The following is a 71,934-nucleotide window of genomic DNA, read 5'->3' as shown; positions in this document are numbered from 1 at the left end:
CCTTCACTTGCAATCCACAAGTTTATAACCATGAGGTCAATTTATGACTTTCCACTATAAACTGCCTCCTTCCAGTAGTCTATATCTGAAGATGCATATACTTTTGAAATAGACTTGAGAGTGTCATTCACAAGGTACACAGTGAAGTTATATTAAATGATTTTACTGTCCTTTGTCTCTTACTCATCCTTGAACCTCACTGTCATCCTTCTTATGAACTAGCTCACATGTTTGTTCAGAATACTCAAGTAGTGTGATAGGTTTAGGAATAATCTCAGATATTTGACTAAAAGTATTATGTATATCCTTACGGAGTGGAGGGATACGAGCAATCCGGTGTGTCACGGTGGTGAACCTGACAGGGTGATCATCATGCGGCATTCAGGATTGTCTTGCAGAGCATGTGGAAGACGAGGGGAGCTAGCCATTGCAAAGCGTGGCAGCGAATGAGTTAAGTGTCATAGTTGTAGGGAGTTGAGGGAGACGAGCGATCAGGCGCATCGCGGTGGCGAACCTAACGGGTGTTAGGATATCCAATCATGTCTTTTATCTATTGAAATAAAACCTTAGCATGATGCCTGGTCCACATGTTAGACTTGGGATTGTGTAGGTTAGTTGGTTAGGAGTCGGTCGGTCGGTCTATTAGGAGTCAGAGTCAATTAGCAAGTTAGTTGGTGAATCAGCCATTTTTAGGCTTTGTGGCTGAAGAATCGGACAACTAGCCCCTTAATCGTACTCTAGTTTTACTCTTTAAATAGATGAGAAAACCCCACTATAAGAGATTGAGGCTGCAACAACTATTCACAGTTTAGCTCTTTTGGCTTTGTTAGTTAGTGAGCACTCCCAGAAATACCCTATTTTTCGTTAGGCTTGAATTTCATCACGAGCTAAGTTCATAACTTTGATCTATTGTTCCAGCATGTGCGTTGTGTGAGTTTAGGTAAAAGTTGTGAGTTGAGATCCGGTGAGCGGCAACGACAATGGGGTGATCAGTAGGTGGCGTTCGTGGGGCGTCTCGCGAAGGTGGAGAAGGGGAGGAGGACATATAGAGAGAGAGATAGGGGAATATGTGACGAGGGGTGATTTAGTCTAATGGAGCAGCGTGTCATGGTGAGCAACGCATGGCGATGAGAGACGACCGATCGACCATGTCGCGGGGGCGAATTGATGTCGTGAAGACGTAGCGTTCAGCCACGTCGCTTCTACATCTGCTCTCCACCAGTATACGCACCGATCACTAGTTGCTAGCTTAGTTTCTGTCGGATATCAATCTTAATATCCTTGTAGTCATGCCCCCACGATGTCAGGTTCATATCCAACCATTGTCCTGATGATAGAAATCTTACAAAAGATCTGAATAGGTATGTGTCCATTCATCTGTGCTTTTAGTTTTTGTTCATTAATTATTGAGTCTTGTGTTTTGCGAAGTTGTTGAGTAACAATCTTGGAACATTTTGGATGAATTAAACTAGTGTGGATGTTTGTTTACCTCTTTCCTCTGTAAATTCTTCATTAGCACATCATTCAATAGGCACTATTTGGTGTTCATATCTCAATTTTCTCAATCTAGATTTATTATGTTACCAAGTCAAACGGAAACAAAGTGTCCAAAAATTAGTGCCTAGTCTTGTGTGATGTCTATTTGATTTGCTTAGTTCATAGGAAAGAGCCTTTGTACATGGGGAAATGTCGTCATAGGCGAGGTAACTTGCGTTGAGACACCCTCAATTGTTTGTTAGAAGCCATGCTATTTAGAATGCCTCAAATGATAATTTTCATCAATCTGTGTAAGGATAAAAGCCCGCCCAAGGTGCTTATGGGCTGTTGAAAGTGGCAATGCACACTTGCATTCTAAAATATTCTTGAGGCTACAAGAGACTAGATATTTGCCATGCAAGATTCTAGAGCTATTCTTCATGGCAAATAAAAAAGTATGTAGAACATAGATTTTTAGACATGGTAGTAAATATCTAGATTTTAGATAAAGATGAAAAAGTTCTAGAGCTAGATATTTTCTAGAAAAGTGCGGAATGTGCCACTTGGCACAACCACAATGATCATGAGCGAGTACAAATAAGGGTGTCATCCATCGCTTGCCATACCAAGCCACCATGAGGGCAATAGCATAGAGTGGCATATGAGGTGCATGGCAAAGTTGCCAGGGTGTGCGACTCCAGCAGTGTCATGGTGGGTCCTAAGTAGTGTGCAAGTAGTTGGAGCAGGCACTACAAATAAAGAGTGTAAGAGTGATTTAAATCAGCCTTTTAGAAGAAGAGAAAAATGTAATTTCTATACAATAGTTAGGTAAATTAATTTGAGATTTCAGTCAAATCTTGCACCATCCGATCCATATCATTATTTGTGCTCGCACCACATCCTACCCACTTGTGCGCACTGCTCTCTATTGTGTGAGCCGATTTTTTATTATTAGTTGGTTTTGCTTTTTGAATTCGGCCCATTTATTCTTTGGATCTTTCATTCACTAGAATTGCTACTCATCGAACATTTCTAGTTGCTTATCGCGCGGACTAGCCTGTGCGTCCTCGTGCTACCACGTGCTGATCAGATGGCACTCAAAGGAAGTGGTTTGCCTTATCATTTTCCCCTTTGTTTGTGCACGCTCCCAAATGCCTCATCCAGTCATCATCTCCTCTGACGAAACCATCTCGATTCCTCACATAGGAGATGTAGTGACAGGTGATAGTTTATTTGAAGGCAAGAGGGGAGTGGAGAGATCCTTGGACGGATGCTTCAGAGTAGGGAGGCGTAGATCTTCGGTTTAATTTCATGGGGAAATCACATCATGTGCCATTGGTGAGTTTTATAGCTCTTTTGTTGCTTGGTTGTTCGATTGTTCCATCAATTAGGGATCCTTATCATGGGGTATGTGGCTTTTGCTTGAGTAGCATGGATGCATGACTCGGATGACACGGTATGGGGCTTTTTTCTTAAAAAGCATGGATGCAGCTGCCCATGGAGATGCATGGTGTGGCAGGGTTGACGGGATGGGGATTTTTGCTACTTACGCAAAATAGTTTTTATTTAACTTTTGGTGTTCGTATTGGTAGTTTTATCGGGACGAATTAGGTAATCTGTTTTCATAGGTAATGAATAGTGAGGGAAATTTTTAGTTTTGGATTTCATTGGTTTTCATTTTGACGAGAATCTGGTGCTGCCATTGTTGGTTTTCATTTTCAATCAATGATCTTTTTTCTTTGATGCACGATGGTTTATCAAATCAGATATTGAAATCAGTATCATAAGTTGATTCAAGTTGAGTTGTAAGTTTGAATTTTTTAGTAAATATTTTATGCGCTGAGTTAAGAGTATAAATTTTAGAATTGAAATTTGCAAGTTGAGTAATTTGACTAGGAGATCAAATAAATTCATTATTGTAATGTTTCATGTTCATCCATGTATTTCTCATGTAGAATATCGTGCTAAAAGCAGAGTTTTTCAGATATTTGAACGGACTTTGAAATTGGATGTTATGGATATTGTTGCAAGTTTCCATTCACAGGACATTGTTTCGTGTAATGTGTTTTGAATAGTGTTTTTTTTTTTAATTTGAAAGTTTCGGTTGTAGAAATCTGCTATCTATATGAGTTCAAAGCTCAAAGCAATCCTCTTGAAAGTTTCTGTTTCTTTCAATTGAAAGCACATACCACCTGAGTCATAAGTTGCAATGTTTATCAGTTCAAAGTTCTGACATACTAAGTTGTGAGTTGGGAATATTGATTTGTTCATTCTTTTATTCATTTCTTGAGTGCTAAATTTTAGAGACTTGAGTGCAAAGATATAGAGTATACAGTTTTAAGGTTTAGAGTTTCACTTGAGTTCTAAACAGTTGTGTCCATGTACTGAGTTGAGCCTCTGATTTTCAAGTTATTTTTTTACACTAAGAAAGTTAGGGAATTATAAGTTAAAACCCCTGAACAACTTATGTAAATTACATAGTTTAAATTTTTTACATACATATTTGAGAGTTGTAAATTATAAGTCCATATCTGTTTTATTTTTGGTCAGTACAGTGAAATATAAGCTGAAAGTTTCAATTTCACAAGTTGAAAGTTGTCGATTCATAAGATGAAAGTTCGAATTTCATGGTTTGAAAACTGGGAGCTATGAGTTAGTTAAAATTTCGCAGTGAAGCTGTGGCAATGCTACCATGGCAATTGCGCACCAACATTCAAAACTGTTAGTATATTTATAAAACTTTTTTCCTACATGCACTGTTGACACATGCATGATATTTTTCTCTTTTTTTCCATCAAGAAGAAAAATCATTTCGTGAACTACTGACTTTTTTCCGTTGTAGCTCATGAAAAAACTCACTGCAATAGCAAACAAATTCAGTGGGTTTTTTTTTGTCCTGGTTTGGTTACAAGGGGACATTTGCAATTTCCCCTTTTTCTTTTATCCATCAAATGATACAAATTACGTGTTAGGTTTTGATTGGGCAAAAAACTGACTATGATGCAAAAGATTATTAGCTAGATACTACTATCAGGTAGCCAATCCCAGGAAAAAAAAAATCTACCTCCTCGATCTTCGTTCCCCTTTCTGTTCTTCCCCAACCAATCCCTCTCGGCTGCACCAAGATGTCCTGAAAACCGACGGGTCGTAGACGCATGAGAGTCGAGATGTCGTCCAAAGGAAACGAAACCCCGATTCCAGCCCTAGCGATTCAGTTCCTTCCATAGATGCGGTTTCCATTCGATTTTGCTTGCGATTCCCCCAAATTACTGTAGGTTTGATTCCCTTTTGCTAAATGTGGATTGAGCTGTTGTTATGTGCTTAGGAAGGTATGACCTTTGGTAGATTTGAGTTTTGTTTCCTGTGTGCAATGGGTGGTGTTAGGCATTGTAGGATCAATGCCACAGTAGCAACCCATAGATCTCTTCCTTTGGGATTCAGCTATTCAGGCCTACTATTTATAACGCAAAAGTGTTTAGGTTTCTCCTTGCTCCCAGCGAGCAGATTAAGCTCAACTCCTATTCTTATGTCAATGAGAAAGTATGTTGTGCTCATACACTTGCTCGATTATGTGGTGGTGATTTATCCTGCAATTGTCCCAGTACCACCTCATCAAGGGACTTTATAGGCTACAACTTATCCAATTGTGTATATGCCATTGTTTGTTCCTAGGATATGTTAATGGCTATCTCACATATTAACAGTATTTTTTTTGTTTTACTGTTTATTTTTTCTATTTGCTGCTTTCAGTTGTGAAAATATATATGCCCAGAAGAGATGGAATCATTCAGCTGCATTGTTACCAGATTGAAAAAATAAACAAAAATCAGTGGCTGCATAGAATATGTATCACTTTCATATGCCCAGCAAATTGTTGCCACAAACCATCAGTTATGTCTAAGATTAATGTGAAACTAGCTTGTGTTGCATACTTGCATATACAGTATATTGTTTCCTTTTCTTAACATTACTGTTATGCCTGATAGCTTGGAAGAGTTTGTTTAGTTCCAAGTCCTTGAAAGAGCATACAACATCTATTATTTGATTGTCATCTCGCTAAATCGGTATGGCGGATTGTCAAAATTGCTCTTTATATAAACATTTTGAACTGGGTACCTCCCTGAAAACTGGTTTCAACAGTTTCCTGGCTGGCCCAGGTTCAGGTACTCCCCTCCTTCAAGGAGAAGCCGGGGGATGTCTTCTCCCCATGGTCTAGTTTTTTTATATGATTATGCCGCAATAATACCACCTTTGATAAGAAATAATCACTTCTTTCAAGAAGGCTCTTTCAGGAGACTTACAGGCTCAGGCATTGGACACTAATGCAGAAAGAGGAAGAGAGGGAGGATGTTTGCAAGGCGTGTCGTACATTGGAGGTTATTACAATGGAAGTTTTCGCTAAGAATGAGTGACGATTTAATAACATATTATGTGGTGCATGACATTTGAGCAATCATGTAGTTTGTTTATTTATTACCCTATTCAACATACCCACTTACCGTGGCAATGATGTAATAATCAACCAGAGGCTGAAACTTTTTCCATTATCTAAAAAAAGCCTTTGAAAAAGCTTTGTTTTAAGGTGGATGTGGGCTACTTAAATATTTAGCTTTGCTCTATTGGGAGAATGGACCCCTACTGTTGAGCTATTCCAATGTTTTACATATGGCTTCATGATGCAAGTATTGATGATTTCTTGCTTATTTGGTTCAAAAGATTGTAGTGGAACCCTTTTGGAATTTACTAGCAGAAGGATCATGCCATTGACGCAACATTGACTCAAAGTGGCAAGTTATTGGTATGAAATACTGGGCTATGAAGGACCATTAGGAATAGGATGGGCTCACTAGGACGGTCTGGTGGTAGGTAACAGCAAATATACAGATGCAAATAGAAGGCTGTAGATAGTAGCATGTGGAAAGAGGGCATGGACAACGGTGGGAAGTGTCACTTAGTCTAGGGTTTCTTGCAACAGAGTTAGCAGCACAAATTGATCTCAAGGTTTGAAGCCTGTACTTTGTAGATCGGTTGTCATCATTCCTTTTGTTATTGCTACAATAGATTTGACTTTGTTTGTCCTAGGTAAGATGTGGTTCATAGAGCGAGAGAACCTTGTACACAAAAGAAATATTTCCTTCGGGTGAAATTGTCTGGGAAGACAATAACAACTTACCCTATATAACCTTCGAGTGGAACTGCCTATTGTTATCTTATCAGTGTAAGGGTAGGTGTTGAGGGGGGGTGAAGTACATTGCTCATACTGGCGGTTATTTTGGACATGGTTCTTGGGTCTTAGCCTTTTCAGTGCTTTTGAGCTCAGGCCCACTTCCGTGTTGTTGTCTCGCTTGCGCATCGAAACAGGACGCACGGTCTCTCCACCTTCTTGCACTGTGTAGAGCTTGCAATCCTTCCTTGAATGCCCTTCGCCGCACAACAGACACTCCTTCTTTTGACCTCTTGCCTCAGATTTGTCTATGGCGTTCTAGATTCGCCTAGTCTTACATCGTCCCATGGTGTCAACTTTGCTTCCCGGGTTTGGCATCTAGAGTGGTGCAAGCTCTAGAGGCTTAGTGAATTCAGCGACTCCCTGCCAACCACGCAGTTCACCTTACCATGTTACTGCAACATTCTCCTTCATGTAGTATGGAGAAACAAAGTGGATGGGCTCAATCCCTCCTTTTGCGCAAGCTGCCAACACATGTGAGCACGACAAATGTAGGAGGAAAGGTTTGTTGAAAGTGCACTCGCACCATGTATCTGCCAGCTTGAGCGCACATTCCATTGTGATCTCAGACCAGCCAGCTCCAAGCCTGCCCTTGTCACACAAAGCACCTCAAATACACACTCTATTGCCCCAAGTACCATACCCAGTGCATCGCTCCCTTTGTGCTCTTCTCAGCCATGTATTTGGTGATCTTGTCTGTGTAAAGTTTCTCGGGGTTCGCCACGTGTAGCAATGCACCAGTGTACCTTTGCCAGACATTAGGTCTGTTCTGGACAACAACACTCTTAATCTCCCTCAAGAATCGAAGCCAACTTTGAGTGTTCTCAGATTCAACAAAGGCAAATACCACGGGGACCACCTGATTATCGCCATCCACCCCAATCGGAGTGAGGATCTACCCTCTATACTTGCCTATTATAAAAGTTCTATCCACACAGAACACTGGCTTGCAGTTCCTAAAAGCCTCTATCATACAAAGAAAAGACCAGAAAGCTCGCCGAAGTACCCATATTCCAAATGGATGCAAGAAGTCATCAATTGCAATCCAAGTATTTGGATTCCTTGCTTGCAAGACCTCCAGAAATGGAGGGAGGTTATGATAAGAGTCCCCATACATCCCAGATCTCTTCTCCAATGCTTTTTGTTTCATTTTTCATGCCTTGTCATACGAGATTTCATAGCCAAATGTGTTCTCGATTGCATGCATAATAGCGAATGGAGACATAGAACTCTTCTTAACGATCTCAAGATACATCACCTTTGCCACATATCATGTTGTCATGTTCTTGTGCATTGCAAGGGTCTCCTGTAAATTACATGTGTGCCTCTCCACCTTCGAAGCAACCCAACTGTTGTCAACAGTAGGCTTGTAACTATGCACATGCCACGCGCACCCTGCATTTCTACACTTAACATCATATATGCTCCTATTAGATATCACAACTTTGAACTCTCGTTTCTCAAAGGAAGCCCACCTCTTAACTGCATCCTGCAATTGGCCTTTATCATGGAACATTTGTCCAATCCAAACCTCAAGCGCATCATACTACCAGGATGAATCATAGACATCGTTCACTGTTAAACTCTCCATGGAAAAGTTACCCTATTAATCGGGAAAATCCTTCTCCTTATCACACTCAGCACCATCAACAAATGTGAGGAACTCTTCATTGTCTAACTCCACCAACTCCACAACATCCTCTTCATTCTTTCCCTGATCAGTGGCCAACGGGGAGGGAAATTGTTCATCGTCTGAGTCTTGTGCCCAGGGAGAGGGGTGTCCATCAACGGCTCAGGAGCCACATTTTCATGTTTTGTTGTTGCAACAATTTCTTCCACCTCCACGAGGGCACTCGACTCGCCTTCTCCAGAAAATATCATAGTACCTTGCACGGGCATGACATGCCAAAAACCCCTTTCCAACCCAAGCTCACAAACTACCTCCACCGCTTTGCATTCTTGAGCTCCCATAATTCTCACTTCCACTCAGTAGCATACCACTTAGGCATCATAACCCTAACCGACAACCGTTGCTCCGCCGAACTAATGTGCAACACATCATCTAACATTTCTATCACCTGACTACACCGTAGTTCAGCAAGATTATTCAGATCGACCTCCATACCCAAGAAATTACTTAAATCTACCCCACGATCACATTGCATAACATATCCATCTCTATAATGCACACTAAAAATGATGTCTCCTAACATACCTGATCGAAAATCATTCAAAACTTTACTAAATTTGCAGAAATGCCTAAAACTTTCCCTACATCATGTTAAATTGCACCAACTGAACCAAATTATCTAATCTATATTTTGTAAATCTATTTTTGCATCGCATAAATTTATACAACTAAACTAAAATTTCTAAATCTAATTTTACATCGCGCTAAATTTGTACAACAAAACTAAATTTTCTAAACTAATTTGTTCTACACTATTTAGCGATTCAGTTCCTTTCACAGAAGGTACCCTGCTGCCGCCGCCATAGATCGATCTGTGGCCGATAAGCACGGAGAGGCTCATGTATGGTAAGATCGATCGCTTCATCGACTTCGTGGGCGATGGCTTTTTGCTTGGCGCAGCGGGCGGTTCCACCTTCCACTTCATCAGGGGCCTCCGCAGCTCGCCGAACGGCGGCCGCCTCGCCGGCGGTGCCCAGGCCGTCCGCGCGAACGGGCCTCGCGTCGCCGGTTTGTTGGGCGCCTATTCCGCCGTATTCTGCTCCTTCGAGACCGCCATATCCCTAGCGCGCCGGAGGGAGGACCCCTGGAACTCCATCGCCGCTGGCGCCGCCTCAACGGGCTTACTCAATATGCGCCGGGGCGCCTCCGCCGCTGCGCTCTCCGCGCTCCTCGGCACGACAGTCGTTGTGGTAGCCTTGGGCCTCGATTGGACCGTTTCAGAGTGGCACAGCCGCCTCATCTCCCACCGTGAAACCCGGAAGTATCTCGTAGCCATCGCCCAGGCCCATCAACACTCGACGACTCCTGGGGTTTCCGCATGTGGCTCCATCGAGTACAAGTGAAAAAAAAAGGTGCGGTTTCCGTTCGATTTTGCTCGCGATTCCCCGAATTAGTGTAGGTTTTATTCTCTTTTGCTGAATGTGGATTGCGCTGTTGTTATGTGCTTAGAAAGGTATGACTTTTGGTAGATTTAAGTTTTGTTTCCTGTGTGTAATGGATGGTGTTAGGTATCGTGGGATCAATGCTACAGTAGTGACCCATAGACCTCTTCTTTTAGGATTCAGCCATCCAGCCTACTGTTTATAACGCAAAAGTGTTTAGGTTTTTCCTTGCTCCCAGCGAGCAGATTAAGCTCAACTCCTATTCTTATGTCAATGAGAAAGTATGCCGTGCTCATACACTTGCTCGATTATATGGTGGTGATTTGTCCTGCAATTGTCCCAGTACCACCTCATCAATGGATTTTACAGGCTACAGCTTATCCAATTGTGTAAATATCATTGTTTGTTCCTAGGGTATGTTAATAGCTATCTCACATATTAACAATATTTTCTTTGTTTTACTGTTTGTTTTTTCTATTTGCTGATTTCAGTCGTGAAAATATATAAAGCCCAGAAGGGATGGAATAATGCAGCTACATTATTACCAGATTGAAAAAATAAACAAAAATCATTGGCCGCATAGAATTTGTATAACTTTCATATGCCTAGCAAATTGTTGCCACAAACCATCAGTTATGTCTAAGATTAATGTGAAACTAGCTTGTGTTACATACTTGCATATTGTTTCCTTTTCTTAGCATTACTGTTATGCCTGATAGCTTGGGAGAGTTTGTTTAGTTCCAAGTCCTTGAAAGAGCATACAACATCTATTATTTGATTGTCATCTCGCTAAATCGGTATGGCGGATTGTCAAAATTGCTCTTTATATAAACATTTTGAACTGGGTACCTCCCTGAAAACTGGTTTCAACAGTTTCCTGGCTGGCCCGGGTTCGGTACTCCCCTCCTTCAAGGAGAAGCCGGGCGATGTCTTCTCCCCGTGGTCTAGTTTTTTTATATGATTATGCCGCAATAATACCACCTTTGATAAGAAATAATCACTTCTTTCTAGAAGGCTCTTTCAGGAGACTTACAGGCTCAGGCATTGGACACTATTGCAGAAAGAGGAAGAGAGGGAGGATGTTTGCAAGGCGTGTCGTACATTGGAGGTTATTACAATAGAAGTTTTCGCTAAGAATGAGTGACGATTTAATAACATATTATGTGGTGCATGACATTTGAGCAATCATGTAGTTTGTTTATTTATTACCCTATTCAACATACCCACTTACCATGGCAATGATCTAATAATCAACCAGGTTGTGTGCACCACATGATGCAGAGGCTGAAACTTTTTCCATTATCTAAAAAAAGCCTTTGAAAAAGCTTTGTTTTAAGGTGGATGTGGGCTACTTAAATATTTAGCTTTGCTCTATTGGGAGAATGGACCCCTACTGTTGAGCTATTCCAATGTTTTACATATGGCTTCATGATGCAAGTATTGTTGATTTCTTGCTTATTTGGTTCAAAAGATTGTAGTGGAACCCTTTTGGAATTTACTAGCAGAAGGATCATGCCATTGGCGCGACATTGACTCAAAGTGGCAAGTTATTTGTACGAAATACTGGGCTATGAAGGACCATTAGGAATAGGATAGGCTCACTAGGACGGTCTGGTGGTAGGTAAAAGCAAATAGAACAGATGCAAATAGAAGGCTGTAGTAATACAAAAGGAATGATGACAATCGATATGGATAACGGTGGGAAGTGTCACTTAGTCTAGGGTTTCTTGCAATAGAGTTAGCGGCACAAATTGATCTCAAGGTTTGAAACCTGTACTTTGTAGATCGGTTGTCATCATTACTTTTGTATTACTACAATAGATTTGACTTTGTTTGTCCTAGGTAAGATGTGGTTCATAAAGTGAGAGAACCTTGTACCCAGAAAGAAATGTTTCCTTCAGGTGAAACTGTCTAAAAAGATGATAAAAACTTACCCTATATAACCTTCGAGTGGAACTGCCTATTGTTATCTTATCAGTGTAAGGGTGGGTGGGTGGGGGGGGGGGGTTGAAGTACATTGCTCATACTGGCGGTTATTTTGGATATGGTTCTTGGGTCTTATCCTTTTCAGTGCTTTTGTGTGTCAGACACATATGTGGTTGTTAATCACTTTTTATTTACTCAGAATGTTTAATAAAGTATAATTACCCTTATGTCAAGGGTCTTCCTGGTGTTTCCTGGTCCTCTCTCCAGGAAATTCAAAGTCTGTGCATATCCGTTTTGTCCCTGCTGCTATGTTTGAAAGATACAGTTGCTATTATTGGATTTCTGTCAGGGTATACTTGCCTAACTTTCTGTTCACTGAATTCTGGTCCTGTCTCCAGGGTTGTCACTACTCCTATTTGCTCTCTCATACTAGATATGCAGAATTGAATTGCATCTATACAGTGTTTATCAATGAGATATTTCAGATTTAGGATGATATGGGCAGTTGTCGGAAATGTAAGAAAGCTTTTAATTCATTGGTAACAGAGAAACATGTAAATAAAAAAGGATTAGAACTTGAGTTTTCTCATGTACAGAAATTCAAAACCTGTTCCAATCACTAATAAACACCAAGTGATACAACTAAATACAATTACGTCCAATGCTCAGTCCTACATAAATGCAAAATCGCAAACTCCTAAAACATTTGAACAACCTAGAAATCGTGTCAAGCTCATTACGGCCAAATTACCACGAAAGCAGTTCTAAACTCTTAAATTTCCACACCAGAACTATTGAATACCTAAATAGATGCTACATCACAGAAGACCCCAATTAATTGCAATTTCCATAAACAGGGCTACCAACACATCAAGCAACAATAAGTAGAAGACACTAGCGACCGTACCGCACTTCAGCTTGTCATAGGTAGACCTCAGTTGGATCAGAAATTCCGGGAAAATCACGAGGTAAAGGAAGCATCCCATGTCAGCAAGCATGGAACCAACCCTCCCTACACATGACTCCTTTGACGCAAGCGCCCTGCACCAGCATACCAACTGCTATGGCTATGGCCATGCCCAATAACAAGAGGACGCAGGAAGTGATGGGACCATGGCGCTCATCCAAACGGCCACGTGCTCCAGTGCTCTCAGGACGCCGTCGCTGCGCCGCGGGCCTCTTGGCGTCCCTGCTGCCGGGTGCCAGCAATCTGCCACGAGCACCAAAACCCACAAAATCCACTCACACACCCAAGGCTTAGAAATGCTCGTTGCGAATGAACTAGAGGAATCATTCATTCAGGGAAGGGGTTGCAATCGCGCAGACGCGCACCAATACCTCTCGGGCCTCGGCCTTGAGGACCCCAAGATGCCAGCGCAGTAGCAGGACCAGGACGGCGATGAGGGCGAGCAGCAACATTGCAAGGAAGGCTGCCACGGTGCCACCAGGAGCTTCTTCGCGATGGAGGCGGCGCGGAAGTCCTCACTGTAGGACAGACGCGCGGCGATGGAGGCGGCTCCGGTGGCGCTGCACAGACACGCCGCGCCGTGGAAGCAGCAGACGACGGCGTCAAAGGTCAGCACGAGGAGCCCGCACAGAGTGGCCGCCCCCGCGCCCCTCCTTGTCGGCGGCGCTGGCGCCGGTGCTTGGGGAGGAGCCGTTTTGAGGCGCCTCCATGCCCGCCACGGATGCGCAAACCAAAGCCTCCACAATGTTGCCGATGGCGGAGTGGAGCAGTTGGGTTGTTGAGTTTGGGCGTACGGAGGAAGACGAGGAGGACGGGGGTTTTAGCGACCCGTGAAGGAAATTGTTACAAGCACGCGATATACTGCACACGGTTTGTTGTACCTACTCAAATATCATTTCCTTGGATTTATTAGATTTTCACCTCTAATCAGTATAGTACCTAAAACATGTTGCAAGAAAAGTAGAGTTTAATAACCCAAATGTACATCGCTATCAAAAAAAATAACCACAATGTATAAAAATAGAAAAAGGTCCCACCCGACCAAGTTGCTTGCCATTCCCTAAATATGGAAAATTTGCTAAAACCCTGCATCTTTACATTGCTAAAAAAACTGCATATTACATTTTGTCGTGGATTCCCTAATTATGTAGATTTTGCTAAATTGTGGTTTCTCTTTTTTTTTTGTCAACCGTACTATATTTTTAGTTAGCCGTTGTAACTTTTACTTCCTGAACGTGGCATTGACTGTTATATGTGACGCTCTTGTTGAGTCCACGGTCTGAAACAAGACCGCATCGGGAGATAGGGATTTTTAGTGAGTGATTACCAACCAACTGGACAGAGGCCAAACATCTACACGGAATCACGACTTCAGGTGTTCTAGTCCTCTAGACGAGCCACTACTAGTGCTGAAAAAATCATGGCAGCTTTCCATTGTTTGTTATGGAGCTGTTCTCTTCTGTTCAAACTACATGACACACCATGGATGTCGATTCGAGTTGCAAGCATCAGACGACGACCATGCAGCACGATGAAATTCGATCCAAGTGCAAATTCGAAACCCAATCGTTGTTAAACTAGCATCGACATTGCTCCAAGGCTGGCAATACTTCAGAATCCAGCGAGAGATATCACAATGGGAAAGTCAAACAGAATCTTTAGCAGAAGAGATTATGGCTGTAGTAATGTAGTATCATTCGATACCAGATTGCTGGACTGTTTTACGAAATAGAAATGATAGTGCATCTTTTCCCATCATAGTTTCGAAACTTTGTCACAAGCTACTATAAAATGAAATGGATGAAAACGATTAACATATCCTAGATTGTGGCATTTTCCACGATGGTTTCAGAACAGAAAACTGTGGTAGCATGTAAGTAGCATCGCATCTTGTAGTTCCCAATCACTTGGCGTTGCAGTAATCAGCATTTCACAGACACTGAAGACACATTAGAAGCTCTTCTACTCCAGCAAAATGCCACGCATTCCAGAACTGAAATTACAACAAGAAGAAAATGTCAGGGAAACAGAGCACACCAGTAAGTTAGCAACGTAAGCATTGTAGCGAAGTCTAGAGTGAAATAAAATGATGTAGTTTACAGGTCCAAAAGTTATTGACAAAACTGAAGTCCAAAGCTATCACCTACTAAACAAAAGGAGCCAACTAAAATATGTGGAGGTAGGATCAGAATTGGTTATTTAGGAAGCAACCTTGTGATGATTAAAACGGCATACTGTAACAAATAACTGGTAACACATCAATAATGCAGGAATGTCTGAGCAGATGGAACCTTTGAGAAATGTGCCCATCGTTCTATCGAGATTGCATATATGTTGTAATTTCATCGATGAACTTAAACATTTCTAGTCTGATGTCAAGTCTATAGTCCCGATGACTATTAACTTAGATAAAGGGACAATGACCAAAGCCAAAGGAATACAAGAACAGCAATGCATGACAGCAACAGCAGCTCAAGTACGCTAAAAGTCCATACATCATAGGAGTTTTTTTTTTTTAAGAAAACAAAGCAAGCACCCAGTTGTCCTCATGCACCAATTTAGTTTTGGAATGGTACTTGTAGCAGTTAGAAATATAAGAAAGCATTCAATGCACTGATATCAGAGAAACGTATAAATCAAATAGGATTAGAGCTTGAGTCTTCTTATCTATAAAAATCCAAAATTCATCCTATAACTAATAAATACAAAGTGATACAAATAAATACAATTCTATCCTACCAAAAAGATAGGCTAATATCACCTTTCGATATATTGAACTAACTCAAAGAGCAGAAATCTTATTGGATTAATTTTGGAACCAGAATTTTCTCACTGGTTGCAAGCAGTGAATATGATTTGTAACCATCTAGAAAGGTGAAGGAGATTGGATGAAGGGGCAAAAAATCATTAACAGGGAAACAAAGCACTCGCCATGAGTACTCACTAAGTACAACCTTATGAACGACTTCAAACATATAAGACTAAGCGCTCGCTATAAGCAATAAATATATATAACCTTCGAGATCACTTTAAACAGAGTAGAGTTTCAAAATGACCGTGTAACAGACAGTTTGCTAAAAGTCAAACATAAGCATTTTGAAAGTGCTTTTATCCTTAGGGAGGCTGATGAAAATTATCAATCGAGGCATTTTGGATATGCATGGCTTTTAACTAACAGTTGAAGGAGTCTCAACACAATCAATCTGACCATGGACAACATTGACCCAAGTACAAAGATTGTTTCCTATAAACTAAACAACTGAAATAGACATTACACAAGACCAGGCTCCGATTTGTTCAAATTTCACTTCAATTTTGACACGACAGAATATATTTAGCTTGATAATTGAGATATGCACAAAAAATCACCACGATGAATACATAAAGCGAAGGAAGTATAATTTGGATGATTCGCAATCCATAGTTCCATGCATATCACATTGAGCCATGAACCCAGTCAGTATGAAGGCCCTGTTGAGTCCTCAAGAAATGCAACAAATTGCATAGCAAAACTAAAACATTGGAACAATAACATTTGTGTCTAGCTTATATACAGCCATATATAAATTAGGGCGAGAAGATCTACACTACTAAATTTCCACCCCAGAATTATGGAAAATAATCCAAATACATGCCACATCAGACAAGGCCCCTATCAGCTCCAATTTCCGCAAACAGGGTTACGAATACATCAAGTGATAATAAGCAGAAGATGCTAATGGATAAGGAATGTCTCCGCATCAACAAGCTGTTAATGATATCATACAGACAGGAGTGAATGCTCACCTTGAACGATTCATGGATCAATATATCAACGTAACCCGGCAGTTCAGCACTTCACTTTGGCACGGCTAGCCCTTGGCTGGATCAGAAAGTTCGGGGAAACAATGAAGCAGAACATAAGAGAGTAAAGGAAGCTTCCGACATCAACAAGCATGGAACCAACCCTCCCTTCACAGGATTCTTTTTCCGGCGCAAGCACTTGCATCAGCATACCCAAGACCATGACCATGATCAAGAAAATGAGGACGTGCGCGGTGATGGGACCAACTCCATCCTGACGGCCGCGTGTTCCAGTGTTCTCAGAACGACGCCCCTGCGCCACGGGCCTCTTGGCGTCTCCACCCCCACCAATCTGCCACGAACACCAAAACCCACAAAATTCACACATCAAGGCTCAGAAATGCTCACCGGATAAGAGTAGGAGCAAACAGTATTTAGTTAAAGATAAGAGACGGCGAGGGGTTGAACTCGCGCACCAGTACCTCCTCACGGGCCTCGGTCTTGCGGCCCCCGTTCCCACTGCGCCAGAGCAGCAGCGGGGCGGCGAAGTAGAAGAGCAGCCCCGTGGCAACGAGGGCCACCACGAAGAGCTGCTTCGCGATGGCGGCGGCGGGCGAGTCCTCCCCGCAGGCCCGGCGTGCGGCGATGAAGGCGGCGCTGGTGACGTTGCACAGCCACAGCCCGACGAGGAAGCAGTAGACGACGGCGTCGGCGGCCAGCGCGAGGAGACCGCGCAGAGTGGCCGCCGCCGCGGCCCTCCTCGTCGGCGGCGGCGCCTGGGGAGGAGCCGTTGCAGCCCCGATGCCCTCCATGGATGCGCAAACCCTAGGCTCCAGAAGATTCCTTGTGAGGGCGGAGTGGAGGAGCAGAGGGTTTGGGTTGGTGAGTTTGGGCGTACGGAGGAAGACGAGGAGGCCGGGGGTTTTAGCGACTCGTGTCGTGCGGTGGGCGCAGCACAGCTGCTTTGGATCTTAACGGGCCCGAGGAAATGGTGCTCGCCCGAACCCGGCCGAAGGAATTGTTAGAAGCAACCGGTATATTGCACACGGCTTGTCATACCTGTGCAAATCTCATTTCCTTGGATTTGTTGGATTTTCGCCGTAAGATATTTGGGCTTCGCCGTTAGAATCTTGGTATTAGTATTATTTTTACCACCAGAATTATCATGTAAAAAATACAATTTTGATTCTCCAATGCAAATCATCTTATTTGCACCCTAGCTAAGGTTTAATGGGCAGTTTGACTCACGCCCTAGTTTCATTAATTAATATTGTCATGGTGGGAACAGAGTACATGCCAAATTAGCATATTTTTCCAGGTCGAGTCTAGTGTCCGCATCAAGTTGCTTCTCATGGCCTCAATCATAATATCTATACAACACATGATTGCATCTAACAAAGGGCGCGCACTAAACATATCCGACCGCTAATGTCCTTCTCTATCGTATTACCTTGGGCACAACTCGTGAGTTCATGGCTACTTGACATCATCTCGCTTGTACGATGATTATGTCCATGAATTCCTTAGTGACTTGTTATTGTTGATATTTGTTTGATGATGTGTTCCTCTCTTTAACGTCCACTTTACTCAAAAAAGATGCAAGTCACCTAAATGGATTAATCTTTAGTTCTGTCATGGTTATTCTTCCCCAAACACTAACAGCATGGCAAAAGTTCTTCCCTAAAATTAGCCCAAAAGCCTAATCATACCTTCTTTGTCTGAGCCACAATGATCTGACGATACTGATCTTGCTGGTGTTTAAACTTATCACCACATCTACATCTTCCACACTAATGTTAATGAGTCTTATACGTACCACCACTACTCAGTGGTCATACTCATCGATGGTTCTATCATCTTTTTAGATATTATTGGTGCTACTCATTAATTTCACTTACTAGATCATTTGTTGTTTCTACCCTTAGTTTTTGGGCACTCAAGGTCCTTAGCGCAGTCATGTCTACGATGTCGTTTCTAAATACGAAGAATGCATGTGCTCTTCTTTTGATGAGTGAGAGAGAGGATGTCACCCACTACTGTTGTCGTACCAGCTACAATGGAGCGAGGACACGCGGGAGCTTCAACCTGAAGGGAGAGTGTGTGCGTAGGCCGAATGAGCCATTGTGTTGTGCTGGCAAGCCTTGTAATGTGTGAGAGGGGAGCTCAGGCAGGCTAAATACCTGGACCGTTGTGAGGAAGGGACAAGAATGAGTTGAACTCACTTCTCTACCTCATCAGCGGCGAGCAATCTCTAGGAGGCGGAGGCAGAATGTAATAGAAGCGTGCCTTGTGCAGTGGCAATACAGGCTGATCATACGATCACTATTACAAAAACTCCATTCACTGCCAGCTCCAAAACCCCCTTCACTGCTAGTTCCAGCAGTGAGTAATGGACAGTGATAGTCGGACATGGAAAGGGGTTATCACTACCAGCTGAAGGATTCAGCTGGCAATGATGTCTTGCAAATCACTGCCGGTGGCTGAAAGCTTTCAGTCGGCAGTGTTGTGCCTCTCCCCTCCTATTCCAGCCCTGTCCTCCCTCTCTCTCCTCGATCTCTCCGTCTCTCTCTCACTTAATACATGCATACAATGAGACATATGTAATGTAAATCAATAATAAAGACACCTTCATTAATACATAGTAATTCATATCACATATATATACATAATGACCACATTTAGCAAAAAGATGTCACATCTTATGAAGCAAAATAGGTACAAAGGTACTAACAATTGATATATTGATCTTACAAGTCACATCATCTTACACAGCAAAATAATGATGATTACAACCAGAACTGGGATTATAACATCTTTACACGTGACATCACACTTTTTCTTATTTTTGAAGTTAGCCAATTTTAACTCGGCTTGGATAATTTGACTATTGTATGCTGCAACAGCTTCATGTTTGGACTTGTATTCTTTGTAACATGCTCATTTGAATCCATTAACTTGTGTGTGGCATTCCTCCCAACTGGAGAACACTTCACTTTACCGACCATGATAAACAACATACCATATCATAGCAGTCCTAAATTTTAAAGAATAGACAAAAATTATATACTACAAACCACACTAATACTCTTTGAACTAGTATTACATTGGATAGCCAAACCAACTGGTATTTCAAAAGCATTATATCAAAATACAAGAAAATATTCAAGAGTATTCATTACACATGATCTTGATATAAAAAAAACAAGCCATAAAGGACAGTGTCTCTCATCATGTGTACAGAAAGTAATGGACAACAGGAACATAATTTGTGTAAAATTGCTCTCAGATATTGAGTAAAAATTGGCCCTAGAACTGTTAAAGTTCTGCTCCCTAATTGTTCTATTGAATACATCATAGACAGGGCAATATTTCTGAGATTTTAGCTAGCAAATAAAATCTGATCTAGTTCTTCAAAATTTAAGACATCATCATGGACATGACTGCTATACCAACAAAGTTCACAAACTCTGAACAAAACAAATAAGAAAGTACCGAGGTAGGAGAACTGAATATGAGTTTGCAAAATGAATGCTTAGAGAAGCTAACATAAGAATTTACCTAGTATCAAGTATATTAGATAGACTCTGAACTTATAGCAGCACACATCTAGGGATCAATTTAACATGTATTGCCCTGGATAGCCAAACCAACATGGATTTCTCAGTGTACAGGTACAGAACTGAACATATAACAAGTAACATCCAGGTCTATACTAGTGTACTCAGAAATCAAGCCCAGTCTCAGTGCATTCTTTCATCACAGAGCATAAAGTACATGTAACCTACTATCCAAATTAACAGAGTAGGGAGGAAGGTGAAGCTAAAATTTACTTTTGCTCTATCAGTCGGTGAGGCGAGTGGGCGCAGACGACGGCTGCACGAGCGGTACGGGGGACGATGACGTCTGGGACAGAGACGGCGGCCTCCGGAATGGGGATGGCGGGGCTCCAGGGAAGGGTTCGGCGGCCTCTGGGACGGGGACAGTGGCATTGGGGAGGATGCGGCGGGGACGGCGGCGTCGGGGAGGAGGTGACAGGAGGCGTTTCGGTGCGGAGGGCACAGGCTGGGAATTATTTTCTAAGTCTCAGAGAGCGGGCGTCGAGAAATTATATAGGGTAGGGCTTTCACTGTCAGCTCAATATAAGCACCGACAGTGAAAGAGTATATTCACTGCCGGCTCGATAAGATGATCGGCAGTGAAACTACTTTCATTACCGGCCCAATAAGTTCACCAACGGTGAAAGTAGTTTCATTATCGGTCCAATATGTCCACCGGCAGTGAAACCCATTTCACTATGGTACCGTGGGGTGCAAAAAATTTGTTTTAGTTTTGCACGCGTGCCCAGATAATCGAACCCACGACCTGCACCAAGTAAGAACGAACAAACCACTGGGTTACTTAAGGGTTTTCGATTCAATTTGTATTATCTATATTTATTAACATTCTGTTGACCTAAAATCCTAATACATATTTATTCAAATTTGAAATAGTACTTTTACTACTAGCTCAATAGGATGACCGGCAGTGAAACTACTTTCACTGCTGGCTTGATAAATCCACCGACAGTGAAAGTAGTTTCACCGCCGCCCCAATATATCCACCAGCAGTGAAACCCCTTTCACTGTTGGTACCGCGGGGTGTAAAAAATTTGTTTTAGTTTCACGCGCGCGCAAAGAAATTGAAGCTTCCATAACAAAAGTAAGTTATAATTGCATATAAAACAAATTCATATATAGTAATTAATACAATTTAGCTACTTTGTCTTAACGATTCGTCCTTCATTATGATCACGGTGTACATAGGGAGATTCGCCCTTCATTATGATCACAGAAAGTAACTTTTGAAACTCTATTTCATTGGTGAAGTTTCCCTCCCCATCGCGCAACATCTGCTCCGGATCATCGACGTCGGTGTCGGCCAACATCCCCTCTAGATCATCATCGGTCAATGTATCTCCGGTAGACGGCATATCGATGCATTCATCGACCGGCATATCGGTGCATATGTCTGCATCTTCTCTTCCAATGTATCGCCCTTCCTATACGATCTCAGCTTCACGTGCTTGGTCCAACGGGTATAGCCAAACATAAAGCCTCTTGGCATCAAGTGAGAATGTATCTGTTGGGTGGTGGAAAACTATTTCTTGTTCTCGCAATCGATGCATGGACAACATATGTATTAAGAGTGTGTATTTGACTTGTACGCCACGGCTGGTACCAAGAAACCCTCCACGCCGTTCTTGTACTCTGCTCTCACACGGCTCGTATCGTACATCCATCTTTTGTCCATCTACAATTATATCATTATTGTAAATCCAAATTCAAAATATCTAGAAGATTTTGCGATCACCAACAAATAAATTACTTCACCATCTCCTATCGGTAATTGGCCGGGGTTGGAGGAGCTGTCTTTTGTATGCTTTCACGTCCGCTTCCGATGAGTATTTGTTGGTACCATCCCTAAAAATTTTCTTTATTATTCAACCCTTATCTAGGACTCATTAAGGAAAAATGAAAAATAAATACGCTAATGCTTAAAGTTTCTATATTGGAGGTTGCTAATTAAGTAAATATAAAAAGTACAATTGGATTTTGCTACATACCTAAATATCATGACTAATTTTTCTAATTCATTAAAAATAAAAATAAATATGCTCATACCTAAAGTTTCTATTTTGTGCACCTTAAATTTATTCATATGGTTCATTAGGATTAATTTTGAAGATTTGCCTAGGTCTCTATAGGGATAAGATCAATTTTGGTTTTTCGAGTAACATTTTGAGTTGAAATGCTAAATATAGGATTAACCTTGGGGATTTCAACTTACTTGAGCTCAAAAGGCTCCTGCTAGAAGCTTACTTGCTGTTGGGGAAAAATTCAGAGTTCATTTGTCCTAAAAAAAATGAAGAAATATCAAATGAGCAAATGGAGAGGAAAGAAGAGATTTTATTTGGATAGCTAGAGAGAGCTCATCTAGACCTCCTTCTTGACCAAAATTTAGCTTGAGTGGTGGGAGAATCAATGCGGGAGAAAGGATGAAGTGGTTATTGCCATAGGAGATTTTGTGAGAGAGTACTGAAACGACTTTGTTAGCTCGAGGTAGAAGAAGGTGGAAAAGAAGAGGATATAACTGCCGGTTCATATAATCCACAAGCAGTGATGACTCTTATCACCGCCGGTTCATAAGCCACGATAGCTAATTCTTCCCGCACGGCTAATGAACCGACAGTGACGAGCCGGCATATAAGCCCAGTTCTATAATAGTGGATGCCTATGCTCCCTTCTATTCAGCAATGTCAACTAGCGTAAGAATCCTGTTGGATGAAAAGTTTCTTTAAAAAAAACATCATTCAGGTTCACTTGATCCGTTTTTGATAACTCGAGGTGCTTAATCGGTCAGTCCTGTAAGCGAACGTAAAGTAGAGTTCGTCAAATAGTTAAGAGGGGAGAAATAGACTTAGGATCTATTTGGTTCGCGTTTAAATTTATCATGTCTAAGATTAGTTACATCATAAATTTTTATATTACTGTTTAGATAATTGTTACAACTGTGACAAACTAGATTTTGTTAGTCTCTTGATCCATACGTCATACACTCAATTTTTTTTATGAACTTTGGCATACTTATAGCTAAGAATTTATTAGCCATATTTTTTATAATAAACCACACTTGACTAAACTTAGACGTGATAAAATTAGCCGCGAACCAAACATGCCCTTATTACAAGCTGAATTTTAGCCCAAAAAGATTTTACTATTTTAGCCATGGCCAATTATTTGTCATATGCATCAACTAAGGGGAGCAAGAAAACCAAGATGAGGGCATACAGAACAGTAGTATCCTGCTAGGAAGCCCGGGCGGCAGCGTGTACTTTGGCCAGTGACCACTGACCAGTGAGTAGTGAGGAGCAATCGTATGCTTGACGGTGGAATCCATTTGTGCCGCGCATGTCCATCGATCAGTGCAACACCGTTCAAAACAGAACCGAGAGGCACGAATGCTGTGCATTGATCGACCAAGCAATTTCACACCACGTACTTCTTGGCAGTTGTAAGTTCACAGTACAAACTTCCATGTCTTGGGGATGAGTTCGTCGAAATTCATGTATTGGCGCAGTATATCTCGCCTATCCTAGACTGTCCTAGCTCAAGAAACGCGCTTCAACTTTCCAGACTTGCACAGGCAGTTCACTTGCTGCGAGCAGAAAAACAAATTCGCTCTTGCCTGCCCTCTTTACAATTCGTTAGACACCTACCTGACAGACAGACGGATGCTACTTGCTAAGTAGGTCAGAAATTTGTTGTCCCTAAGTAAGAATGATCATTAGGAGTTTATCGCTGTTCTACTGTAACCAGCGCATGCTGATTGAAGTCAGACGGCCACGCAATGCCGCTTCACTGCTGATCTTCGTCAGGAGGGACCTTCATTAATTCCATAGCCTTCCTGCAAAAACCAAATGGATGAAACAAATGTCAGCTGTAATCACAAAACCAGTCAGTCTCTGAAGATTGTTACTTTGTCATGGGGTCATCTAGGATTTGGGTTCTTTGGAGAAATCAATAGATTAAAATAGTGAAATAAAAAACATGGAAGACACATTTACTCATGGAAGACACATTTACTCATGGAGGTATCAATATATGTTTCTTCCATGAATCGGATATTTGGTTGGGCGAACCTATGTCCATGCTAAACAGATGAAGCGGATATTTGGCTGGGCGAACCTAATAAACCTCAAGATGATCATCGAACATATCGACGGTTCCTGCTCCGTTTCTTCTAAATATTTTGCTCGCGTAAATTTTCTTTGTACAGCAGTGAGTTTGAAAGTTTGACAGATAAATGTAAGATGTTTTTAGATAATGGAAACAATGTTTCCAGCCTCTGCACCATCCGATGCACACAGCCTGGTTTATTATTACATCCGACTCAAATGTTTGACACATGTAGGATGTGCTGCTTTTGTAAATTTCGGCATCTAAATGATGATACAACACACAATCGAAATCCAAAATCAGATTCATAAAGATTGATGCTGCAAGCCTGCATCTAATCTGAAGAGCCCGCAATGAAGTCAAATACCAACTTATTGCTTTCACTTGAGCAGTCTACGTGAGAAATTGCAAAAGTACGCAAAATCATGATTGTCGATCAACAAAAGTTAAATATATATACATGCGGGAAGCTACAAATCTACCATGACTGAAAATTATACTAGTGTGTTCTGGTAACATTCAAAATTCGTTTGTCACCCCGGAAAAAAGAACGTTATGTTAAAACAGAAATCAACAACCTAATCGATGGATTAGATTGTCCTGGCTACGCCATCACGAATTCACGATCGATGGATTCACTGCGGGTGCGGGAGGGGTACAGTAGCGGCACTGCGGCTGCTGGTCTTTCTTGACGATGAGTAGGTGCAGGAGGCTCTCGTCGCACATGGTCACCCCGAAGTTGCGAAACCGGCGCTGCACGAAGGCCCAGATCTCGACGGCGTCCTTCTCCTTGAAGCTGCACCGCCGGATGAAGTCGAGGTACCCTTCCCCCTTGACGATGGAGCCGCGGTTGCTGTCCCACCGAGACAGCACCAGCTCCTTGGCGCCGGCGGTGAGGTCCACCAGGTTCACGCTCAGCCCGCCGTGCGCCTTGCCCTTTTTCTTGGGTTTCTTGATCTTTTCGCCATGTTGCTCCCGCTTCGCGATGGCGCCGTTCTGCGGTTCCGCCGGATCCGGCTGCTGCCTCGGCCGCTTCCTCGGCCTCGACCTCGGGGGTGGGTTGTCGAGGAGGTTGGCGTCGTGGAGCTCGCGGGGGGTCAGGATCGCACGGAGGCGGCGCATGACGCCGTCGCTCGGGATGCGGAACCGGTTCTGGTGCGCGTTGAGGTCGGTGCTCGTCACGGACTTGTCGTCGATGAAGTGCACCGGCAGGTCGGCGCGGAGCCTCAGCCCCGAAAGGAAATGCTTGCGCAGGCACGGATGCTCTTCTCTGACGGCGGGCGGCGGCGGGGGCAGCTGGGGCGGGACGGCGTTTATAGACTTGGCGTCGTGGACAAGCGGGGGCAGTAGCGGGTCGTGCGGGACCATCGCGCCTGCATCGGCGGTCGCCGACGTAGTGGCCTCCTCCTGCCGCGCCCGCTTGTGGGCGGGCTGTTGCGCGGCGGCGGCTGGGTCGTAGACGATCATCGCGAGAGGGCGCTTGGAGCCGGAGAAGCACGGCGCCATCTCGCGCGTTCTTTCTTGAACTCGCGTGATGACGGCGGAATCGAATGAGGAGAGCCTGGAGAGGCGTCGCTACCCCACCGCCGCGCTATATATCGAGCGGCAACTGGCCATCTGCGTGCTGCTTCACGGAGTTCCAGTCCGACTCGGGCTGTGAGGGGAACACGCCGAGCCCAATTCCGATCGCCCCCGCCGCGTCCGCTCCGATCTCCTTCCCAGAATGGCCGAATCCGACTCTTACTCGAGTTACGAGGACTCGAGAGGCACCGACTCAAACTCCCTGCCACGTCACGTCCTCTGAAATGGGACTCGGGTTTATGACACGAGTCAGAGGCAGCGAAGCCGGCCCCGGCTAAGGGGCGGGCCCACGTGGGTCATGAATGTATACCAAATATTTATGTAAATTTTTTTACTATATATTAGTATGTATTAATATATTAGTATGTATTAGATATTAGATAATTTTATTAGATAATGAGCAAAATAGCAAGCCCACACAGCTAAATATAGCCCAGCGCCTCAGCTACCCACACCCCACCCGGCCACCTCATCGGCCCACGCTCTCATCTGATGGCCCAAGGCCTATTCTGGCTCCCCAGTTGGTCCCCGCGCCCACACAAACAGCTCCACATCTCGCTCTTCCATGAAACTAGACATCAACTGAAATTGATATGGCGGGTGTCAGCGGTAGAGGCGGGCACAGCATCGGCGGCGGCAAAGGGCATGGCGGCACGGGCACCAGGTTGCGTCTCCCCGCCTCGATTCACCACTCCTCCCTTGTCCAGTTCGCCTTCCCCTCCCTCGCCGCCGCATCCAACTGCCGCTAGGCTCCGACTCTCTGCACTGGCCAGGCTGCCAAACCCAGGGCCGGTCCTGAGGGGGGTTGAGCGGGGCGGTCGCTCCGGGCCCTCAAAACCGAGAGGCCCCTCTTCATGTATTTGTGTATAGTATACATGCCTAGCAGTTTGTACGACAACAGATAGAATTAGATCCAAAGTAGTAGCTAGGCTTAGCAGTCTGCACGGTATGACGCTGGTGGTCTAGTTTTTCTGATTCATAAAGAATCAAGTGACCTGCATGCTTGCCTGCTTAGCCTATTTGGTTGTTTATCTGTTTCTTGTTTTCTTCCGTCCAGACAGTCCAGTTTCCTGTGTTCCGCGGGACCACGATTCCAAGGTGTTTCGCATGCCCGCAGCTTCGATCGAGGATAGGCATCAGCCATGCCATATGAGTTTTCGTCGTTGTTTTTTCTCCTCTATAGTTTCTACTCCACCTCAAATGGATTTGATACTTGTTGAGATCGCATGTTTGAAATATGGAAAGGTCCCCGCTTGCTCTGGCGATCGATGGGTCCGGCTTCATTGCACGGTATGGGGGCGGCCCCGCGTGCACCCAATCATCATGGTAAGCAGTTAGCTACCAGCGCAGCATTTGTGCTATGGTACTGGCACCTACGAGCAAATATCATGCATTAACGCAAGCATACGTACGTGTACTCCGATCCCTCACAATTTTGTCCCTACGAGTATTTACGATAATTTTGTTCCCGTAAGCATTTATGATAAGCTAAAATAATTTAAAATGTGTCCGTAGCTTATTGTAACGAACGTATTACAGGTTGTTCCAGCTTATCGTAAATACTCGCGAACTTTATCCAAAATATTTTCTTTGTAATTGATATATAAATATTTTGATATTTATGTTCAATGAGAGCTTTTTTAGTTTCATCCCAGGCCACTGAAATCTCAGGACCGGCTCTGACCAAACCCTAGCGAGGGCGCGTCGCCATGGACTCGGCGGTGCTCTCACTCACCTGCGCTGGCCTCGGCGTGCCCAAGGAGGACGACGACGGCACAGTCATCAACTACGCCAAAAGCGAGCACTGCCTAGGTATCTCGTTCGCTTCCCCTCCTAGGCTCCGACGGCTTCGGTTCGCCTCCATTTCAGATCCGCGGAGGCGTGTTTGCTAACTAATGCCGTGTGCGCACGTTCCCTCTTTTTAGATAATCTGAAGGATCTGCAGAGATTCCTGCGGCGCGATGACCCACAGCGGCGGTAGGTTTTCAAGCAAGTCCGCAAGTGGAAGATTGCGTCGAGAGATCTGGTGCCCATCATTGAGAATTACCAGGCCAATCGCAATCTGGTGATCACTGCAGGTAACTATTCTTCCTTTTTATTTTCCCTGAATTCTCGAAGTGTAGGATGAATGATCTATTTGAACCGATCAATCAACTTGCAGTGAAAGATAATCCACTATTCTATTCCTTGTACAAGAAAAGTTTTTTTTTTCACATCATTTGGCAATCAGATGGGATAATGATTTATTAGGTTGCTGTGAAGTTTAACATCTGCTATTACCATGTTGGCAAGTTTATGCCTGGTGTATTTGTTGTTATGCCCATGCTGTTAGGTCAGTTTGTAAACTTGATGCTTGCATTCATCTGTTACTATGCTCCTAAAGAAAGTTCACTAATCTGTACTGAGCTCTAAAACGAATCCTAGAATTTTGAATTGTAGAATTTGAAGTGATAAGTGGAACCGAGCAGCCCAGGGCTATTGACATACCTTGTTCAAGTGCTACATGTAGAATTGTAGTGCCCCAAAGAGTACTGTATATATCCTGTTCCCAATGGGCAGAAATGCAAGTTTATTTACCCACTATCATTCTTATGACATTATGTTTCGCACTTATGTCTGTTATTTAGTCACATGTTCTTTCTTTACTTGCATTTGAACTGACAGGACGGATCTAAATCATTGTGCAAAGGGAACCCCAGCTCCATATCTGCAAATAGCCTCCGGAAAATACGTAATGTTCAAAGAGGTCCACAGGAAAGGATAGCCTGGGATAATGAACTTCTCTACATACCAAAGGATGGTATTACAGAAATGCTAAGAAGCTTCTTGGATCAATTTTATCTGGAGGATACAACGGTGAGTTGGATTTTTCATTTCCATTTAACAGAACTATTATTTTCAATTCATGTAAAGTTGGGATAACACGGTGCTTATTAGTCCTGTTGCAGTCAGTTTGTGATGATATCATGAATGAGCATCATTCTATCCAGAAATCTACTATAACTACATTCCTCAAAGTTGCTCGCTTTGTGTTAGCTTTTCAACATGAGAAGGCTTCAAATGATCAGGTTTGCAACAGAACTCATGGGTTGTTTATACTGCATTCACTTATATATGGTTTTTCATGCTGTTAAGGATTTTTTTCCTTCTCATTTCACTCTTTGTGCAACAATGATGGCTTGAATTGCCAAGAGCCACACTTACATAACTAATTTTTATTTGCTACTGGAATAAATGAAACTTAATTTTTTTACTTTGGATCTTGACGTTGTTTAATTTTATGGTTATAAAAAGAATCAGTATATATAATACCATCTGTACACAAAAATTCAAAATCCTGAGCTCGCTACTGAATCGTAGGCCCTAGGCCAGAATGCAAGCATCCAAACGAGCACAACGAGCGAAATTGCATGGAGTGCGCCAAGGCAACTGAAGTGCAGAGTGGTTGCGAGCTTGGGAGGCGCGACCTCTGCAACTGTACCATGTTCCTCAAATGGCGCCCAATCCTAACAGCCTTTTCATTGGCAACCATGCGGCCAAGCTACAGTTGCCCTTCCTAAAGATCACGAGGGATTAGTCAACAGCTTCGGAAGCCATTAAAGCTGATAGGCGAATCAGTGTGCGTCGGCTTTTCTTTCTCTGTTACATATGTTCACTGATGAACAAGCTCCAGGAACTAAATCCCCTGCGTTTCGAGATAAAATGCACGGTGCTATCACGGGCGATCCGAACGCAAGTGATCTGCAACATCAGAGGAACTAATTATAAATAAGTGCTGTTTTAGATATTTACAAGGCTTTTAAAATACAACTTTACTGATGAACAAGATCCAGAAACTAAATCCCTTGCATTTCGAGATAAAATGCACTGTGCTATCATGAGCGATCCAAACGCAAGTGATTTGCAGCATTATACTTTCTTCAATTATAAATAAGTGTTATTTTAGATATCTCACGGTCTTTAAAATACAATTCTAACTATTATTTTTTATTATAATCTTATATTTACTAATTGGAGGTTACTTTTGGTGCCTCCACGTTATTCCTAGAAAAATCATAGAAATTCTCATGAAAAAGCAAAACATCTAACCGTTGAATTGATTGATCGACGATCCGTAACCATAAAGAGTACAAAGGAAAATCATAAAGTCCATGATACAGACTTCGTGTCTCACAGACTCCAAATTAGTTACGAACCGTTGAATTGATTGATCGACGATCCGTAACCATAAAGAGTACAAAGGAAAATCATGAAGTCTATGATACAGACTTTGTGTCCCACACAGACTCCAACTGATCAATCTCCGAATCAAATAATATATACAGCGATGAGACTTCTGAAATCTAACAGATCAAACTTCAATATATACAGCGATGAGACTTCTTCACCAAAAGAAACCTTAAAATATACAACAACTTCACCAAAAAAAATCTTAATATATACAACGATAAGACTTCTTCACCAAAAATATGTCAGGTTATCTGACAGGTCAAATTGTACCCAGGAAAGTATCAGGTCAAAAAACAAATAAAAAACACAGAATAACAGAAAACATAATAGTGCCTGTTCTGTTTAAAAGAAAGTGCCAATTTTCCACAAGTACTAACAATTGACATCACAGAAGGAAAGCAAATACCTTTCTTCCTGGGTCATTCCAGAATGGATACAGATTGAAGTGAAGTTGCACTCACAAAGCAACTTATTCAGTTCTGCAGCTCTGCTAAAACTCTTAACAAATATCACAACTTGGTTAAAATCAAGAGCATCAGCATCAATCTTGCAGTATATGGAAGATTACCTATGCACTGTTGCACACTGGAATTTCGCCAAATATGCTTAGTGTTGCAAAAACCCCTATTTTCCCCTCCACCTTATATGTTATTGCCCTGAAAAATGAAAAAGGAAATAACACAGCTCACTATGTGCTACACAAGCAATACACCGAGAAAAAGCATGAATTCCAGGACACAGACTTCGTGTCCCACACAGACTCCAACTTAGTTACAGATCAATCTCCGAATCAAATACAAATCAATCTTCGAATCGAATATAGAACATCTTAATATATATAGCGATGAGACTTCTTCACCAAAAGAAACCATTATATATACAACGACTTCACCAAAAGAACACCTTAATATATACAACGATAAGACTTCTTCACCAAAAGAATCTGGTAGGTCAGGGACATCAAGCATTGTCCAGTTTCAATCTGTCAGGTGCTCTGATAGGGCAGTGACATCAAGCAGATTCGTGCAATATTAATCTGTCAGGTGCTTTAGTATTCTACTTTTCTGACAAGTGTTTTCGTATTCTACATTTGTACACCCAAAGATCTGAGAGGTGCTTTCGTCTTCTATCCATTGTGTGTTTTCTTGATGTTTTTTTTATACCTGAAGTTTCAGTTCACAAGTTGCAATGATGTACAAACCTTTAAGTGAAATTAGACCAGGAAAGGAGCTATGGAAAATCAAAGCAAGGGTAACAAGACTATGGGATGCTATCTTGCTCAGTAGTGGTGAACTTTTAAGTGTTGATATGATCCTTATTGATGAAGAGGTAAAAAGATTCTTCATTGTAATTAAAAGTTATTTGTAGTTTATTTCAGTTTTCAAGCTAATGATGATGACAATCTAGGGTACCATGGTGCACGGAGTTATCAATAAGGCAGTTATGAAAAAATTCAAATCTTTGATTCAAGAAAATAATGTTTACGTCATATCGAATGTTAAAGTGACACCAGGAACGAAAACATATCGACCAGTGGAAAACGACAAGGTAGTGATCTTCTTGACCACAACTACTATGCAGAAGATCAAAGATATAGATGAGATTCCAAGATATAGTTTCAAGTTCTTCAACACAGATATGCTTTCCAAAAGAATCAATAACGACACTTACCTGTCAGGTTGGTATCACTGACTTCTAATATCTTCTAATATTTTCCTTTTTTCTCCCATGTGATTGCCACCTAAGCATTCATGTTTATGTCTAAACATATGTTATAGGAGTTGCATCATACATTGGTCCAGTTGAAGAAACCAAGACACAATTTGGAGTATCCAAAATCCGTGATATTATGCTCCTAATCGAGTAAGTTTAAAAAAAATGTAATGAAAGTCAACTGCCAAATCATGTTTTTGCAGTCAGATTTTTAATACCTTTTGTTTCATGAAATACTTAATGTTTGACAGCCATTATATTTCCAACCACTATGCATCCATTGACGGTTCTGTACTTAAATGTTTTAAGTTACAAAAGCAAATGAAACAATCAATTTTATATGCAATATGAAGGCACATTGAAATAAACAATGTCTAATTCAAGCATGCTGCCAAATAAACTAATCTGGTACTAATGTTTATGACATATGCACAACACTTTACAACCTCTTATGCTACTAAACAATCTATCTGTTGTAATAAACAAATTGTTTATACAAATCTCTTATAAAATAACAACAGTTAATAGGGAAAACAAACTACACAATGGTACACAATAAAAAAAATTGCATGGCATGCAAAACTATCTGTAATCATGTAGAAATAACATATTAGTTACATACTTACTTTCCCTATCAAATTCTAAACACCTAGAAATACTTAATGTTCCATAATGATTTATATGCTCTATTTTTTATTTGCAGTGATCAAGAAATCAAAGTTAGATTGTGGAATTCCAAAGTTGACTTAGTCGATGCTAAGTCGAAATCTCATGTCATCGTAATAACATCTACAACCGTGAAGAAATTTGGCAGTAAGTCTCCATAATATCAGTCATTTAATTTTGGATAAGCATAATAGTATAAAGTAAATAATTGAGATATTTGCAGGATATTCTCTATCATCAACCAACGCAACACAAGTTGTTATAGATTTACCTATTCTTGAAGCTATGGATGTACAAAACAGGTAAAATAATTTCCTATATTGATATTTCAATTTTAATCTTTGTAATATGCACTCTAACATAAAATATATTATTTTTATGCAATTAGTATATATTCAATTGAAAATGTTACCAAAGAGATACATACAGAGGGCCATCTAAAAGGGACATTGGAGGAGCAAATGCAGTACAATAGAAGAACTTTGGAAGAATTAAATTTGATTCTGTTCGACTCATCAAATGAGGTGTGCAATCGATTGATCCTTATGAAGTATATTTTTAAACTTAATTACATACATATGAATTACATGTTTCAATGTGCAGGAAAAGATATTTACTGTTGAAGCAACAATTAGTGCAGTTAATGCAAAATATGGTTGGTACTACATCTCATGTAGTGAAGATAACTGCAAGAAGCAACTTGACAAGAATTATGATCACTACTTCTGCAAAAAATAAATAATTTAGTGTTTACAATGTTATTCTGCTATTGCTAATACGAATACAATTTTTAAAACATAATGTTTGCACAATTGCAGATACAAAATTAAGATTGAAATAAGTGATTCAACAGCAAGTGCAACTAGCGTACTTTTCGATAAGGAAGCTCAGATGCTAATTAATGAATCTGCAGATTTCTTGATTTCCTCGATCAATCAAGATAATATGGAGCTCCCAAAATCAGTTGAAAAAATATGTGGACAAAAGCTAATTTTTCAGTTCAGATTGACATAATACAATTTTAGAAGTTGTAGACCTGACTATACTGTTTCGAGGCTGTTTCTTCCAGATGTAAAAAGCAATCCAAGAATCAGAACTGAAAACGTCAAAGAGGTAACACTTCCTGAGTATTTTATAGCAAATTGAACAATGACTTTTTCTCAAACACTACCACATATTTCAATCTAATACGGATCTTTATTTTTTGTAGAATATCCTATATGAAAGTCCAACAGATAATACTACAGAATAAGAGTCACATGAAGACACTTTTGTAGTTGCTAATGTAATAAAGATTATGAACAGAAACAGTATGCAAGAAGAGTATATAAAAGGAAACATGCTGCTCTTCTGAGTGACAAGGAATCAGCTACATTCATTCAGAAAGATATCAAGGTAACCTTTTAATCTACAATACATCAGTAAGCTAAATATAAGTAATGACCTCTAATTATCTTTTGTTGTTGGAAGACTACATTGAGAGAAGATCCAAAAGATGATCTCATAAAACAAGAGCCTCAAGATACGAAAATCATATATGTATCGGATGATGCTGACAATGAAGAATACAAAGAATCAGATGGCAGTAAAAGAATAGGAAGAATGTAGAGACATGTTATGAAACTCGAAGACAATGAAGATTCTGAAAGCCACTACAAAAATTCAAAGTTGCAAAGAAAAAGAAAGTGTGCTAAAAGAACAATTAAATACGAAAAGAGAGACAAAAAGGTGCTTCCACTGTTATCTATACAAAATATTTATTTTCCAAACATGTCACCAAATTTAGCTTAAATGTTTCTCATCGCAGGAAGGTATTAACAATAATTCCCCCAGCAAAAAGGCATCAAATTCAGTTGCATGCGTGAAAGAAGAACTGGAAGATAGCGATGTAAGCAGAATAGATCAAAGTGGATGCAAAGAAGAAAAATCTTCATCAAGCAAACTGCAGTGTGGCAATCAAACAAGATGAAGATACATGACAATAGAAGATGACTCCGAAGAAGACTGCATAAAAGGATCTAAAAAAAAAGGCTCAAGCAATGATAACAGTCACGCCACATGAAAATCTATTGTAGAAAAAGCCATGAGAACTGAAGAAAGATTGGCCAAGAAAATAGAAGATGACTCCGAAGAAGACTGCATAAAAGGATTTGAAAAAAAGGCTCCAGCATTGATAATAGTCACGCCAGACAAAAATATTTTGTAGAAAAAGCCATAAGAACTGGAGAAAGATTGGCCAAGAAAATTGATCGGCTGGAAGATCAAATAAATAAACAAAGACCTAAGAGAGCAATCAAAGCCAACCCAAAGTATGCAGACATTTCTTAAATTATCAGTGTGTGATACGTACTACAAATATATGTAACATTATCAGTGGACAATCAAGTCTCTTAATAGACATTAGCTCTTTCTCCGTCTCCATCATTTGGAGAATATTTTAATAATTTTGTTCTTGACTTTATTTTCTCAATAATAATTGCACAAGTTTTAGACAATGTTCAGTAATAAAATTCCTTCACTACAATTTTTTTTCTTTTAATGTGCACACCATAAAGTTTCAGATTAAAAATGCATTATCAAATGAAATATTTTAGTAACATGAGAGATAAAGTGACCTACTCTGACTTTTCCCCATCCATATAGCAATCCATTCTTCTGTTCAAAGGTTCCTTCCAGGAGATCAACTATGGAATCTCCAAATGAGATCGACTCCATTATTCCACGCGATTGAAGACGAGATTTCATTTTAAAAAAATCCCATTCGAACCCTAACTAGAACAGAATAACCAGCATAAAAAAGAAGAAAAAGAAACAAATCAAACATATCACCTGAAATGATCGGTCAAAGAGACTAAAAGTACAGGTTGTCCTTCCATAGCACCAATAACTTGAACAAAAACATGGCCAGAACAGAGAATAATAAAACAAAATATAGAACATCTTAATATATACAGCGATGAGACTTTTTCACCAAAAAAAACCTTAATATATACAACGACTTCACCAAAAGAAACCTTAATATATACAACGATAAGACTTTTTCACCAAAAGAATATGTCAGGTTATCTGACAGGGCAATATTCTACTCTGAATCGAATATAGAACACCTTAATATATACAGCGATAAGACTTCTTCACCAAATAAATATGTCAGGTTATCTGACAGGTCAGTATTCTACTCCGAATCGAATATAAAACACCTTAATATATACAACGATAAGACTTCTTCACCAAAAGAATCTGGCAGGTCAGGGACATCAGGCATTGTCCAGTTTCAATCTGTCAGGTGATCTGACAGGCAGGGACATCAAACAGGGCAGGTACATCAAGCAGATTCGTGTAGTATTAATCTATCAGATGCTTTAGTATTCTACTTTTCTGTCAGATGCTTTAGTATTCTACTTTTCTGACAAGTGCTTTCATCTTCTACTTTTGTACACCCAAAGATCTAACAGGTGCTTTCGTCTTCTATCCATTGCGTGTTTTCTTGAGGATGAATCAACATGTTTCTCCTAATTGTTTCCTACAAAGGCATTAATAATGCAGTGCCCTTTATTTCATATCTTTTTGAGTCAATATATGTAAAATATACATTCACTACAGTCATATATGTTCATTTTATTTTATTTATCAATACAACATTAAACCTTCACTACCCTTAAAATAATATGCAGATATTTAGCATTAATACCTGATCTGAAGAATCAAATGAAATATTAACCATAAAGAATCTAGCAGGACAGATATGATCAAATATCTTCATCCAAAAAACCTGACAGGTGCTTTCCTCTGTGCTTTTTTTCTAATCCTTAAAATAATATACAGATATTTATATGAAGGATGGGTAGCTTATGACGTTTCATATTGTCCAGATGATTCAATTGGAGACATGTGTTAATTCTAACTAGATCACCCAACATTACATAATTTAGCTGTTGTAATTTAAAACATTTTTAGAAAATATTATTGCAAAATACTAATTGGGGGTAATATGTATGAAATTTAAGCAAAAGCAGGAATAATTGGCAAATATTAGTTTCAGGACAAAACAAAATACAAGATCATACTGCTCTAGATCACCAATCATTGAGTAGTAGGAACTGCAGCAGCTAACATAACCTACAGACCATTAAGTCCAATCATGCAAATGCAATAAATAGTATTAGGTACATAATAACTTCTCTAAAGAATAGCGTATTAGGTACATAATATCATGATTTTGTTATTCTAAGTCTACAAATCATACGTGCTTTCTTCACAGACTTCATAACGTCCTACATTATGGATAAAGAACACAGGCTACATCAATCTTTCAGGGCTACAGACTATCGATCAAAGAGAGCAAAAATACAATTACACGAAAGAAACAAGGTAAAAACTTGGTTACACTATTTCAATTCTCCTCTTTTGACACCACATTCAATCTGCAATATATTTTACGTGATTACTTACAACTGAATTTCACAAGTTTTCAGGAAAAAATAAATCACGATAATGGAAGGTAAAGTCTTTAAAATACAATTATCATCTAAATCACGACATGACTAATCAATTGAAATAAATTTTAGTGACTCAGAAGAGGATCTACAAAACAATGGACCTGCAAAAGCTCGGATGAAGAGGAAACAAATTATCGACAGAAAGAAAAATAACAAACGCATGAAGCTAGATTGCAAAGCTGTTCACGTCAAAGAAATCGACTGCATCATAATGATGAAAGGTACAACCAAAGAAATAAGGTAAATATGCAATTAATTCTGTTTTATATTCATTCTTCATGATGCAATTTCTGCTATACAAAATAAGTTAACACTATACCTTCTTTAAGATTTAATCAAAAGATCCAAATATAGAACTGCATCAAGAAACACAAGATCAAGAATGAGAAATGTGGTCATTTAAACTATTCCTTTTTTGCAGGAAAAAAGTTATCAATTGACAACATATGAAACAAAGAAAACACAACCACTGCATGGAGAAAACAGTAACAAGCGTTCGAGGTTATCGGCCAACATAAAAATCAAGTGATTACATCTACTTCAAAAGCAACAAATGGCTCACAGTCTCAGCAGGAAAATATTTGTGCCAATCAATCAGCAAATCTCGATTTTGCTAAAAGACAAATTAGCAAATCAAGTAGAGAATAAATAAGAAAATTGCAAGCCCAAAAGAGAGGAAAAACTCCATGTACTCCAACCGAAGCTTCAAACTTTGGAAGACCTACTTGCATATGCCCAGATTGTAGAGCTATCATGTGGCATCAAGAAAGAAACAAGCATAACAGGAATAAAACAAAGCCAACGTTTGGAGTTTGCTGTAAACAAGGGAAGGTGAAACTGCCACCCCTGAAAAAACCTCCATCATATCTTGAGCAACTACTTCGTTATGAAGAAAGAGGACAATCTTCGAACTACAGACAAAACATCAGAACCTACAATTCAATGTTCGCATTCACTTCAATGGGTGGCCGCATCGATCATGAGATAAATAGACAAGGTGGTGGACCTTATGTTTTTCGGCTGAACGGTCAAAATTATCATAAAATTGGCACATTGCTTCCGAAAGAAGGTAATAATCCAAAATTTGCTCAGCTGTACATTTATGATACAGAAAATGAGGTGAAAAACAGAATGTGGGCATCTACCTCGAAGGGAAACAGCCAAGAATTAGACGAAAACATCGTGTCCAAATTGTTGGAGATGCTTGATGAGAACAATGTTTTGGTCAAAACATTTCGCATGGCAAGGGACAGATTCAGAGAATCAGAATATCAAAATGTTAAAATACGATTACTGGGTGAAAGATCAACAGATGGAAGAAAATATAATCTACCCACTGCCTCCGAAATTGCAGCACTTCGTTTGGGAGATCAAAATGATGAAACTTCTGAACAGGATATCATAGTGGAAGACAAGGACAAACAACTCCAAAGAATTTCAGAATTGCATCCGAGCTTTATGTCTATGCAATACCGATTGATCTTCCCATATGGAGAGGACAGATTTAGACCTGAAATACCATATGAAGACATACAGGGCCATGAAGGTGAGAGGAAGCATGTCACCATGATGGAATATTATGCATATCGCATCCAACAATGTTTGAATCAGTCAACTGTGCTGCTAATGAGTGGTCGATTGTTCCTTCAATTCATAGTAGACGCAACAGCATGCATTGAACAATGGAGACTCAATTGGTACAGGATGCATCAAGGCAGACTAAGGACAGAGCTGTATAGTGGGCTTCAAGATGCCCTTGACAAAGGTGACACAAGAACTGAACAGGTAGGTAAGAGAATGATACTTCCTTCATCATGTACAGACAGTCCAAGAAATAAACAGCAGTACTACCAAGATGCTATGGCAATATGTCGTTGGGCTAGATATCCGGATCTATTTGTCACTTTCACATGTAACCCAAAGTGGCATGAAATACAATACATGTTGGACTACATACCAAGTCAGAAGCCAGAAGACCGTCCTGATATTTGCAATAGAGTATTCCATATTAAATTGCATCAACTAATAACGGAGGACATAAAAAAACAAATGCTTTGGCCGCACAATAGCAGGTATTAAATCAATTTTTATTAAAATAATTGTTTGACCCCTATCAAATTGTGTATCCATCACTTTATTAAATATAATATTAAAAATTTTCTCTTGCAGTTGTGTATACAATTGAATTTCAGAAAAGAGGACTTCCTCATGCACACATACTGATCTTTCTAGACCCAGAAGTCAGGGACCCCAACCCTTCTAATATTGATATGATCATATCAGCAGAGATCCCAGACAAGGATGAGGATCCAGAAGGTAATATGGTTGTTAAAAATTTCATGATGCATGGACCATGTGGAGAGGAAAATCATAAATCACCATGCATGATTGATAGAAAATGCTCAAAATATTTCCCCAAGATGTTCTATCAAGAGACAACATTAGATGAGGAAGGTTATCCAATATATAGAAGAAGAGATGATGGGAGAACTGTAGAAGTAGATAGAGTAAGACTGGACAACCGGTATGTCGTCCCATACAATAGAGATCTGATAGTCAAGTACCAAGCACACATAAACGTTGAGTGATGCAATAAATCAAGGTCCATAAAATACCTATTCAAATACATACACAAAGGAGACGATAGAGCAACTACAAAACTGACTGCAACAGATAAGAATGATGAAATACAAATGTACCTCGATGCACGGTACTTATCAGCAGGAGAAGCATCCTGGCGTATATTTGGATTCAAACTTCAACACAGAGAGCCATCTGTCCAGAGATTACAGTTCCACCTTGAAAATGAATAGGTAGTCGTGTTTCCTGACTCTACTGATCTTGAGGAGATTGTATATTGGCCTAGCATAGAGAACTCAATTTTCACAGAGTGGATGACAGCTAATCGATTGCCCGAAGATGCACGCAAACTAACATATGCAGAATTTCCAACAAAGTGGACCTGGCACTCAAAGGAAAAGGAATGGAGACTGAGACGTGGAGGAAAAAGATCAATAGGAAGGATCTATTACACCCATCCCGCAAGTGGTGAAAGGTACTACATGAGAATACTGCTAAACATCGTCAAAGGATGCAAATCATTCAAAGACATCAGAACAGTGAATGGTATTATCCACCCAACTTACAAATCAGTGTGTTACGCACTTGGTTTACTAGATGATGACAACGAGTGGGACGACTGCATCAAAGAGGCATCATTTTGGGCTTCTGCAGCACAAATGCGCCAACTTTTTTGCACAATACTGCTGTTTTGTGAGGTCACACACCCAGACAAACTGTGGGAATCAAATTGGGAACTACTCTCCGAGGACATCCAAATGCGACAAAGGAGAATACTAAATTTCAAAACACTACAGCTACAGCCAGATCAAATAAGGAATCTTACACTCATAGAAATAGAGGATTTGCTTAGAAAAGGCGGAAAAAATTTAAAGGACTTCGAAGGAATGCCATTACCAGACAACACTGTAATGCAAAGTCTAAGAAATAGGTTGCTAAATGAGGAGCTAAACTATGACAGATGTTCTCTAGAAAAAGAGAGCATGGAAATGTTCGGTAAATTAAATCTTGATCAAAGAAAGACATTTGATGCAATAACAGAATCAGTTAAAAATACGCTTGGAAAACTTATATTTGTAAATGGATATGGCGGAACAGGCAAAACATTTCTTTGGAAGGCTATCACAACAAGGCTGCGATCTGAAGGAAAAATAGTTTTAGCCGTGGCCTCCAGTGGAATAGCAGCACTTCTTTTACCAGGTGGAAGAACTGCACACTCAAGGTTCCACATCCCATTGAAAATAAATAATGAGTCAACGTGTGATATCAAGCAGGGATCATATCTTGCAGAACTACTAAACAAGACATCCCTGATATTATGGGATGAAGCACCTATGACAAACAAGTACTGCTAGGAGGCATTAGACAAAACCTTGAGGGGCATTATGAGATTTACAAATGCCAATAGCAAAGAAAAACCATTTGGAGGGATCACAATAGTCATGGGAGGAGATTTCAGACAAACCCTATCTGTCATACCTAAAGGACGAAGATCTCATATTGTTGACGCGTCCTTAAAGCGTTCATACTTATGGAAGCACTTTGAAGAAATTAAGCTCACGCAAAATATGCGTTTGACTGCAAATACAGATTCTCTAGAAGAACAGAAGCAGACCAAAGAATTTGTGGAATGGATTGGCGATGGTTTAGCAGGAAATAAAGACGATGAGGCTTGGATAAAAATTCCAGAAGACTTGATTCTACAAAAAGGAGAGAACGAAATGGAGACAATTGTAAACAGCACCTACCCTGACCTGTCACAAAACTACAAAAATAGGAGATACCTAGAAAAAAGAGCCATACTATGTCCAAGAAATGAGACAAGTTACGATTGAAAGTTGGATTGCCAATAATGCTGCTGAGAAACATCAATCAAAGTGCAGGTCTATGCAATGGCACAAGGCTAACTATAACGCAGCTAGGGAAGTGGTTCATCGAAGCACAAATCATAACTGGGACAAATATTGGAAATAAGGTCCACATTCCACAGATTATAATGTCACCAACAGAATCAAAATGGCCATTTTTGTTGAAAAGAAGGCAGTACCCTATATTTGTCTGCTTCGCGATGACAATAAACAAGAGTCAGGGGCAGTCACTGAAAAAGGTTGGACTCTATTTACCTAAGCAAGTATTCACACACGGACAACTGTATGTAGCTGTATCACGGGTCACAAGTAGAGAAGGACTTAAGATTCTAATCTCCGATGAAGAATCACTGGAAGAAAATGTGGCAAAAAATATTGTGCACAAAGAAATCCTTTAGTACAATATCTACTTCTACATTCTCAATACAAGATACTTTGGCATACTATATGCCTGTATTTTATAAGTCATTACGAAAAATGAAAATAATATGCATATATTGAAAGATCTGAATCCAGATCACTTTCCTGAGTATAATGCTGTTTATATTTACATGCTGCTAATATCATTGCATAGTGAAGCTGATATATGTTTAGATACATCCAATACATGCAATCTTCTCCAATAAGTCAATCCCCAAAATACCAATAACATAACAAAAAAGGATCCAAAATACCAAAAGCATTACAGGAAAGGATCGGATCCAGTAATTGAATAAAAGGACAAGCAATTAGTATAGCACATTTTCACTGTATTTCTCAATGAGAAATAAGAATAACGAAGAGATCATGTATTGTTAAATCTTCCAGTAAATGCAATCATTACTGAAGAATTAAACTGAAGAAGGAAATGTGTTGATGGGAACCATGAATGAACTGCTAAATCAATCAGACACGCAATGCTTTTAGAAGTCAAACAACCACAAATCAACTGAAATGAAGGGAGAACACAAACAAACCTTTGCTAAAGACTGGAGGACTTCTTTGACTATCTCTTGCTTCTGGTACAAATCTGAAAAATCAGTCCGAGCATATCTTGGATTTCTTAGTTTTTCAGATGGTGCTGTACAATGAAAAAGATGGAGAGAAGGGAAAATTTAGCATTGTCTGTCAAAGCATTTGTTAGAAAAGGCCACTGTTGATTTGCATTTGCACTAAACGATTTCCAAGACCAACATAAATTGCATTATATCAACAACTGAATCTTATTATCCATTTTTGGACTAAAATTTTTATGCTACACTGAGAATATAATTAACAAATTTTTGTTCAACTGAAAAGGATATATATTAACTTAAATGGTTGTCATTAGAGTTCAACCAGTTACTGAATAAAAGGACAAGCAATTAGTATAGGGTTTTGAAATCACAAGTTGCTAGACATCCAATATTCAAGCTCAAATGCTTAGCCTCGCACAACACTGATAACTTTTTAACTGTGAACTGAACCATTACAATTCAAAAATCAGAACTGCCATCAACTTCACAACCAATATCATGTTTATCAATATACAGTAAAAAAGCAAGAACATATTAACTGCACAAAGAGACCATAATCAAATAATGTCAGTACATTCCATTCAATCACTTAATCATTGATTCCCAATATGTAACTACCATGCCCAGTCCTTACAGTTTCAATCTATGACACAGTGTAGATGAATCTAATATTAGAAGCAATTGCCAACAGATTCTAATCGCCAGCATATGATCTAGAGATCCCCAAATTCTGCCAACGCTATTTTATCACACACAATCAAAACAGAACATTACAAAGAGACAAATATCTTAACTTGCAACCTCAAAATCAAATCAACTACTGGAGATAATGAAAAAATAAAAGACAAACAAATCAAACCTTACCAAATCAAACCACCTGGGCAGGAGGAAGGAGAAAGTACGAACGGCTACACTCCTCCATCGCCACTCTCCATTGCCGCCACTCACCACCACCGGGCTCCATAGCACCTCTCCACGCCACAAATGCAAACGCAAATGGCATTAGAAGATGATGGGAATGATAAAGATGTAACATACACAGCATTCGAACGCAAAAACCAACTGCAGCACACACCTAAAGAAGAATATGCTCATAATTTTTATGCAACACTGAGAATATAATTAACAAACTTTTGTTCAACTGAAAAGGATATATATTAACTTAAATGGTTGTCATTACAGTTCAACCAGTAACAGAATAAAAGGACAAGCAATTAGTATAGCACATTTTCACTGTATTTCTCAATGAGAAATAAGAATAACGAAGAGATCATGTATTGTTAAATCTTCCAGTAAATGCAATCATTACTGAAGAATTAAACTGAAGGAGGAAATGTGTTGATGGGGATCATGAATGAATTGCTAAATCAATCAGACACGCAATGCTTTTAGAAGTCAAACAACCACAAATCAACTGAAATGAAGGGAGAACACAAACAAACCTTTGCTAAAGACTAGAGGACTTCTTTGACTATCTCTTGCTTCTGGTACAAATCTGAAAAATCAGTCCGAGCATATCTTGGATTTCTTAGTTTTTCAGATGGTGCTGTACAATGAAAAAGATGAAGAGAAGGGAAAATTTAGCATTGTCTGTCAAAGCATTTGTTAGAAAAGGCCACTGTTGATTTGCATTTGCACTAAACGATTTCCAAGACCAACATAAAATGCATTATATCAACAACTGAACCTTATTATCCATTTTTGGATTAAAATTTTTATGCTACACTGAGAATTTAATTAACAAACTTTAGTTCAACTGAAAAGGATATATATTAACTTAAATGGTTGTCATTAGAGTTCAACCAGTAACTGAATAAAAGGACAAGCAATTAGTATAGGATTTTGAAATCACAATTTGGAAATCACAAGTTGCTAGACATCCAATATTCAAGCTCAAATGCTTAGCCTCGCACAACGCTGATAACTTTTTAACTGTGAACTGAACCATTACAATTCAAAAATCATAACTGCCATCAACTTCACAACCAATATCATGTTTATCAATATACAGTAAAAAAGCAAGAACATATTAACTGCACAAAGAGACCACAATCAAATAATGTCGTTACATTCCATTCAATCACTTAATCATTGATTCGCAATATGTAACTACCATGCCCAGTCCTTACAGTTTCAATCTATGACACAGTGTAGATGAATCTAATATTAGAAGCAATTGCCAACAAATTCTAATCGTCAGCATATGATCTAGAGATCCCCAAAATCTGTCAACGCTATTTTATCACACACAATCAAAACAGAACATTACAAAGAGATAAATATCTTAAATTTCAACCTCAAAATCAAATCAACTACTGGAGATAATGGAAAAATAAAAGACAAACAAATTGAACCTTACCAAATCAAACCACCTGGGCAGGAGGAAGGAGAAAGTACGAACGGCTACACTCCTCCATCGCCACTCTCCATTGCCGCCACTCACAACCACCGGGCTCTATAGCACCTCTCCACGCCATGAACGCAAACGCAAATGGCATTAGAAGACGATGGGAATGATAAACATGTAACATACATAGCATTCGAACGCAAAAAACAACTGCAGCATACACCTAAAGAAGAAGATGCTCATGCTGATGATGGTAAGCAGCTGACGACACGGTCTTTGTTCCCCTCTACAGGAGGCAGCCGCGGTTGAGGAGGCCGAGTGTGTGGCGCGCGGCATCAAGGAGGTCCAGAATGTTGTGGAGCGACTTCTCCTCAGCGCCAAAGATGAAGATAGCGCGGCACACCGCCTTATTCGCCAGCCGCGCTGCGTGCCCCAGCGGCAGCTCCGGCGAGTTCAGCGCCCGCAGGATCTGCTGGTACAGAGACGGCACCGCCAGCTGGTTCCGCGCAACGTCCTTCGCCCTCACCGGCCCATCTTCCCCAAGCGCGACCTACTCCGGAGGCGCGCCTACTTGTACTTCCTTCCGCAGAGGACGTTGGCCACCATCGCTCCGTTCAACCTTTCCGCATACGACCTCCAGCGCGCGGCACTCCGCTTGCTTCGCCATCCGAGCTACGTACCCCAGCGGCAGCTCTGGCGAGTTCAGCACCCGCAGGATCTGCCGGTACAGAGAAAGTACCACCCGCCGGTTCCGCGGCAGGTCCTCCGCCGTCGCCGGTCCATCTTCCCCAAACGCAACCAACTCCGGAGGCGAGCCTACTTGCCCTTCCTTCCGCAAAGCACGTTGGCCTGGATCTCGCGGGAATATCAACCATCGGCAGCGACAGGAGGACTGGATCTAGAGGAAGAAGCCAGGAAGAGCACATCACATCTGGAGAAGGAAGAGGCGACCTGGTCGAGGAGGAGGAGAGAAATGAATACGAGCGTACAGGAGCTGAGGCAATAACGCTCACTGAACTGATTCGGGATAAAAAAAAAGTTGAATAAAGTATGAGGCGACCTGGCCGAGGAGGAGGAGCGAAATTAATACGAGCGTCTCGGTGAATGTGTATAAGCACACATGTCTCCAGACCCGTGCATCTATCCATATTATCACATAGATGCACGGTGCATATGTTGTTCGTTTTCGTGACAGGTGGAGAAGACGTCTGCAAATTGCACCACCTTATGGCATGCCACGCGCCCCATATGCTGCCATAGAGAATTTTTTTTAGAGAAGTAGTGCAACTGTGAAACTTAGCAGCCAGGTTGAACCAACCACCAGTTGGTGCACTACTGCGTGAAATTTCCAAGGTTCCACACAAGTTTGGGGTATCCAGGCATGTGAGTCCAGCTCAAGCTATTTTTTATTTTTATTTTTGAGTAAAATGCAGGGGAGGTGCAATGACTTGCACGGTTTTGGCACTGGCAGGGAAACAAATCTCAACCGGTTTTGGTGGAAAATAGATTTTCTCTCAACAACGATCATGACTTTAAGTATATAGGAGTTAAAAAAATTTGGATTAAGTATGTTTCTAATCAAAATTTACAATATAGATTATCACATAAGAATAATATAATTGAAAATGATACGGTGACAACATTATAAATAAGAAGTACTACAAATATTCAATCAACAAATAAAAATATATAATATACCAAATATTGATTCAAATATATAAACAAGATCCAGATATTATAAATAAACTACATATATAATAAAAACAAGTAAATAAAATAAAAATAGCTAATGTATCTCAGCATATAATCATTATTTAAAAAAATTCTACCATTCAATTTTGACCTAAATTTCTAGCCCGTGCAAGCAATTAGACTAGTATATTAAAATGGTTGACTAAAATGGTTGACTAAATTTAAAACGATACTTGTTTATGATTGAAAGGATTGTATTTGTGTCCACGTCGTCTGAATTTTGCAGAATTCATGCGCACTTATACTACTTTCTATTAAATTCCTATAAAATGCTTGTGCTCTAAGAGGTACCTAGCTGATATACAAGCACGCTTTTTGCATGGCGTTGTGGCATGCACATGCTTTGTGTCCAAACTCCAAAGGCGTCGTCTGTTTTGAGGACTTGTTCGATATATTTTCAGTCAGATATTCTAACGCCCTGCCTTTTCTAACCTTCAAATTTGACAAGTAACATTCGAATTTGACAACAAGAACGAATGAATACTGCGCCTAGGATGTCATACGTCCGTGCGTGGTGCGTTCCCTGTCATTTCGATGACGAAGCATAGCACTAGCTACGCCATCACGACATGCCTCAGGCTGCTTCCAAAAGCCAAATTCTTCACAATACATTACACAAAAAGATGAGTTTTTTGTTTGGTGTAACTCACGTCACATAACGCAGCATGAGCAAAGCATTCCGGAAACGCGAGTTGTTTAAGGTTCACTTGCCGTACGACTCCGTATGAATATGTGTCACGCTACGCTGTGGTCGGTGTCACAAAATTGCAGTCATTTTTTTTAACCATGGAATCGCAGTCAAATCTCGTGAAATTCCACTAGCATGTATAATACTCCCTTTGTTTCAAAATATCAATGTTCAAAACTAGTCTTTGAGGATTTATTTCTCTGATTTACATTGTTCGTAGCAACATATTATAATTATAAGAAAATATTTTAAAAATGGCATATATTTTTGACCAAAGAGAATATAAATTTTTTATCACAAAGCAATCAAAGATTACAAAGTTTGAACATTAAAATACGTGAACGAGGCGAGGAGTACGAACGCTTATGGGTCCCCTCCTCAGGGTTCGAAAATGCGATTGCATACCACGAATATCGACGCTCATGGGTCAATTCACTGGCACTCGCATTTCGAAAACCGTCACTTATTGGTTGAATTTGAATTCAAATTAAAAAAATAAAAAAATTACAAAATTTGGACGAAATCTAACCGAATTCTTCAAATTTTGATCGATATTCACGATATTCGAAGAATTCACTGAGGAATGCATTTTGGTGTTGCACCGCATTTGTGAACCCTGTCCCTACTTTCTAAAGGAAATCGGAAAAGAAAGCAGGGGATGGAAAATCTGATACGGTTAAGAAGTCAACGCCCGTACTTGCCTACCAATACTATCTAGCACACAGTCCTTCAGCTTTCTGGCTTCAGTAAACCGCAACCAACAGTAGATTTAGTTCACTGCCCGAAAGCAAAGGACCAAGAAAAAAAGGCACTCTGTTCTTGTCTTTTGAATTGTGAATTCGTAACAGGCGCTCTGTTGAAACTTGAAAGGACACACACACACATGCGTCGTTAGGAGTTTGTCTAATCGCCTCGACGTTTCATGTGATGTGCTGATCCGTTTTGGTTTCGGAACTGACGGCTTACCTGATGAAACCTTCCTGTACGGCCGAAACGAGCACAGTACATCTGGCGCCTGTACGGACATGCGTACTTGCATCTGATGATCGACTGGCACATACGTAACGGTCGATAAACATGTATGCGAAGTTTGCAAAGATCGGAAATGGAAATTCGAGTACGTTTTGATTACATGGATGATCGATCGATCACAACAATCACTTGGTAATTCGTGCTTGTACTATCGGCTAGGTTGTTGATCATGGCGTGATCGGTGTGGTCAGAGCTCAGAAGGCGAGGAAGAAGCGCTTTTTGCTCCTGGCGCGGGCGATGTTGTCGGCGGCGGCGAGGTTCTTGGCGATGAGCTTCCGCGCCTGCCGGCTCTGGATCTCCACCCGCATGCTATCCGTCTTCTCCACCTTGTCGTACCCCGCAGCGGCGGCCACGGCCGCCGGCGCCGACGCCTTCCTCCCCGCGCCGACGCCCCTCTTCCCGCCGCCGGGCCGCAGCCGCGACTTGATCCCGTCGACGAGCCGCCCCAGCTGCCCCATCGTCACCATCTATCTCCTCAGAGTGTGATGGAACGTATGTATCCTGCAAGAAACAACACGATGAGGTACCTCAAGTTGTACAATCAACAGGAAGCGGAGGTCAGATGAGATACCCAGGCGGCAGGAAGAGGAGGAGGCAGTCAGGCAGAGAAGAAGCTGATGCCAAGTGACGGCGGAGAAGAATGGGCGAGGAAAATAGGAAGGTCCGGGCGCCCGGGCAGGCAAGTCTGTACCGGCGGTGGCTATATTTATGGCCACACAGCAGAACAGGATGGGACGGGACAGGACAGGACAGGACACATCAGTTAGAGAGGCTCAGAGCTTACATGGAGCCATGGAACAGAGAGGCCAAGTAGAAAACGACCTGAAAATTAAATAAAAAAGGGCTTTAATTAAGTGGCAAAGGGAGGTTGACGAAACGAGTTACTGATGTCGAGTGAGATCTTGCTCGATCGATCGCGAGGAATCAAATCGAAATCGTTGCGTGAGGAATATGGGCTGATGGCTGGTTCCGGTCACACGGATGCCTGGAGAAACGCCCCGGGCAACTTTTACTCGGGCATGAGCTCTCAGCTAGTCAGCTCCCCTCCCGGACGTGCCTGAAGCACAACCGTATCCAAATTCCATTCCGTCGCGTTCTGGCTTTAGGGTTCCAAGGCAATCAAATCAAGCCAGTTGGATCGAGGGAAATCTGGAATCTGACCGCTCGTGGATGCCTTTGAGCGCAGGAGCTTCACTAGCTCAGCTGCAACAACGGTCTCAGTTTCAGATATCGACACTTTCGGTCACAGCAGGATGTTACTGGGCTGATCAGCTCAGCTGCTGCATGCGAGCGAAGGATTTTTGGGGCTGCACTGATCTTCTTCTGAGCTCGTGATGTCAGATAGCACGTATACATCGATCTCAGGAACGAATGGATGGCTCAAAGTCAGAAGAGAAAGTGACGGCCATCGGTTCTGCGGGCTTGTATTAAACCGGCTAATGGCGGCACGCGAGGATGCCGCGGCGGCAGGTCAAAACAGGAGGATGCGGACGCTGTGATGATACATTTACAGTGGTCTTTGCAGTGACGGAATTAGACTGTCTTCAACCATATTCTCTTCATTTCGTTCCTTTCTCGATTCCTTTCCCTGTTCTTATTTCCTTTATTTCCTCTCATCTTCAACAACTTCCATTCGAGGAGAATCGCGAAGGAAAATAAGAGAGAATCTCGATCTAAAGGGAATGACCTGGGAATCCCTTCGCGACGGGAGCCGTGAAGGGAAACCATTGAAACGCTGAAGGAAACAAAAATCCCGTCATGAAGGGATTTTAGCTCATGAAGAGAAACCGTTGGATACAGTCTTAGAACCACCAAATAAATACGCTCTATTTTTTCTTCTTCCATACTAAAAAAATTGAAAGAGAAGTGCGCCCATTCGACTTGGAGCGCACACCAACGTCTTCGGATAACCTGGGCCTGGCCCAGATACCCTCCACGCAGTCACCATTTTTAGGCCCAACACGTCGATGATTAGGCCCATTTAACAAAAGCCAGCCTGATCACGACCAAGCCACGGCCTAATGGGCCCGTTCAGAGGATTTTCCCGACCCGGAGCCGTCGACCCAGTCGATCTTGATCACCCGGTCGGCCGCCTCGCCGTGCACGAACCCAACCAAACCCTCCCTCGGCTCGGCGGCTCCTCCCCCTCCCACCATGGCGGCCGTCGCGCCTCCGCCCGACAACCTCGACCCGCCGCCGTCGACTCCCCCCGCCGCCGCGCTCACTCCTCCCTCCGCCACCGCCACCCCGCCAAACCCCGCAACACCCAACCCCCCGGCCCCCGGCCCCACGGCGCCGAACCCTAACCCTAGCGTCTCCGCCCCTCCGGCGGTCGCGCCGCCGATGCCCCCAGCGCCGGTATCCTTCGCTGCCAGCTTCCGCCCGCTCGGTGTCCCGCCGCAGCACCATGTGCCGCAGTACGGCGCGGTGCCGCCGAACCCGGGCTACCAGATGGCGCAGCCGATGCAGCCGCCGGGCGTCCCAGGCGTTATGCCTCCGGGCGCCGTGCGGCCGCCGGCCATGTACGTGCTGCCGCCCCAGCCCGGCGCCTACCTGCCACAGCCATGTGCTGCGGTCCCCCATCCCGGTGGGTCCCCGATCTCCATCCATCTGCGAGACTGCGACTATGTTTAGAAATTAACAATGATGAATGCATGCATAGCCTCGCAATTGTATCTGGTGTTACTGGAGACTTTCAAGGCATTCCATAGGCTGCAGTGTAGGGCATCTGGTGGGTTTGCGGAGTATTGAGAGGATTTGTGCATTGGACGTTGGTAGGGTGTTGGTTATGTTTTAGAGGTGCGATGCTAGTGGTCTAGTGTTAGAGAAATGGGATCCGCTCGCTTGATAACGATGACCGGATATTTCTCTGCTACAGCGGTGGTCGTGCCAGCGAGAGGTGCCGGCTCATGTTTGATTCTGCAGCTATAACTGAAGCTCTAGATCATTTGCTTCCTCGCTGAGTGTGGTATGCCGAATGTTTGAATTTGAACTGGTTATATTTACATTGTCTAATTGATTTACATGCTTTAGTTCGTCTCACTGCTTAATTAGGCTCAGTTTCTTTATGTACTTAGATCCTTCAGCAGTGGCTTGTTCCAAAAACTTGCTAAGGTATCATGATTTCCTGCCGCTTAAATTTCATGTTGACTATATGTTTTTTTCCCCTTTTGGTTTCATTTACATCAATTGTTAAGAAGAAGTGTAGACATAGTGACACATTTGCTTGAGCTTTTATATTTGAGTAGTGCATTGCGATGGTGTGAGCTATACCAAGTTTTGCAAATAACCAATGCAAGTATGTTATCCTATCCATGGGGCACTGAGAGGTAAGGCCAGCTTTTCTTAGCTCCTTTTAATTTGAGCAGAATGTTGTTTTTGTCGATGTTCACTCCGGTATTCTGAACTGGCAAGATATTGCTTATCTACTCAGCTACTTCTTAATTTTTAAATGCCTTATGGTACGTTCAGCATTCCATATGTCTATATCATCTAATTCCATATGTGTTCAGAGGATTATTTTGTGCACTATGTGTTTTACTTCATGGGTAGTTACTAATGTTGTAGCATAGATGTCTGTTTCTCTGTCTCTGCAGGACTGCCTCGTTATCCTGCACCATATCCTATTGTTCGTCCAGGCTATCCTCCACGTCCAATGCCTCCGCCTGGTGTTCTGTCAATTCAACGACCACCAATGATTCCTGGGATCCGTGGTGTTCCTCCTGTGGTACCCCCAGCTGCCAGACCACCTGCTCCTGCAGTTACACCAGCTGATAAGCCACCAACTGCAGTTTACGTTGGCAAGATTGCTCCAACAGTAGACAATGATTTCCTTCTTTCACTTCTTCGGGTATGTCTTTTCTCCTATAATCTTAAGATTTCCTGTCTAATATACAAGGGTTGATTTGTGCCTATATTGGTAGGATTTTCTATTTGTGATTTAGAAATCAACCACCTGTAGAATTTTCCTGTCTAATGTTTGATCATGTTCAGCTTTGTGGACCTGTCAAGAGTTGGAAGCGTGCCCAAGATCCAAGTAATGGAAAACCTAAAGGTTTTGGCTTTTGTGAATTTGAATCTGCTGAAGGAGTCCTTCGTGCGACACGGCTTCTCAACAAATTGAGTATTGATGGGCAGGAACTGGTGGTATGTATCATTACCTCTTTCTTTGGTCACGACTTTGGTGAGTCAAAAAAAAAAAATGTGTTGGTGCATTTAGGTTCCTTAGAGGATTATAGCATACTGAACTATAGGAATTGATGCCAGCTGACAACCATTTACAAGCTGTTGTTTTACTAACTTGCATGTTCCATATTGGTCTGTCCAAAACACCAAACAGGAATCGGTTAATTTAGTTTGTCATCAAGTCACAGACATGCTCTGGTTTCTTTTGGATAGAGGGCAAAGTTTAGGAACCAAAATATGTTATCCAAATATTTTAGGTCCTAAAATGGATTGGAGACCAAAGTTGGTGGGCAAATAATAGTTTTCCTTTGTTTTTTTGGTGGGGATTGATTTTTAATATATGCAACCTGAAGGGATCCTCATGGAGTATTTATTTATGTGCATATTTGTAAGCATTTTAGTGACACTCAAGGTGATGCCCATCTCTAGTTTATACACCACTCAAAGGTGCAATTAACTGACTTCTCTGCAACTGAAAACCTTTTCTGGAGGTCCTAGCCATGTATTACATAAGTTACTAACTATTGAATGGGTCCTGCGGTTTTATTTTGCTCTTTAGCACTAATTGTTTCAATAATATACTTGCCTTAAAAGTTCTTGATAATGTAGTATATTCTAATTTCACTTATTTAAAGGGGCCATTAAGCGAGGTTTTGGTTGCAGTTTCGTATTTGTTGAGCTAACCTTTGTTTATCCATTAATCAAATGTTTATTTTTAGTAGGTTCTTAAACTAGGTTATTTACATTTAGTGCCTCATTTCATCTTCCTTTATACCAGATTAATATTAACGATGCCACCAAGGAGTACCTGAAGAAACATGTTGAAGAAAAGAAGAGAACACAAGAGAAGGCCAAAGAAACAGAAGATGGAGGTGGGGATGGAGCTATTGCTGTTCCTGAAAATGAATCATCAAAGCATGTTCCTGATGAATCAAATAAGGATACAGGAGATGTTGGAGATAAGGACAGTGAAGAGAACACTAAGAGATTTGGGATTGTTACCGATGAAGACTCTGAGGCTGATAAGGATGCTGCAGAACAAATAAGCAGTATGATTGAAGAATGGTTAAAGACTAGGCCACCGCCCCCACCTCCACCAGTTCAACCATCTGCTGATAGTTCTGGTGTAGACATGACAAAAACTGGTACAAAGTGCTGCTGATAGTGTGATTCTTTCTTTGCCTGATAATTGCATTACCTTATACTTTGTTGCTTCTGCAGATTCTGTTGATAAGAACGATGCTGACACTGATAAAAGGGCAGTTAATGATACTGAAAAATCAGAAACTGGCTCTCCTGATAAGAGAAAGGATAGAGAGCGTGATAAGGACAAACGAGACAAAGAACTTGAAAGATTTGAACGTGAACGTGAGCGTGAAAGAGTCAGGAGGGATAGAGAAAGGGATAGAGAGAAGGATCAGAAGCATAGAGAAGTTGAAAGGCTGTACAGGGATCGCCTTAAGGAGTGGGAATCTAGGGAGAGAGAGAAAGAATATCAAAGAAAACATGAGAAGGAACGGGAGAAGGAAAGAGAACATGAACGCAGAAGGGAGATCATGAAGCAGGAAGATGAGAGTGATGAAGAGGATACTAGGAAAAGAAGGCGAAGGAGTAGTAGCACACTTGAAGATAGGAAAAGGAGGAGGCAACGTGAAAAAGAGGAAGACTTGGCAGATAAAGTAAGAGAGGAAGAGGAAATTGTGGAAGCAAGGAGGCAGGCTGTAGAGTTGCAACGGCAGGCAGATGAAGCAGCTGCGGCCGCTGCGGCCGCTGCGGCCGCTGCAGAATCTGCTACACTTATGGAGGTTGATGGTGATGATGAAAAAGAAGAAAAATCACAAGTCAAGACAATTGTTGTGGAAGGTGATAACATTGCCAGCTTTACTAATGGTGTTGGTGCTGGTGAGTGTGAACGCCTTTTTTCTCAATTATCGCAAATGAAACATTCCAAGTTCATTCTTTCTTTTTTTCGATTTTGCAGGTGATGGAATTCATAAGGACAATAGTGGTGATGAAACAAGCATGACACCTGGTCAGATCTCAGATAGCAAGCAAAATAGCAATGCTCCAGCAAAGAAACTGGGTTTTGGGCTGATTGGCTCAGGCAAACGGACGTCTGTTCCATCAGTTTTTGCTGAAGAGGATGACGGGAATAATGATGATAAGCGGATGAGACCTTTAGTACCTATCGATTACTCCACTGAGGAATTGCAAACTGTGCAGACCAATTCTTCTACTGGGCCAAATATTGTAGCAGCTGCTGAGTTTGCCAAGCGCATCTCAGTTTCAAATTTGAAGGAAGAGAAGACTGAAACCGAGAGGGATAGGAGTAGGAGATCCAGTGATAGATCAAGCCAAAGAGATAGAGATCGAAATGATGAGGATGTCGCTCGTGTCAATGATGAGCGAAGGGAAAAGATGCATGATCGAGAGAAAGATAAGCCCAAGTCAGGAAACAAGAAGATTTTGGATGCAAAACAATTAATTGACATGATCCCAAGGACAAAAGAAGAGCTTTTTGCCTTTGATATTAACTGGGCGATATATGACAAGGTGAAATCAAATTTATGACCTTGCATTATTTCTAACTTGGAAGCTGAATAATCTTGTGTTCTTTCATCTCTTCTCAAGTTACTTTCGGTACTTAGGCAATTAGTACATGCGTATTATTCAGTTGATGTTACTACGACTTCCTTTGTGTTTGTAGGGTAATCCAATAACGGTTGGTGCTGTTTTTGTGAGTTTCTGGTTGGAATATACTTTTTAACTGCCCTAAATTGTTTATTCATCAGTATGATGTTAAACCTGAACCTGTTAGATCTTCATTCCACCCAGTCACATGATTCGGGGTCGATAGCATGTTCCACGACCCCGGGATGTCGTCCCAAATTGAGGGTCGGGGTCGAATAGGGAATCGAGATCAGGTGGCACTCGGGGAGCGACAAGGGGCGTATCTGGCCTGGTGTGACGGGGCCGAAGATCTCCATTCTGCCAGGAAATCCCCCTGGGGGATCCGAGATGGTGCACGGCAGGCTGCTAGGAATCGGTATCAGATGGCGCTTGGGCGGGCGCGGGCCTAGGGGCAGCAGCAGGAGTGAAGCAAGCTGAGGCAATGGGTGGTCGAGGTCGGAGCGGCAAGGGCGGGGCCGGGGCTGGCCGGGGAGGGAGGAAGGCAAGGAGGTCAGGTTAGGTGGGGGCTGTGTGGTTGGAGTTCAGGTACTAGGGCATGGGAGGACGGGAGGAGCTGGTAGTGTAGTGGGCTGTTTGGGCTTTAGGCTTTACTTGGAAATTGGAGTGGACGGTGGGCTAACGAGCAGAGTCTTGTACCACGTATATATCTACTGATCAGCTGTGGCTAATATTCCTCTATAAACATCTTAAAGAAAATTTAATATTCCTCTAAAAGAATGGATAATTAATTATTTAAGTGTCATTGACCTCAAGCTTTTTCCCGGGGTCATCGACCTGGAATCCTTGGGGTCACATACCGTGTCGTGAATTGTCGTCCTGAAGAAGTATACCCCCTTCGTACCACACTTTTAACAGGTGTTGGCCTGCGTCCCGCGACCCTGTTTCTTGACCCTGGATTTCTGGTGACTATGATTCCACCCATAATTCATTAAGAATTAAATGATGAATTATCAACTGTTAGGTTACTGTGGAAGTTGAAATATACATTTTGTTTCTTTATCCCTTGTCTACGTTATCCAATTTATGTTCTTTCACATGTATTTCTGTTATATGTTATGTTGGCAAGTTTTATTCAACATTGTAACATCATTCATCTTTTGATGCCAGCATGAATTGCATGAGAGAATGAGGCCTTGGATTTCAAAAAAGATAATCGAATTTCTTGGCGAGGAGGAATCAACTTTAGTGGATTATATTGTATCTTGCACCAAAGATCATGTCCAAGCAGAAAAAATGCTGGAGCTACTACAGTCAATTTTGGATGTTGAGGCAGAAATGTTTGTCCTTAAGATGTGGAGGATGCTTATATTTGAAATCAAGAAAGTCGAATCAGGACTATCAGGAAGCATAAAGGCATGAGGTTCAGCCTATTATCCCGTATAACCTTTCTGATTTACTTCTCATCAACTTTGTTCTCACTTGTAAGCTCATACTGTACTACTAGCATCAAAAACCATTTTAGTGAGATTGAATTGATGGTTTCCATTTCTTCCCTTGTTCATTGTAGAAATGTATACGTGAACCGATGGTATACTTTGCATAATAGCATTTGTTCTGCAATTCTTGTGGTCACGCCCCCTTTTACTGTCTGATGGATAATGAAGAATATCAATGCCGGCAGAGGGCACAAATTACTACCGAATCCTATCCACAGTTACATACATTATCTGTGTGTACAAGTTGCTGGTAGTTTAATTCTCTCAAATCCATGTACGTTATCTTCTTTCTGTAACTGTGGTAGGCTGGTAGTATCTGGGAACTTTTTGTGGTATGGGAGTCCAGAGTAGATGAAGTTTTGGCTCTATTCAAAAGGGTGGGTTCAGGGTTGTTTTCTAAGGTTATCTCTAAAGCTATCATATAACCAATAGACAATACTAGATAGGAACTTGAAAAAATAGCTACTTTTTTTAGAGAAGATAAAAAAATAGCTACTGGGACGTGCACTCCGGGCAGGTACGCTCGAGTGTTCGCGCATGCCTCGATGGGTGGGCCTGGATTGTTCCATACTGTCTGATCCAGATGAGTTTGCAGACCAGGCAAAAAAAGGTTGCAATCGTAGGGAAATTTCGCCGTGAATCGGGCCCTCAAATGTAAGGAAATTTCGCAGGCAGAAAAAGGATGTGACCGGCGCTTGGCTGGATCCTTTGCCGCTCCGGCGCCGCCCGGCTGCCGGCCTCCAGGGAGATGCAGGTCGTCCCATGGCTCCCAGTCCCAGTTGTACTTTGTTTCCACCTCACCACATGCTTTGTTTGGCTACGATTCGGATGGTATCCCAACCCAATAATTCTAGGAAAAATGACAAAAACCCAATTGCAAGTATGGGGTTTGTCCTAAACCCCTCTGCATCTAGTTTCTTGTCGGAGTGTATCCCACTTTGATGTTATGCGGTTGGACTCGGCACGTTTGAATGATTACCATGCCTGATTAGATGAAGCTGAGATGTAAGTTCATGATTTTAGTATCAACTTGACATAAGAATAGCACAAATGGAGGATTATGGTGTTCTTTTTACCCGCACGAGTCAAGCTGAAGCCACGTTAAAGTGTGCGCTACACAGGACACTCAACGCCGGATCCGAAGACAAGGGGGTATTTGCAACCACAAAATACTTGCAGGGGAGACTGACAAGAAACTAGATGCAGGGGTTTTGACAAACCCCTTACTTGCAAGTGAGTTTTCGCAAATTTTCCATAATTTTAATCCCGTCCATCATAGTTGGGAATTTTTTTATCGCAAGGGTACGGGGATGGAAAATCTCTCTTTTTCAATAGATTTCCTGCCTGATCCTCATTTAAGGTTTCGAGTAGGGATAGAAATCAGGGGCTCTTCCCCTGCCTGAAGATACTTTTGTTCCATTCGAGAAACGGGTATGGAGGGACTAGCTTTGCTTGCTTGCTTCCTAATCAAATATGCCCTATCCCCGCATCAATGAAATTCACACAAGCGGCAATCATCCGAGCAGATTCTACACGGGGAAAACATATATAAGATTGTTTTGTGTATTCCTGCCTCTTGGTTTCTTGGTTGTAGGGAAGGCCAGATCCTTAAGGGACTTGTGTGTTATTATTGCACATAGATTCCTCTAATCATGTGTAGTTCCCCAAAATTATCCGATTGTTCTCATTTTCGTGTTCTTCAACCCTATTTGTTATGAACCAGTTGTGGCTAACTTTTCCCCCTCCTTTTATTTATTGAGCTTCCTCCCTGTAAGCAATATTCTTATATCATCTCCAACCATTTTCTCTTTATTTTGTTCCCTTTTCGATTCTTTTTTCGTTCTCATTCTCTTTATTGTTTCTCATCTTCAACACTTCTCTTCGAAGGGATTCATAAAGGAAAAAAAAGAGAGAATCCAATTATTGGGGATGATCTCTTGCCCCCTTTCGTATGGCAAGTCGAAGTCTACCGATAGCTAAACACTAATGGGTGTTGCAGTGGTGTTTCAGAAAATGCAGGTGAAGACCAGGGGTACCTTCGGTCAAAATCTGAAGATTGGCCCATAACCCCCAATCCTTGCGGGCGAAGGGCACGACGGACCTTCGATCGAAGCCCGAAGGCACGTCTACAATTCTTGCTGCCCACGTACGCGAAAATTGCGACAGACCTTCGGCCGAAAGCCGAAGGTTGACCGGCGATTCCACTTACCGAAGGGTGCAAAGGTACTGGCGTACCTTCGGTCGGAGGCCGAAGGTCGACTCACGGCACCGGAGGACAGGAGCGAAGGTCGTGGCGAACCATCGGTTGGAAGATGGAGAGTGCCCTCAGCGTAGCCATGAGACTGGCTGAAGATCACAAATGGACGTCGAGGCCCACTTAACTGCCCAGGGTAGAGTTGTAATTATGCAAATGTACTTGATTGTATCATAATGCTCCCGAATATGCCAGGAATGTGGCAATTGAGGGGGTTAAACTGTAAATCCAAATGTTGGGTAGTTGGATACGGACTATAAATAGGACCATACTGTATATGAAGTGATGAGAGAAATCAAGATCACTTACTCATAACACGTGTCACACTCAGGAGCTTTCGGTCTTCCCCTAGAACAAAGGCCGTCTTTGGTTGGGGTTAGCGGTTCCAACACCCGTCTTAAAGAAAATGACCTAGAAATCCTTTCGTAAAGTGAGCCATAAAGAGAAACCGTCAGAGCACTGAAGAAAATAATAATCCTTTCGCGAAAAATTTTTAAGTCGCGAAGAGAATCCGTTTAGTATAATCTTAACCCGTGACAGAGTAGCCATGGTATCTGATAATGCTTCATCATATGATAGGGGCGTTCTGTTTAACCACTGTACCTTGGGAACTACCTAGCTAGCTCCCAGAATCCTTGCCATTGAAAATTCCGATCCCCCTTAGCGTCTGGAGCAAAACACTCGCCGTTGACTCTATCGGTTGTTCTGTATCGTGTTAACCTGCTACGGCTGCTAGTCAGTTATGGCAGGTAACAGCTCAAATTCTTTAAAACTAAGAAAATTCAAAAATTCAAAAAAGATAAAAGAGTTTAGCAAAACTAAATAAAAATCCTAAGTGTGTATGTGTGTTTTATACATATACACATATATGTGAGTATATGTGCTATATGTATAAATACATATATACATTGAGGGCTATGTTTTTTTTCTTATATATATATATATTTGTGTGTATATTTATGTTTGATTGATTGATTATGTGAGCTAATATAAGTATATGTGGTATATATATTATACTTATAAATATATATATGTATATACATGAGAGAAATATGATAGACAATTAAAAGACTGAATCCATCTCTCATTCTTTTTCTCCCTGATCTAGCCTAGCCTAGCTGGCATTTTCCCTCTCTTCTTTCTCCCTTTCCACAACCCACTTGGAATGCTGGCCCATTCTTCCTTTCCCTCCCTTTCTCCTCTCCCCGCCTGGGCTGGAGCCAGCCCAATGCCTGCTCGCTCGCGCCTTAGCCCATCTACACCTGCGTCCGCACGAGTCCGAATGGCAGGCAATCTCGAAGCTTCCCGCATCGAGTCCGCATGAGTCTCGCGACCTGCTGCCGCCCTATCCCTAACTAAATTGCGCTTAAACGCGAGATCGAGTACTGATTTGAGCCACCGTCGCCATGGATTCAAGTCGAGCTTAGACTCTATCTCTAGCCCTCCCCGTCTATAAATAGCCGCCCCTTGACCCCTTTCATCTCTTCCTACGCCCTTTTGCCTATCAAGCCGAGGTGAATCCGCCGCTAGATGGTCCATGCACAGAAGCTTCGAAGCCGCCTGCCTCTCACTGCTAGCTCTCCACAGCCATTGCCGACGAAGATGTGCCCTCGGCTGAATTCGCGATGAGCCCCTAGCTCTGTCCCGCCGCTCGTCATCGGCCATAGCACACCAGAGCATCCATTCCATCGAGTTCCGAGAACCACCGCCACCTCTTCTCGCCACTGGATCATCCTGCCACCTCTACGACGACACCAACGCCCTAGGTGAGTCCTCCATCCTCCAGTTGTGCTTGTTCGCCGCTCATCATTGCTGCCGACGAGCCGGAGCTCAATTCCTATGAAACTCCCGCCGAGCGCCGCTGCTCCTGAGCTTCCACCGTCGTCGGACACTTCTCTCAGGCTGCCATCAACCCGAGCCGTTAGATCAAAAACAAGTGGTCACGATTAGATCTTCTACTTACTCCTTCAGCACCCAATCCCAAACCGCCACGTGGCCAACTTGATCCTAGTCAACCTCTTGCCACGTCATCGAGCTGAGTCATGCAGCCACATCGGCCGTTTCGATGATGTGTCGTGCCACATCAGCTCAGAGTACCACGTGTCTAGCCCAGTTAGCGATGTTTTCTTTTTAATTGTTTGCTGACGTCATAATACTTATTTATTAATCTCAATTACTAGATTGGCAAATAGTAAAAAACAAGGAACTTAAGTCCTCGTGGAAAACTCAAGAGAGGGGGAAACCGGGTTGCTACATGATCTTTCACAGCGCAATAAATAGATTTCCAATGTAAAAATAATTCTAAAAATAGTAATAAATAGGAAATTAATTTCTAATAATGGTTCATAAAGTTTTATAGGTTTATTTAATTCTGCTTAATAGATTTATAATTCTATGAAGTGTTTCCTTAGTAGAATAATTCCAACAAAAAATGTTTTCTCGACAATAAAAATAATTCTAAAATTAGGATAACCTTTTGTAAAAGAGTTTTTATGATGTTTATAGTATCTTTGTAATGTTATTTAATTTTGATATATGTTTTGCAATTTAAATAAATGTTTGTTAATTCTATTTAATACTTTTTCTATGGTTTAACTAATGTTTGCTAGAATAAAAATAATTCCATAAGTAGGATAAAATATAAAATAGTTTTAGTGAAGTTTAATAATGTTTTCATAACGTTATTTAGTTATGTTTAATGCTTTTATATAGCTTAATAATTAAAGTAAATGCTAATAAATTTTAGAAAAATCGTAGAAAGTCCTAGAAAATTATAGATGGCTTTGAAAAATTATAGAAAATTCCTAGCAGCATAATTTCATTGGTGGATAATCTCTTTAGTCATGTTTTAACCTTTAGAAAATCATAACTTGTCAATCGTAGCTTCATTCTGACCCGTTCTTTTGCCGGATTGTTCGAAAAAATGTGATCTTGTGTGTGTGATGATGTTTGTTGTGTGATAATTGGTTCTTTTCGGATCTTGGTGTTTATGTGTTGCCTTCTTGCTTATTTTCGTGAGTAGATGCCAACGTTCCAAAGGAGCTAGAAGGACTTCAAGACCAAGACTTCGCTGAAGACCCAACTGAGTCGAGTGAAGGCAAGTTGTGTTATTGTGCATATTTATCCCAGTTTTAAAAACTTTGTTTTACAAACATGCATGCTAATAATATGTTGAGAATCCCAAGTGTTAGGCTTTACCCTAGTTTTTTCCTTGTCATCCTTGTCGCCATAGTATGGTTTTGGGTTATGGAAGGGTAGATGATGCTTAGCCTTGCTATGGGATGGTGATCATGCTAATTGCTCTACAAACTTGATAATGGTCATATGCAATAATGATAAAATATGATGAAATAATTTTTGTATCAACATGACATAGGGATTTGAGCAAGTGGTATGACAATGCTGGTGTGTGATGGGAAAGTGGTAGTCTTGCTCAAATCTAAGGACCGATTCGTGGGGTGACCTTTTTGTGTTCACAGTACAACTACAAGCATGTTATGGGATGAGTCTAGCTAATTAATTTGCTTTATTTTTAACATAGTGTAGACTAGATAGAAGAGCGGTGAATGGATGCAAAGTCTTGGGATCCGAAAGGCGCAAGAGGGGGCTACCGCTGTTGAGGTGAATTCACACGGTAGTGAAACCTTATGGGTAGACATGTGCTGAGAGGGGCATTGTAAAGGTTTTGTAGTGATCTCGTAGCCACACACCCTAGGTAGTGTGAAATGTGCCTGATCAGCACGAGCAAAATGGAGACTTAGTCACCTACTTGCGGGTGATAAAATCACAACTTGTGAATAAAGTACAACCTCTACAGAGTTAAAACTGAATATTCAGCCGTGCTCATAGTCACGAGCGGCACGAAAAACCTACTATGATTATAATTTGATGTTTAGGTTAGTCTGGTCAACTGTGGTGGTAGGAACCATAGTTGAGGTGTGAGTCAATCATGATGGTGGGAGTTAGGGTTGACGTGGGCTGTCTTTAGTTCAACTTTGGCGGTGGGAGCCATGATTGAGGTGTTGGGTGTTCAACTTTGGTGGTTAGAACCTTGATTGAGGTGGTCAATTGGTTAAGTCAGGATGGTTGGAATCTTGAGATAGTTTGTTATTCACTTAATTATTATTGTTTTTCAAATGTTTTTACTTAAATGCTGATTTCTACAAAAGAGCCAAATTAGCCTTATTCTTGTTAAAGCCTTTATATGCATACTATTTTCTTCACAACTTGTTTAGTATGATATGTGCTCACACTTACTATAACCAAAATACTCAGTTGGGAAAGAATTGGAAGACTTCAAGAAGGTGAAATCTAGGGAGGTGTTCTCCGTCGAATTCTTTCTGTGGAGTTATCCATGAAGATGAAGACTACGCTTTGGATCCGCTGCAGAGTTAATGGTTGTTTGACCAGTGAAGGTCTTTTGTAAGATGTTTTATCGATTAAGGTATGGATATTATAATGATTATCATCAATGAAGTCATTGTGTGTTGAAATTGATTCCTAGGCTTAGCACATAGAAGAGATTGATTTGTTTCTTAAATCGGTCTCGATAGAGATAGTATTAGAGCTTTATCGACCTAGAACGTAGCCCTAGATAGTCTAGACAGCCATAAAACTAGATAATCATGGAATCTTAAAAGATATGCTTGAAGACTCCTCTTCTTGATCCTTCTTTCACTTCCCTAACCCTCTTTACACCTGGGAAGCCGGAGCTATGCCGGTGCTACTTTAGGGAAGAATGATGTCTTGAGGACTTGAGGAGATGCCACCCCACTGGAGTCCAAAATCTACTTACCCAAACATGAGGAACAACCTCACAGGAGAGGCAAATGCAAGAACACCAGCGGGAAGGAGCCCCACCATCGTCACTCCCTATCCAGAGCAACAAGGATATGAATATAAGCTTTCTCTACTTCTAGCATTATCATCTTAGGCTTCAAAAGCAACTCACCTTTGGGTTATGCCCTAGATACCTGTACTTTTAGGAGTTTAGGCTGGACCTTAAAGCCAATGATCGAGTAGTGAATGCTTTAGGTAGTTTTTGCTACTTTTGGTTTCTCTTGGTTTCTTGTTTGTGAGTGTTAGATGTTGGCTGCAGGACCGCATATGTGCACCTTGTCCGTAATTGCATCTTAGAAGTTAGGAAAACAAAGATAATAAATGAATCAACCAGAGTGTTGAAAATCAGGTTTTCCCAATCCTTCCCTCTTCAAAAAAGAAAAAAACATGTCCGTATACCTAGCCCATGACCCCCTAAACCAAATGGTGAGCACAAGGAGCAACTCTGGGAACAACAACAACTGTGCTTCGCTTCACTGTTATTAAGGAAATCTGAGCTTTGAATGTCAATGATTGAAGCTCCTAACTAGCGGTGATGGAAGTGATCGCATGGGCTTGGCCGCCGCGGGAAGCTACTAACTTATATTCAAGCCTCTATTATTTCTGTTTCTTTCTCGAAGGATCCATCTGGCGTCTGATAGGCTAAGTATCATTGATTCACCTATAAGTACGGTATAAACACCTTGCAAGTGTCAATGTCCCACTTACAGGTTGTGTCAATAACTATTTTTAAGTATAATTAGAATGCACACACGCTCGCTCACACACACATCCACATGATGTGTACTAGCAAACATCTAAATTAGATTGGAAGTTTTAACTAAGTTGGAACGCATATGACCAACTCATAGTACTCCATTTATAGACACAAGTCAGAGATATGGGGATATACATACATACAAAGAAATTATGTACTAGTAAGAGTATTTTTAGCTGTATCGCTATCTGGCTCCCCATCGATATAAATAGCGATTCGACAAAAAAAACCCGGCTCCAACCAACTCCTTACTCTCACTTGCTATTTTTTTGGCTCCCCATTTCCTCTCCGTGCTCACCACTTCCGTCGGACGGAAAAGGAGATCGCCATCTCCTTCCCGTGTGCGATTCCCTCCAAATTCTAACAGCACCGCCCTTCGCGCCATCTCCCTTGTGCTCACCGCCGCCGCCGCCCTGCGCCCACCACCGCATCTTCCTGTGGGGGTTCGCGTGCCTCCCCTTCCTCTGGGCCATAAACTGCTGCTACTATGCTTCTTCATTTAATTTTGTTGTGAATGGATTTTGATTGGTTTGAATGTTTATGATGGGTTGCCTGAATGTTTGTTGCTATCTTTGTGCTTGTGGTCTCATATAATGACTAACGAGTGAAGGGGAATGTCATGCATAGTCTTTTGGGTGCTGAAATTTTGATTCAATATCATATATTCGGGATCTCTATTCGTAGTTTCCCTTCATTTATTGTTTGAACTAAGTTTCCATGGTACAATTTTGTTACTTGACGCCCCTTTGAAGACATGATATGGTGATAGACTGATAGGTTGCTTATGAAATTGCAGTCTGAGGCAAGGTCCTTGACAAGCTGTAGTCTAGGGGAAGAATAAGTCAAATTTAGCACATACTTTGGTGTATAACTTAAATTGGCTTGGCAAAGTTTCTAGATAATTTCATATTATGCAATGTCACGTCCCAAAAATAATAATTATATAATTATGCATGCATAATCGTCATCGCATGTGCTTACATGTGTTTATCTATCAAAAACTAGTTAAACATGTTTTAAATACAATAAGGATGGTTTAGAGTACTTTGGAGAATCTCTAAATACTTTGAAGAAATAAAATAATAGGAGGATGATGAGGGGAGACTTAGAAAAATTTCAGCAAAAGAACTCCCTCACGGTCTAACCGAAGTCACCCGCGGTGTGACCACAAGGTGCGCTGCCATGTGGGCTGCCACGTGGATTTCTCGTGGTCTGACCGCCCGAGCTTGTGGTCTGACCGCCCGAGCTTGTGGTCTGACTGCCAGCACACAGAGGCTCAGGTTAAGTAGATCAATAACTTTCTTTTGCCCTCTCTGAAAATGCATCTAGGCCCCTTGTGTGGGTTTTAGCTAATTGATGACAAACAATTAAGGGACTAATGCGTTTATTGAGGTTATGAACAGGTTTTAGTTCCGATGTAGAAGTTAAACGACGATGACGTCCCTCAAAAGAAAAGAGAAGTGGCATGAAGTCACTCAATAGGTTTTAATTCGCTTTATTTTCGAAATTGAGTTTAGGAATACCGTTCTATCAAAAGGGACGCGTATTGATAGTTTTGATGGTGTCTCAGTGCTCAAGTATCCTTTTAGAACCAAAAATTGAGAGTCACAATAATCCACGGATACTGGGAAAGTGTTGTTTTTTGTTTGAATCCGGAGTCTCCGGGTTGGCCCGGATACTCCAGATTCTGGACAGCAGCCCGGAGTCTCCAGGTAGAGCTCCGAGCCAAGCTCTCAGGATGGGTTTAATGTTTTAACCCTGAGTCTCCGGACTATACTCCGGCAGAGTCTCGGTTAGAGTCTAAAAGTTTCACCCGGACCCTTCGGGTTGACCCAGATACTCCAGGATTCTATGTTAATGCGGACCCTCCGGGTTGGGTTCCGGACAGGATCTTGGCAGTGCGATTTGTGCCAACCCGAAGTCTCCGGGTTGATTCGAATACTCCGGGTCAGTTCAAAAAGCACAGTAACAGCTAGTTTTTGCGGGGTAGGTATAAATACCCCCTCACCCTCTTCTTCATTTGTTGCTGAACAACTCGTGGACAAACTTATTTGTAGCCATTCAATAGCACTCATAACTCCTCTAAAGCCTTAAATATTTGAAGATTTGGATAGTAGTGTTTGGAGAGTGAGACTAAGAGTCATTAAATCCAATCTTGAGCACTTGAGTTCATCGTCAAGCCATCGATCCGTGTTCTTTACCCTTGGAACCTTGAGCTCCTAGATGGTTAGGCATCGTCCAGAGAGCACGCAAGCTTGTGGAGTGCCCCGGGAAGTTTGCATTACCCCAACAATTTGAGTAAGCAACATTAGCTTGATCTTGATGGTCACTTGGGTGAGGAAAGGATTGAAAGAAATCTGACTCTTTGTGAGCTCCTTAACGGAGACGTAGGCACTTCTTTGTGTAGTGGCCGAACTTTGGGATACAAATTCTTGTCTCATTTACTTTTTACATATTTTCTTGCTCTAGTTGATTTTGGGCAATTTACCCCTACCTACTTGCTTGTGAGTGTGTAGTTACAGGTTGTTGGTCAATAAGTCTTGAGAAATCTATTAGAACTTGTGGTAACTCATATGCTAAAGTAGATTTGCATAAAAGTTCTTATTTTTTGATTTCCTGTTCAGGCCGGACTATCCAAGTTCACTCGGAGTATCTGGGTCTGTATAACTCGGAGTCTCCGGATTGACTCAAAGTATCCAGACACCGTAATCCGCTACAAAAGTTTTATTTTTTCAGATTTTGCCTATTTACCCTCCTCTAGGCGACATCAATTACTTTCAATTGGTATCAGAGCCCAACCTCCTACAAGGCTTCACCGCTTGAAGGATTTGAAAATGTCGGCGTCCGGGGAGAAGGGTGTGGCAAACTCGAAGAGTCCGAAGGATAATGTTTCAACATCGAGTAATGGTAAAGTTAAGGGAGCTACAATTGAATTCAATTATGATAAATTAAATACTTCCAATTCTTATATTTCTGTACCTTCCGGGCGTGCACCATATTTCGATGGTACACATTATGCCGCTTGGAGGTACAAAATGAAATTGCATCTAATATTTATTCATCCAAGTATTTGGAAGATTGTTTACATAGGTTTTGTGTTGTCGGATGAAGACAATGAGCTCACCCCCGATCAAGAACAAAATCTACACTGCAATGCACAAGCCGCAAGTGTGCTACTTGGTGCCTTAAGCCCTGATGATTTCAACAAGGTTGATGGGCTTGAGGAGGCTAAAATGATATGGGACACACTTCAAGTCACACATGAAGGCACCACAAGTGTGAGGGAATCAAATATTGAGTTGCTTGAAGGTAAATTGGGAAGATTGTTATGGAGGATGATGAAACCCCCCAAGTTATATATGACCGGATGATGGTGCTAGTGAACAAAATTAGAGGGCTTGGAAGTGAAGAGCTTGATGATAACAAGGTGGTGAGAAGATTGCTTGGAGCTTTTGCACCAAAGAACCCCACCTTGCTCACACTCATTCGAGAGACAAGGGATTACAAGAGGCTCACACCAAGTGATGTACTTTAAAGGATTCTTGCTCATGATCTTATGGAGGACAAAGCAAATTAAGTCAAAAAACTTGTCAAGCAAAGCTCCACCTCCAAGAACAAAGAAGTAGCATTCAAGGCAAGCAAGAGTAAGAAAGTTGTAGAGTCAAGCTCAAGTGAAGAAGAAAGCTTGGATGAAGAAGAGATAGCCTTCTTTGTAAGAAAATGCAAGAAATTCATGAAGAAGAGTGGCTATAGCAAGTACAAGAGAGACATGCCCAAGAGAAGAACATCCAAGAGAGCTTGCTATGAGTGTGGTGAAGTTGGCTATTTCATCGCCGATTGTCCGAACAAGAAGAAGAGTAAGGACAAGGATGAGAAGAAGAACAAGACTTTCAAGAAGGACAAGTATAAGAATCACAAGAAGAAGTACTCGGGTCAAACTCACATCGGCGAGGAGTGGGACTCCAACTCTGACTCCGATGATGAAGGAGTCACAACCATCGCCATTCGCTCGTCTACACCAACAAAGTCACTATTTGGTGACATGAGCGACGAAGACGACACTCCTAAATGTCTCATGGCAAAAGGGCGCAAGGTAAAATCACAACCCAAGCTCCCAGATAGCGATAGCGATAGTGATAGTGATAGTGGTTGTGAAAGCATGTTTAAAAATTTGAGTAAAAATACTATGTCTAAAATGAAAGAGCTAATGAAAATAATAGAGTCAAGAGGAGATACTTGAAAAGCAAGAGGACTTGTTTATCCTTGAAAAGGAGAGAAACCTTGAACTTGAGTAGCTTCTTACTAAAGAGAGGGAGAAAGTTGAGAAATTGACCAAAGTTCTTGATTTGGACAAAATCTCAATTGCTAGTCTTGAGAGTAGCAATTGTACACTTCAAGAGAAACTCTTAAGTTCGGATGAAACTCAAAAAACTCTTGAAGTGCAAATTGATACCCTAAAAAATAGCACTCCTACTTCTAATGATGCAATCTTACTCTCTAATGCTTCTACTAGCAATGATTGCTCTCTTTGTTACAATATTGATATAAATGCTTACGCTATTAATGTTGAATCTTTGCAATAATTAAAAAAGAAAATGAGAGGCTAAGTGCTTTGGTTAAATATGGGTGCATCAAGACCATTGAGATGATTGAGATCAAGGATAACAAGCAAAAGAGAAGTCCTGGGTTTGATGCACATACAAGCAAACTAAGTGAGTGTTTGGTGACGAATGGCAAGGAGTGCCTCAAGTTCATCAAGGGAGGCATGCAAAGTGATCCAATCATACAAGTCAAGCAACCAAAGGGTCATGCTCCACAATCTACCTTTTACGCTTCTTATGTGCTTAAGAGTAACCATCGTGATAAAATGGTTGCTCTATATGTTAGTGCCCGCACAAAACATAGAGTTGTGAAAAGGAATGTGTGGGTACCAAAAGTGCTTGTGACTAGCATGAAAAGACCCAAACAAATTTGGATAACTAAAATAAAGGCTTAAAATTTCTTTATAGGCATACTCCTCCGGTGGATCAAGTTGGGTGCTAGATAGTGGATGCACAAATCATATGACCAGAGAGAAAGAGATGTTCTCATCATTTGAATAAAATGAAGATCACATGAAAATATTGTTTTTGGTGATGATGGGAAAAGCGAGGTAATTGGCTTAGGTAAAATTGCTATTTTCAATGATCATTATATCTCAAATGTCTTATTAGTTAAATCTCTTAGTTATAATTTGTTGTCTGCATCACAACTTTATGAGATAAACTACAATTGTCTTTTTACTAATGAGGGTGTGACCATCTCTAGAAGGGATGACGCCTCAATAGCTTTCATCGGTAAGTTGAAGGGTAAACTTTATCTTGTTGATTTTTCAACGGATGAAGTGAGACCTAAAACTTGCTTGATTGCTAAGTCTAGCATGGGTTGACTATGGCATCGCTGACTAGCCCATGTTGGCATGAGAAATTTATCTAAACTTCTAAAGGGGGAGCACATCCTTCAGACTATACTCCGACAGAGAGTCTCGGTTAGAGCCTAAAAGTTTCACTCGGACCCTCCAGGTTGACCCGAATACTCTGGTATTCTGTGTTAATCCAGACTCTCTGGGTTGGGTTTTGGACAGGCTCTTGGCTATGTGATTTGTGCCAACCTGGAGTCTCCGGGTTGACCGAATACTCCGGGTCAATTCAAAAAGCACAGTAACATTTAGTTTTTGAAGGGTGGGTATAAATACCCCCTCACCCCTCCTTCATTTGTTGCTTAACAACTCGTGGACAAATTTATTCATAGCCATTCAATAGCCCTCCTAACTCCTCTAAAGCCTTAAATCTTTGAAGATTTGGAGAGTAGGGTTGAGAGAGTGAGACTAAGAGCTAGTGAGCTTAAATCCAATCTTGTTGGAGAGTAGGGTTGAGAGAGTGAGACTAAGAGCTAGTGAGCTTAAATCCAATCTTGAGCACTTGAGTTCATCGCCAAGCCGTCGATCCGCGTTCTTTACTCTTGGAGCCTTGAGCTCCTAGACGGTTAGGCGTCGCCCGGAGAGCAGCCAAGCTTGTGGAGTGCCCCAAGAAGATTGTATTACCCCAATGATTTGAGGTGAGGAAAGGGTTGAAAGAGATCCGCCTCTTTGTGAGTTCCTCAATGGAGACGTAGGCACTTCTTTATGGAGTGGCCGAACTTCGGGATACAAATTCTTGTCCTTTACTTTTTACATATTTTCTTGCTCTAGTTGATTTTGGGCGATTTGCCTTTACCTACTTGCTTGTGAGTGTGTAGTTGTAGGTTGTTCGTCAATAAGTCTTGAGAAATCTATTAGAACCTATGGTAACTCATAGACTAAAGTAGGTTTGCATAAAAGTTCTTATTTTTTGATTTCCTATTTAGGCCGGATTATCCGGGTTCACTTAGAGTATCCACGTCTGTATAACCTGGAGTCTTCGGATTAACCCGGAGTATCCAGACGTTGTAATCCGCTACGAAGTTTTATTTTTTCAGATTTTGCCTATTCACCCCCCTCTAGGCGACATCAAGTACTTTCTCTCTCCCTCTCACTTTTCTGTCACTCTCCCTCTCTTCACTCGACCCTAGAGAGAGAAAGAGAGGTCCATTAGTCGCGTTCGATGGTTGAAGATTAGAGGTGGAAACTCCCACGAGCTTCGCAGAGGATTTCCACAAGTTTTCCCCCTCTTTCCCTCGCCAGAAAAGCGTTCCTCGGGTGTTTCCTCCTCCGCGAGCTTCACCACCACTCTGAGAGCCGATCCATGAATAAGAGCCTCCCCGAAGCATCCCAATCGAATAGAAAGCTTCCATAAGCTGAGGTAAGCTATCCCATACCGTTTCCCCCTTTTTTTTGAGCTCGATTCGACCCTCTTGTCGTTTAGGCCGAAGTTCAACCAAGCCTAGAACCAATCCATGGAGTATTTTGAACTTAGCTCGGTGAATGATGTCCGAATCACTTTAGGAACAGTCCACTAGTCCCATAGAGCATTCTGATACCCTTCATTATCGAAGGTTTCGCTGGAGTCCTCGCCGGTGATCCCGCAAAAGGCGCTGTTGGTAAGGTCTGGCGGTCTGACCGCTAGTTAGGACCGGAGAATCTAAGTTGAAAACTTATACAGGAGTCTGACCGCCACTAGGGCCGGTCTGACTGTTGGTGGGCGGTTTGACAACCATCATGCCTACAGTCAGACCGTTAGATGCCAAAACTCTCTACTGGCTGCCGTTCAGATCGCCACCTACACGTTGGTCAGATTGCCAGCCTATTAAGGCTATATATACTTAGGTTACCTTGTCCGGGTTTTAAACCTTGAAACCCTAATCACTTAGCGGTCATATGCAAATGTTTTCGAAACACGATGCTCTATTATACTTCAAGCATGCATAATTTGTGTAACACCCTAATTTTCAATTTTTTGGAAATAGTAATAAATATTCTTTTCCTTAGAATAGGGTGTTAGTCTTCGTATCAAAATCCTAGGAGGAAGAAATTATTTTCTAAAGCTAGAGATTAACCTAGGTTATATTAAAGTTTGTTGCATTCATGCCAAAATATCTGCATTAGGGTTTTCATTGTGAAAAAAAAAGTTTTGAAAACCCCGAGGCGCGCCGTTTAAGTTTTGGAAAGTTTGCAAAAATTTTCCTAAAAAGAAAAAACCCCT

At 41.5% G+C, this 71,934-nt stretch overlaps 4 protein-coding genes and 2 long non-coding RNA genes across 13 annotated transcripts; 3 read left to right on the top strand and 3 right to left on the bottom strand.

Moving 5' to 3' along the window:
• The first annotated feature begins 9,229 nt into the window (after nucleotides 1-9,229).
• LOC133898582 (mitochondrial import inner membrane translocase subunit TIM17-3-like) lies at nucleotides 9,230-9,733 on the top strand. Its single transcript, XM_062339286.1, has one exon. It carries the CDS (start codon nucleotides 9,230-9,232, stop codon nucleotides 9,731-9,733), a length of 504 nt encoding a protein of 167 aa, XP_062195270.1.
• Nucleotides 9,734-16,494: 6,761 nt separating this feature from the next.
• On the bottom strand, nucleotides 16,495-17,260 carry LOC133898581 (uncharacterized). Its single transcript, XM_062339285.1, has 2 exons — nucleotides 16,931-17,260; nucleotides 16,495-16,800 (listed from the first exon to the last, which is right to left on the bottom strand). The coding sequence occupies exons 1-2, from the start codon at nucleotides 17,258-17,260 to the stop codon at nucleotides 16,495-16,497; spliced, it is 636 nt and encodes a 211-aa protein (XP_062195269.1).
• A 10,167-nt stretch (nucleotides 17,261-27,427) lies between these two features.
• LOC133898461 (uncharacterized) lies at nucleotides 27,428-28,813 on the top strand. The gene is made up of 4 exons (XR_009906241.1): nucleotides 27,428-27,556; nucleotides 27,670-27,822; nucleotides 28,409-28,600; nucleotides 28,693-28,813. It is a non-coding gene; the product is annotated as an uncharacterized LOC133898461 (long non-coding RNA).
• A 298-nt stretch (nucleotides 28,814-29,111) lies between these two features.
• Nucleotides 29,112-37,196, bottom strand: LOC133898269 (uncharacterized). Its single transcript, XR_009906219.1, has 4 exons — nucleotides 34,973-37,196; nucleotides 30,543-30,630; nucleotides 30,381-30,470; nucleotides 29,112-29,485 (listed from the first exon to the last, which is right to left on the bottom strand). It is a non-coding gene; the product is annotated as an uncharacterized LOC133898269 (long non-coding RNA).
• A 10,972-nt stretch (nucleotides 37,197-48,168) lies between these two features.
• LOC133899143 (uncharacterized) lies at nucleotides 48,169-48,844 on the bottom strand. The gene is made up of 2 exons (XM_062340096.1): nucleotides 48,686-48,844; nucleotides 48,169-48,615 (listed from the first exon to the last, which is right to left on the bottom strand). Exon 2 carries the CDS (start codon nucleotides 48,579-48,581, stop codon nucleotides 48,309-48,311), a length of 273 nt encoding a protein of 90 aa, XP_062196080.1. The 5' UTR covers nucleotides 48,582-48,615; nucleotides 48,686-48,844; the 3' UTR covers nucleotides 48,169-48,308.
• Nucleotides 48,845-50,217: 1,373 nt separating this feature from the next.
• LOC133899623 (RNA-binding motif protein 25-like) lies at nucleotides 50,218-56,550 on the top strand. Of its 8 annotated transcripts, none has more exons than XM_062340642.1 (9): nucleotides 50,561-50,701; nucleotides 50,993-51,082; nucleotides 51,192-51,228; nucleotides 51,711-51,964; nucleotides 52,108-52,260; nucleotides 53,078-53,444; nucleotides 53,521-54,201; nucleotides 54,281-54,852; nucleotides 56,098-56,550. In XM_062340642.1, the coding sequence occupies exons 4-9, from the start codon at nucleotides 51,770-51,772 to the stop codon at nucleotides 56,347-56,349; spliced, it is 2,220 nt and encodes a 739-aa protein (XP_062196626.1). In that variant the 5' UTR covers nucleotides 50,561-50,701; nucleotides 50,993-51,082; nucleotides 51,192-51,228; nucleotides 51,711-51,769; the 3' UTR covers nucleotides 56,350-56,550. The 8 variants fall into 8 exon arrangements, with proteins under 8 accessions (XP_062196620.1, XP_062196619.1, XP_062196626.1 ...); XM_062340638.1 differs by having other exon boundaries at nucleotides 51,192-51,443; nucleotides 51,687-51,964; XM_062340640.1 differs by having other exon boundaries at nucleotides 51,175-51,443; nucleotides 51,687-51,964.
• Nucleotides 56,551-71,934: the final 15,384 nt, after the last annotated feature.

This window comes from Phragmites australis, chromosome 18 (assembly GCF_958298935.1).
Source record: "Phragmites australis chromosome 18, lpPhrAust1.1, whole genome shotgun sequence".
Taxonomy (NCBI): domain Eukaryota; kingdom Viridiplantae; phylum Streptophyta; class Magnoliopsida; order Poales; family Poaceae; genus Phragmites; species Phragmites australis.
The sequence above is the reverse complement of the archived record's forward strand: the minus strand, read 5'-3'. Positions and strand labels throughout refer to the sequence as shown.

Coding starts and splice junctions, on each gene's coding strand:
- LOC133899623 (XM_062340635.1), top strand. CDS start 50,269: ATGGCGGCCGTCGCGCCTCCGCCCGACAACCTCGACCCGCCGCCGTCG. Junction 52,261..53,077: donor TTGATGGGCAGGAACTGGTG/GTATGTATCATT, acceptor CCTTTATACCAG/ATTAATATTAACGATGCCAC. Junction 54,202..54,280: donor TACTAATGGTGTTGGTGCTG/GTGAGTGTGAAC, acceptor TCGATTTTGCAG/GTGATGGAATTCATAAGGAC.
- LOC133898582 (XM_062339286.1), top strand. CDS start 9,230: ATGTATGGTAAGATCGATCGCTTCATCGACTTCGTGGGCGATGGCTTT.
- LOC133899143 (XM_062340096.1), bottom strand. CDS start 48,581: ATGGTGACGATGGGGCAGCTGGGGCGGCTCGTCGACGGGATCAAGTCG.
- LOC133898581 (XM_062339285.1), bottom strand. CDS start 17,260: ATGGAGGGCATCGGGGCTGCAACGGCTCCTCCCCAGGCGCCGCCGCCG. Junction 16,801..16,930: donor AGACCGAGGCCCGTGAGGAG/GTACTGGTGCGC, acceptor TGTTCGTGGCAG/ATTGGTGGGGGTGGAGACGC.